Source organism: Olea europaea, unplaced genomic scaffold (assembly GCF_002742605.1).
Source record: "Olea europaea var. sylvestris unplaced genomic scaffold, O_europaea_v1 scaffold2613, whole genome shotgun sequence".
Taxonomy (NCBI): domain Eukaryota; kingdom Viridiplantae; phylum Streptophyta; class Magnoliopsida; order Lamiales; family Oleaceae; genus Olea; species Olea europaea.
In genome coordinates, this window is record NW_019244456.1 from 1 (window position 1) to 51,826 (window position 51,826).

Sequence of the window (51,826 nt, forward strand, 5' to 3'; positions counted from 1 at the left end):
TACATAATGGTAGGTTGCACGGGTATATGCATTGAATTCACATAATCTTCAACTAATATAGGGCTTCGTTGATGATAACTCTCGACCGAACTGGCTGTGGCAATTGAAGTGGATCCTAGACTTGATTTTGGTTTTGGTTTTGATTCTCAGCCATATCTTTTCTAAATTGTTTAAAGGTTCTTTCGACTCGGGATCTAATGGAACGAGCACGACCTCATCAAAAACAAAAAAAAAACACGAGAGATTTTAGGAAGATTGATGAATAGTCTAAAGCAAAAGAAAATTGGATCTAAAAATTATAATTAAACAAAATTATTCTCTGCGCCTCAAATAAAACCTGTAAACATACGAGATAGTTGACAAGTAATAATCTAATAAATTGAGTTATTATCTCAAGAGGAATACCTGTTAATTATAAAGTACCAATTTTTACCAAATTCGATCTATGTCACACAAAAGAGTTGCTTGTTTTGTAATTATTTTAAAATAAATTGAGAACACTGTAAAATATTGATTTATCAAATAATGAGATGAATTATTGAATTTTAGAATCTACCTATTGGTTTCTATTTCCAATTCTTGACATGTGTAAGTTATTGTTATTCAAGCATTCGAGATAATTGATAATCCATCAATATCAATATTCTTTTTAAAGATATATTAAACGTATCCTTAGCACGACCCAATCTATTCCTAATCTGAATTCATATGCGAAGCAAGCATTTAATCAAATGATTATCATACATGATTGCACATGCCCTAAAATTATTCCTAATACCTAGTGCCCCATGTGTCAAATATACAATGTTCTATTTATTACGAGTCTCTCAACACTATGAATAAGCAACAAGTTATCTAACTGGTAGATAGGCAATCAAATAATGCAATATTCGTGCTTACTTAATCACAAATACGAGAAATAATTAAAACACAATAAGTCTTGAATTAAAAATATAACTTAAGAGGTTCCATCATCCATCCAATACATGAGAAGTTTAGCCTAACATAATTGTATCTAAATTACACAAGTTAAGAAAAACACCAACCAATTCAAAGAATCGATGTAGATGCTTGAGAAATCAATTTCTTGCACTTTTTCATTCGATTTGCGCCTTGAATCTTCAATTCTTTGTGTTATTTCTCTCTAAAGCTCTTGTTTGACATCATTTGAGTGATAGAATATGTGATAATAGCTTCAAAGTACATTTCAGACGGCTCTTTGTAGGTCAAAAATGTGTAAAGTATCATACCATAAATAATCGAAGCAAGAAAAAGGAAAGAAAATAATTCACAGCCTGAAAGCCATGCATATGCATGGTATATTTTATGCGTACGCATGTTAAAATTATTTTTTTAGCCTTAGTCTGATGCATTGATGGCCATGCACAGGCTTGTGTGGGCATAGCTTTAGATTTTGGAATTTTTCATGTATACTTTTTAGGGTTTTTTGTTTCCGTTCATTTTTATTTTGTTGCCTTCTATTCTCATCCAATTGTCTCTTAGAACTCTTGAATCTTCGTTATTATGTCCAATACATCTATTGATAAATTTCACTTTAGTCCGTAAAACTTTGAATGTCTTGTAATTAAGTTCCCTTTCTGTCTTTTTCTCCAATCTGTTATTTGTATCAATTTGTACCTAACAAACGCAATATAAATATAACTAAGCCTTAATTAAATAAAATAACCAATAAATACTCTAATTTAAAAGCTTAAGTAAGTGTACAAAATATCCTTATCGGTGATTTCTAATGGTGATTCCAAACTTTGTGTGGATTTTATTCTTGATACAATTTGTACATTCCATATGTGACTTAATAAGGATCGTTTTACAAAATATAAGGTGGTTTTGAGAAGGGCTGTGATTATGGAAAACAACGTGTCATGTAAAATAGTTGGAATTGAATAAATTAGGATTGAAATGTTTGACGAGGTTATCAGGATACTTACAAATGTAAGACATGTTCTAGACCTGAAGATGAATCTTCTACCCCTGAGTATCCTTGATGCTAAGAGGCGTATTTGCACTGGTGAAGGAGTTCTGAAATTCAGCAGAGGTACTCTTGTAATGAAAGGACAAAGAAGCTCAAATTGATTAAATGAAAAGGTAAAGAAGTTACTAAATTGTGGTATATGAATGAGAATTGATGGCTAAATTGAGCAAAAGAGGACTTCTTGATAGGCAGATCACTAGCAAGATGAGTTCTGTACGTATTGTGTTTTGGAATATAGAAGATGGTTAAATTTTTGAAAGAAAGTCACTATACAAATGGAACACTTGATTATATCCATTCGAAGCTCTGGGGACTGGTGATGGTGCCTTTTAGAAGATGTGCATATTATTTGTTAACAATAATTGATTATTTCTCCAGAAATTTTTGAATTTTCTTCTTTAAGTAGAAGAGTGATATGTTTGGTACCTTCAAGGATTGGAAGACAATGATTGAGAAACAGACTGGAAAGTTGGTGAAACATCTCTATATAGATAGTGGCTTGAAGTTTTGTTTGAATGAATTCTATGGAAGACAGAAGGGATTCTGTGNATTTCAAGTGGGGGAATTTGTCTACCTAAAATTAAGACCATATCGGCAATTGTCCTTAGCTCAACGGAAAAACCTGAAGCTTATCCCCAAGTTCTTTGGTCCATACAAAATTCGGGCCAGAGTTGGGAACGTGGCTTATAAATTGGAATTACCTCCAGGATCTAAGATACATCCGGTCTTCCACGTTTCACTTCGAAAAAAAAGCATTGGGGATCATGACATTGTTGCAACTTCCTTGCCACCTATCCCACAAGAATCTGCCCCACACCCACTTCCTCAGGCGGTTTTGGAAACTTGGCACGTTAAAGGGAAATATGAATTGTTGATCCATTGGCAGAATCTTTCTCCAGCTGATCCACTTGGGAGGACTTTGATGATTTCAATAACCGATTTCCTTATTTCCTTGAGGACAAGGAAATTTCCAAGGGAGAGGAGTTGTACCGCGTAATTAGACAATTATCTTGGCCAAGATAATTGTCTAATTTCCTGATTTCTCTTTTAGTTCCAATTAAGATTAGCCTTATAATTTGTTTTTCCATATTGCTTTTTTATTACAATAATGTTTGCTCTTGTAATTTGCTTTTCTCATAAAGAAGTATCTTGTAATGACTATTTATTAGCAAGAGAAAAGTGAATAAAACCATAAAATGAATTTGTCTTCAACCATGTGTTGATTTAGGAGTTTTATTGGTTTACTCGAACTAACCAATACAAGGAGGCCTCGGACCCCTCAAAGTATCCAACCATATCACCATTATAGGTCGTCAACGCAAGAACGATCCTTAGTCCTTATCCGTCAATCGACGTATTACTCGATCCATATCCGAAGCATGTAACAGTATGCTATGGTTTGTATACGTCCAATTTTGACACATGTAGTTAGCAGGTACATTGCAAATTCTGGCAAGGAACATATGAAAGTAGTGCAGTGAATTTTTAGATACTTGTGTGGCTCTTCTAATGCTTGTTTGCACTTTGGAAGAAATTCAAATGGAGTTATTAGTTATGTCGATTCAAATTTTGCAGGAGATCTTTTACAAGGTATACGTTTACCATTATTGGTTGTGCTATCAGTTGGAAGGCTACATAGGTAAAGTATATGGCTATTACAAAAGGCCTGTAAGGAGGCTAGGTGATTAAGGGGATTGTTTAGTGAAATCAGTGAAGACCTGCAGATATCTATGATTGAGGGGATTGTTTGGTGAAATCAGTGAAAACCTGAATATATTTATAACTTTTTTGTAATAGTTGAAGTGTTATTTTTCTAACAAAGGATCGAATATTTTACAAGAGGACATAACACATTGATGTGAGGTGTAATTTTGTGCTTGACATAATTAATCGTAGTGATATTGTAGTGAGCAATATTGATACCAAGGAAAATTACGTTGATATGTTGATAAAGGCATTCTTTATGGCCAAGATTGAGTATTATTTGGACTTGGTTGGTAATTGTTGCTGGATTAGCCCTTAGGGGCTTGTATGGAAGAGGTGGGAAATTGTTAGTTAAAGAGTGAAGAGTAATTCCTTGTATTGAAATTTGTGTCAAGATGAAGATTTGTTGAAGTGTGATCCAAATTCCATTGGAATTGAAAGTTTGGTTGGAAAAGTGCTTTGAATAAGTCAATATATGGATTTAGAATATTTTGGGTAGAGATCGAACGTCCAAGCATGGGGATTCAAGAACCTAGGCGCCAATCGAAGAAAGAAACAAGTTTTGGAACAAAGATCTAGTGCTCCATTGCTTCACAAGTGGTGCTCCAGCACTGCCTTGGTCGTTTACTATCTGCGAGCTACTTCGCTTGAGTGGTGTATTTATCCGGTCCAGATTTTGTTGTGATTCTGCTGAGTTTCTAATATTTTTTTTCGTTTAAAACACTACAATTAGGGTTCTATATATACTCCACGCCTCGTAGTCTTCATACAATTAGAAAACATTATATTTGGTCAAATACATCGAATCTTGTAACAACAATCCATTGATCTTGATTTTGGTCTAGTGAAATTCTCCTCCTCCACTTGTGACTTTTTCCATCTTGATTTTTCACGTAAAATCTTGGTGTTTTTTTGTTAATATTAGTTTATTCTTCTCCATTTTTTTCCTTTAATCAGCTGATTCTTTTTTAGACATCTTAGTGTAACTATAAAATAGGAGTCTCTTTTACATTATGAATATAGAAAAAATTATTATTTTATATTTTCTACAACATGTTGGAGAAAAAAAGATGAAGGACATGTTAAAAAGTTTGACACAAGCTTGACTTGATTCAACATGGCTATCCAACTGTAAAAATATGCCATTGAAAGGTTGGAAACATGTTCTACTATGAAGGCTAAGTACATTTGTGTGTTAATGGATAAATTTTACATCGGTTAAATGCTCATATATACACCAATGTATAAGTGATTGAGCTGCTTTTCTGAACTTTTAGGATGAAATTTCAAGCAGTATCAAAGTCCATCAAACTCAAACGAGCTATTCAATCCAAAAAAGACTAAAAAACAAATTCACAAATTTCAAGATTTATCGCTTAAACGAGCCACCATTTTGTGAAAGCATGATAAGGGATAAATTTCATATTGGTTAAATATCGAAACATGGCCAATATATAAGAGATTGTGCCACCCTTCTTAAAAAGATTGATATTTTAAGATGAAATCTCAAATTTTAATCACGTGATCCATGAATGCATCTTCATTGTGTTTGGTGAATTTTAAAAAAACCATAATTTATATTTTCTTGAGCATAAGTTTCATATTCTGGATATAGTGCACTATTTAATATTTTATCTTTTTTCGACACATTTGTACAGCTACTTTTGGATTGACGATTTATTTATGTCTATTTTCCGTCAGCTAATTATGCACATGTTTTGTACATCTTTTATTACTTGTTACTGATGATATTATCAAAGCACTGATTAAGATTTCTTTTTCTTTTCATTCTATCTATTTGTACATTCTCTTTTTGACTATCAACATTTGATTTGAGTGATAACCTTCTAGTTTATATTTTTGTAAGGATGAATTCAAGTTCACGCACCTTCGTTTTGCTACCAAATGTAGCTAATTGCAATTTGCATTTCTCATTAGTAAAATAGACATATTCTTGATATAAATTGTATTGAGATGCGTTTTTCAATGTTCCATCCATTTGATACGGCATATTATGTTGTATATCGGTATAATATTATTACATTCTTGAACCATTATATAATCTGAATTCTAAAAATAAGTAACTGTGACTTACTCATTTGACCACAAATTGTGGCTCAAAAATTAATAAGTCAAATTTTTTTTGGTAAATGTAAAGACTCCTATTTGTGATTGGACAATGCTACATGTAAAAACATTTTTTTATACAATTCTTTACTTACTATTCACGTTAGGAGTGGGGACCACAAGCCGTCATTTTTTAAATACATGTGAGGTCCACACATTATGTGAGAGGGAGTGAAAAATTTTGTGAACCATAGTTTGCGCATATATATTTATCCTTTGTGATGTTATACCACTTTTGAAAAGGCTGGCAGTGAAATTTGGGCTACGAGAGCCCATATCTTGCAAGTCCAAAAGCCCAAATTATTCTGTTTTCGCGCAAAAGCCCAATAGTTTCCAAATTTCTACTTCTAATCCTCTTATACACGTAAGTATACCTCTTCTCATATTGAGAGATTTCGGTTTTTTCACCTCCGTTTTTTCGTATAGTTGATTGTTATTGTTAGAGTTCTCTCAAGGTTAGAGAGAGAAAGTTAGAAAGAAGGGGAAAGTAAAAGAAGGAAAAATTCAGAAAACAATTCGATCCAAAGAATTGAACTGATCTTTCAATATTTGGTTGGTTAAGATTAGATCTGTTCGCTGTTTTTCCCTTTCTGAAGGTAAAGAACTTTACTGGTCAGTTTCTGTGAGAAGTGTTTATTTTTTTTCTAAACTTTCTTTTTGTTCATCTCGCGTTTGAATTTTACGGTTTGTTTTATTTTGATGATTTTTGTTTGTTATTGCAGGAATGAAGCGATCACGAGAGGAGGTTTATGTGAACCCTCAATTTAAGCGGCCATTGGGTTCTTCGTCTTCTCGTGGAGAATCGTAAGCTCTTTAATATTTGTATATATGGAATTGGTTCGTTTCTTGTGATTTATTATATTCATCTGTGGTATCGTGATTTTTTTCTCGGTAGTAGCGGTCTTTTGTTCGAAGATAAACTATGTGGTGTTGAATTTAAAAGTTACTTGTTTTCGATTCAAGTAAAATTTTGACGATCAGAGCTAGTGGATAACATTTTTGCTCTTCTATAGAAACTCCGTCAGTTCTCCTTAACAGCAGTAAGAGAGATGGCACCGGAAATAGGAAGAATTAGGTTATACTATCATCTAGGGTAGCTGAGAGTTCTTGTTTTATTTTTAATTTTTTGGGGGGTGGTGGTAGGTGTGATGGGCCGATAGGGAAATAAAGTTTGGGTCTTTAGACGTGGTGCTGCTTTGCTTTGGGGTTTATTATCAATTTATTTTATAGTTATTACACCCTCAGTCCCACAAAGATAGGCTTGCTTTTCTTTTTTCGTCAGTCCCAAATTATAGGCCACTTTCCTCATTGAAAATATAATTAATTTCTTAGTTTACTAATATATCCCTATTTAATGTACTTTATTATTAACAAATTTGAACTACTATTTATATCATTATTTTATGTAAAGGTATATTAGGAGATTGTTTTCCAATAAATTACTTTTCTTAATCTTTGTGAAAATGGAAACAAGCATATCTTTGTGGTACGGAGTAAGTATTATTTCCTTTTTTCTATGGGCGATGGGATTCATGGGAACGGTTCAAAGTTATAAACGTCTCAATTATTTTTTTGGCTGTATTGAACGGAGGTTTTTACATTGAACCTGACTGGTAGTCGTAGTAGTGGAAATTAACGACCTTTAGGAACAAACATAGCAGCCAATGATATGATAGTGATATTTTCGGTGGAGGAGAGTACTCATACGGTCTTGTGTCTCTTGACTCTCTTCCGAAGGTATTCTCTGTTAGCATTCTTGCCTGTGCTCTTCTAAGTGTAACATAATGGATAAGTGAAAGCATTGACTATCTAGACGCATACTTCATTCAAGGGTCCTTGACCATCCTTTATAAATGGGAATTATGGTTTCTGGAAAAGTAAATTTAAGTGCACAAGGGAGAGAACTAATAATTAATTAGAGCTCATGTGTGCAGTGCACGTGTTGTCTAATTAAGTTTCAGTTGTATCTATTTTTGAATTATCATTGTGACGTGTGTATTTTAAATTTCCTTGTAATAAAGCTATGGGCTGTCACATGCCCCTGGCGGCGGCGGCGGCAGCGGTAGCGGTGTTGGAGGAGGTGGTGCTGTTGCTGGAGGTAGTGGCAATGTCGGTGGTGGTGCTGGTGGTAGTACACAAAAGCTTACAACCAATGATGCCCTAAGTTATTTGAAGGAAGTCAAGGACATGTTCCAAGATGAAAGAGAAAAATATGACCGGTTCCTTGATGTCATGAAAGATTTCAAGGGACAAAAGTAAATCATCTTCCTTGTTAAGATTAGCTTGTGCATATTACTATTGAATGGATCACTTTTTAGCAACTTCATTTTAATATGTTACTTGCAGAATTGATACAGCTGGTGTTATAGGACGGGTGAAAGAGTTATTTAAGGGGCATCCTAATCTTATCCTTGGGTTCAATACATTCTTGCCCAAGGGTTATGAAATCACCCTTACTGATGAGGAAGAGGCTCCAAAAAGGACGGTCGAGTTTGAAGAGGCTATAAGTTTTGTAAACAAGATTAAGGTGAAAATTTCTTATCACTTACACAGTAAGGGGTTTGAAATAAAGTTTCTAAATAGAATATAAATACCAATATCCTACTGGACTTTGTGCACCTGCAGAAACGATTCCAAAATGATGATCATGTTTATAAATCATTCCTTGACATCTTGAATATGTATCGGAAGGAACACAAGGGTATCACTGAGGTTTACCAAGAGGTATATGCATCTTGTTGAAATGTTTTGTGTTGAATAGAATAAGCAGACTCCTTGGAATTTGTCAATTTCTAGATTTTTGTGGTGCTTCTAATTATTTTAGTTTGTAAAATCCATTTGCAGGTTGAGGCCCTTTTTAATGACCAACCAGATCTCCTTGAGGAGTTCACTAGATTTTTGCCAGATACTTCAGCTACAGCATCAGTGGCACATGCTTCTTTTGGACGGCGTCCGTTCAATCATTATGATGAGAGGAGCTCTGCAATGCCCACAATGCGGCAATCCCATGTAGATAAGGTTATAATTTTGTACACTTGTTTTTCTTTATGTGTCTGTTTTATCATTTCTTGTTTCTAAATGAGATGTCCTACAACATTTAGCAACGTTTGCGGAGGGATAGGATTATTAGTCCCCATGGAGAACGTGATCTTAGTGTTGAGCGCCTAGATCTGGATGATGATAAAACAGTGATGAAGAAGAAGCGTGCTGACAAGGAGAACAAGGATAAGAGATATCGTGATCACGATGACAGGGAACCTGACAATGAAAACAATGGGGACACTAGCATGCATCGGCTTTCGGAGAAAAAGAAATCTTCCCGAAAGGTTGATGACTTTGGAGGGAATTCTAATTTGGCTTCCTGTGATGATAAAGATACATTGAAAAGTGAGTGAACGAGGCCCCTATATTTTATTAGAATATAGAGTAATTGTCCAATTCTGGTATCAACTTGCATGCCCATATTTCTGCAACAGTGGAATCCTGGGATTTTTTGTGTTTTTTGTTTTCTTTGTAGGAAATTAGTATAATTGAAAAATCCTTAAGTGCACTATAATTTTTTTAATGATTTATCTTAACACCCCTCTAAAATAAAGAGAGAGTAAAATTTAGAAATTATTTATGAGTACAATTTTTTAAGTTTATGTTTCAAGAAAAAGACGTTACAATATGTGTTTATGTAGATTGCAATAGCTCATATGGTTATGGTTGACTTGTTAACGAGCCTTTTAAAATTTGGTTGGATTTATCATTTCAGGCATGTACAGCCAAGAGTTCACCTTCTGTGAAAAAGTTAAGGAGAGGTTACGCAGTTCGGATGATTACCAGGCATTTCTGAAATGTCTTCATATTTATAGCACCGAAATAATCACAAGAAAAGAATTACAGAGTTTGGTATGAATATCATTCCATCTTTTGTTGTGTTTCAACACTTCACTAGCCACTTTTTGGATATCAATAGCTCTTAATTTATATTTTTATTCAGTTCATTTTGTTCAAAAACCATCTTAATTATGCCCCTATTCCAACAATTGATTTACATAATAGTAGTATATGCTCCAACTTGCATTTTAATTTTCTATCATCTCTCTATTTAATGGCAACATTTATCTTGCTTTAAATTGAACCTCTGAATATTGAATCGCTGCTCTTCCTTTGCCTATCTATCATGTTTACTCAGGCTCTGTCCTATTTTTTATTTGGTGGCAACATGTAAATGCACTTCTTTATCTGTTACTAACATGAGTTATTTTCAGGTTGCTGATTTACTGGGTAAATATCCTGATCTCATGGAGGGATTCAATGAATTTTTGGAACGCTGTGAACGAATTGGTATTGCTAATGTTTTGTCGTGTGTAACATTTTACGTTTTGATTTTTTTTGTTTCTAGTTCTGACTTGGTGTTTGTTTTGCAGATGGATTTCTTGCTGGTGTTATGGGCAAAAGTATGTAATTTTCCTGCTATTTGTTTCCATGTTACTTTATGTATAGCATGTATCGTACTTATTTTATTACATTCTTGAACCATTATATAATCTGAATTCTAAAAATAAGTAACTGTGACTTACTCATTTGACCACAAATTGTGGCTCAAAAATTAATAAGTCAAATTTTTTTTGGTAAATGTAAAGACTCCTATTTGTGATTGGACAATGCTACATGTAAAAACATTTTTTTATACAATTCTTTACTTACTATTCACGTTAGGAGTGGGGACCACAAGTCGTCATTTTTTAAATACATGTGAGGTTCACACATTATGTGAGAGGGAGTGAAAGATTTTGTGAACCATAGTTTGCACATATATATTTATCCTTTGTGATGTTATACCACTTTTGAAAAGGCTGGCAGTGAAATTTGGGCTACGAGAGCCCATATCTTGCAAGTCCAAAAGCCCAAATTATTCTGTTTTCGCGCAAAAGCCCAATAGTTTCCAAATTTCTACTTCTAATCCTCTTATACACGTAAGTATACCTCTTCTCATATTGAGAGATTTCGGTTTTTTCACCTCCGTTTTTTCGTATAGTTGATTGTTATTGTTAGAGTTCTCTCAAGGTTAGAGAGAGAAAGTTAGAAAGAAGGGGAAAGTAAAAGAAGGAAAAATTCAGAAAACAATTCGATCCAAAGAATTGAACTGATCTTTCAATATTTGGTTGGTTAAGATTAGATCTGTTCGCTGTTTTTCCCTTTCTGAAGGTAAAGAACTTTACTGGTCAGTTTCTGTGAGAAGTGTTTTTTTTTCTTCTAAACTTTCTTTTTGTTCATCTCGCGTTTGAATTTTACGGTTTGTTTTATTTTGATGATTTTTGTTTGTTATTGCAGGAATGAAGCGATCACGAGAGGAGGTTTATGTGAACCCTCAATTTAAGCGGCCATTGGGTTCTTCGTCTTCTCGTGGAGAATCGTAAGCTCTTTAATATTTGTATATATGGAATTGGTTCGTTTCTTGTGATTTATTATATTCATCTGTGGTATCGTGATTTTTTTCTCGGTAGTAGCGGTCTTTTGTTCGAAGATAAACTATGTGGTGTTGAATTTAAAAGTTACTTGTTTTCGATTCAAGTAAAATTTTGACGATCAGAGCTAGTGGATAACATTTTTGCTCTTCTATAGAAACTCCGTCAGTTCTCCTTAACAGCAGTAAGAGAGATGGCACCGGAAATAGGAAGAATTAGGTTATACTATCATCTAGGGTAGCTGAGAGTTCTTGTTTTATTTTTAATTTTTTGGGGGGTGGTGGTAGGTGTGATGGGCCGATAGGGAAATAAAGTTTGGGTCTTTAGACGTGGCGCTGCTTTGCTTTGGGGTTTATTATCAAGCACCGGAAATAGGAAGAATTAGGTTATACTATCATCTAGGGTAGCTGAGAGTTCTTGTTTTATTTTTAATTTTTTGGGGGGTGGTGGTAGGTGTGATGGGCCGATAGGGAAATAAAGTTTGGGTCTTTAGACGTGGCGCTGCTTTGCTTTGGGGTTTATTATCAATTTATTTTATAGTTATTACACCCTCAGTCCCACAAAGATAGGCTTGCTTTTCTTTTTTCGTCAGTCCCAAATTATAGGCCACTTTCCTCATTGAAAATATAATTAATTTCTTAGTTTACTAATATATCCCTATTTAATGTACTTTATTATTAACAAATTTGAACTACTATTTATATCATTATTTTATGTAAAGGTATATTAGGAGATTGTTTTCCAATAAATTACTTTTCTTAATCTTTGTGAAAATGGAAACAAGCATATCTTTGTGGTACGGAGTAAGTATTATTTCCTTTTTTCTATGGGCGATGGGATTCATGGGAACGGTTCAAAGTTATAAACGTCTCAATTATTTTTTTGGCTGTATTGAACGGAGGTTTTTACATTGAACCTGACTGGTAGTCGTAGTAGTGGAAATTAACGACCTTTAGGAACAAACATAGCAGCCAATGATATGATAGTGATATTTTCGGTGGAGGAGAGTACTCATACGGTCTTGTGTCTCTTGACTCTCTTCCGAAGGTATTCTCTGTTAGCATTCTTGCCTGTGCTCTTCTAAGTGTAACATAATGGATAAGTGAAAGCATTGACTATCTAGACGCATACTTCATTCAAGGGTCCTTGACCATCCTTTATAAATGGGAATTATGGTTTCTGGAAAAGTAAATTTAAGTGCACAAGGGAGAGAACTAATAATTAATTAGAGCTCATGTGTGCAGTGCACGTGTTGTCTAATTAAGTTTCAGTTGTATCTATTTTTGAATTATCATTGTGACGTGTGTATTTTAAATTTCCTTGTAATAAAGCTATGGGCTGTCACATGCCCCTGGCGGCGGCGGCGGCAGCGGTAGCGGTGTTGGAGGAGGTGGTGCTGTTGCTGGAGGTAGTGGCAATGTCGGTGGTGGTGCTGGTGGTAGTACACAAAAGCTTACAACCAATGATGCCCTAAGTTATTTGAAGGAAGTCAAGGACATGTTCCAAGATGAAAGAGAAAAATATGACCGGTTCCTTGATGTCATGAAAGATTTCAAGGGACAAAAGTAAATCATCTTCCTTGTTAAGATTAGCTTGTGCATATTACTATTGAATGGATCACTTTTTAGCAACTTCATTTTAATATGTTACTTGCAGAATTGATACAGCTGGTGTTATAGGACGGGTGAAAGAGTTATTTAAGGGGCATCCTAATCTTATCCTTGGGTTCAATACATTCTTGCCCAAGGGTTATGAAATCACCCTTACTGATGAGGAAGAGGCTCCAAAAAGGACGGTCGAGTTTGAAGAGGCTATAAGTTTTGTAAACAAGATTAAGGTGAAAATTTCTTATCACTTACACAGTAAGGGGTTTGAAATAAAGTTTCTAAATAGAATATAAATACCAATATCCTACTGGACTTTGTGCACCTGCAGAAACGATTCCAAAATGATGATCATGTTTATAAATCATTCCTTGACATCTTGAATATGTATCGGAAGGAACACAAGGGTATCACTGAGGTTTACCAAGAGGTATATGCATCTTGTTGAAATGTTTTGTGTTGAATAGAATAAGCAGACTCCTTGGAATTTGTCAATTTCTAGATTTTTGTGGTGCTTCTAATTATTTTAGTTTGTAAAATCCATTTGCAGGTTGAGGCCCTTTTTAATGACCAACCAGATCTCCTTGAGGAGTTCACTAGATTTTTGCCAGATACTTCAGCTACAGCATCAGTGGCACATGCTTCTTTTGGACGGCGTCCATTCAATCATTATGATGAGAGGAGCTCTGCAATGCCCACAATGCGGCAATCCCATGTAGATAAGGTTATAATTTTGTACACTTGTTTTTCTTTATGTATCTGTTTTATCATTTCTTGTTTCTAAATGAGATGGCCTACAACATTTAGCAACGTTTGCGGAGGGATAGGATTATTAGTCCCCATGGAGAACGTGATCTTAGTGTTGAGCGCCTAGATCTGGATGATGATAAAACAGTGATGAAGAAGAAGCGTGCTGACAAGGAGAACAAGGATAAGAGATATCGTGATCACGATGACAGGGAACCTGACAATGAAAACAATGGGGACACTAGCATGCATCGGCTTTCGGAGAAAAAGAAATCTTCCCGAAAGGTTGATGACTTTGGAGGGAATTCTAATTTGGCTTCCTGTGATGATAAAGATACATTGAAAAGTGAGTGAACGAGGCCCCTATATTTTATTAGAATATAGAGTAATTGTCCAATTCTGGTATCAACTTGCATGCCCATATTTCTGCAACAGTGGAATCCTGGGATTTTTTGTGTTTTTTGTTTTCTTTGTAGGAAATTAGTATAATTGAAAAATCCTTAAGTGCACTATAATTTTTTTAATGATTTATCTTAACACCCCTCTAAAATAAAGAGAGAGTAAAATTTAGAAATTATTTATGAGTACAACTATATTTTTTAAGTTTATGTTTCAAGAAAAAGACGTTACAATATGTGTTTATGTAGATTGCAATAGCTCATATGGTTATGGTTGACTTGTTAACGAGCCTTTTAAAATTTGGTTGGATTTATCATTTCAGGCATGTACAGCCAAGAGTTCACCTTCTGTGAAAAAGTTAAGGAGAGGTTACGCAGTTCGGATGATTACCAGGCATTTCTGAAATGTCTTCATATTTATAGCACCGAAATAATCACAAGAAAAGAATTACAGAGTTTGGTATGAATATCATTCCATCTTTTGTTGTGTTTCAACACTTCACTAGCCACTTTTTGGATATCAATAGCTCTTAATTTATATTTTTATTCAGTTCATTTTGTTCAAAAACCATCTTAATTATGCCCCTATTCCAACAATTGATTTACATAATAGTAGTATATGCTCCAACTTGCATTTTAATTTTCTATCATCTCTCTATTTAATGGCAACATTTATCTTGCTTTAAATTGAACCTCTGAATATTGAATCGCTGCTCTTCCTTTGCCTATCTATCATGTTTACTCAGGCTCTGTCCTATTTTTTATTTGGTGGCAACATGTAAATGCACTTCTTTATCTGTTACTAACATGAGTTATTTTCAGGTTGCTGATTTACTGGGTAAATATCCTGATCTCATGGAGGGATTCAATGAATTTTTGGAACGCTGTGAACGAATTGGTATTGCTAATGTTTTGTCGTGTGTAACATTTTACGTTTTGATTTTTTTTGTTTCTAGTTCTGACTTGGTGTTTGTTTTGCAGATGGATTTCTTGCTGGTGTTATGGGCAAAAGTATGTAATTTTCCTGCTATTTGTTTCCATGTTACTTTTATGTATCGCATGTATCGTACTTATTTCTTGAATTTCAGAGGAGAGAAGTAACCTCAGCCCACCCAAATAAAATAGAAAAAGGAAAATGCAAATGCAAATACATAAGAAAAATGTAAAAAAGACACTCCTTTTTTTGAGTAGAAAAAAGTACAACTTCATGATAAGCGGTAAGTTGCGGTTCACTTTTCTTGATGTGTATTCTAAGGAATTTGTTCTATTAGCAGAATCATTATGGAATGAAGGACATTCTTCAAAGGACTTGAGAATAGAGGACAAAGATAAAGAACAGAAGCGTGAATTAGATGCAGGTAAAGAAAAGGATAGGTACAATTTGAAGTACTGGGGAAAATCCATTCAGGAGCTTGACCTTTCTAACTGTCAAAGTTGCACTCCCAGTTATCGGCTTCTTCCTGAGGATGTATGAATATTTGCTTTTCTCTTCTCTTTCTTCAGCTTATGTACTATTTTTCTAGCCTAATAGTTTTGTTACTTTATGAAGTGAAAAGTATATATCAGTTTAATTTAAGAAATCATGTTTTATTATTATTATTATTATTTTTTTTTTTTTTGACATTCCTTTTATATATTTATCTATGCAGTATCCAATAACTTCAGCAAGCCAGAGGTCGGAGCTTGGTGGTCTGGTTCTAAATGATCATTGGGTATCTGTCACATCTGGTAGTGAGGATTACTCTTTTAAACACATGCGTAGAAACCAGTATGAAGAAAGCCTGTTTAGATGCGAAGATGATAGGTATGCCACCTTCCCAATTTTTAACTCATCCTGTTGTCCTCCCCTATATGGTCTAGAGCTGGTCTTTGATCCCATGACCTTGGTAACATAAAAAGAGGAAGTTGAGCTCATCTTGCCTCTCCCCCCTATGCTGGTGACTTCTAGTCATTATCTTCTGGCATACATTGAGTAAACACTTTTTTGCTCTGCTACATATTTAAGTTTCAGGAGTGAAATATCATAAGAAGCATGGATAATTGTAAATTCATTATGTACCCCGTATTCGATATGTATCCAAGTTTGGACAGTCTCCTATACGCTTCGATACATATCGGATATGTGTTTTTTAATTATTCTATGTTTGTTATATTTTTTAAATTTTCTATACGTATTTTTAATTATTTTTTTATACCAATCGGCACCTTACTATCCTCTCTGGTGGCAATGCAACAAAAAAAGTTTCAAGCCTTATTCAATTGTTGAAATCTTTTGGCATCAAATCAAAAAGGACGCTTTGTCGACCAATAATAGTTGGTGCGTTAGCACTTTAGTTTTATTGCAGGATTAGAACTCATGAAGGAGAGTTTTACTGGTTTTAAACTCTTTTAAAACTCATTATTATTGGCTTTAGATTAACAAAAAAATTTACTTAATAGATAACAATTGTTATTATCAATAATTTATTGAAAATAGTTAATATTTATTGGAAATACACAACTGAAGTTTTAATTTAACTGAAAGCTGGAATTTTTCCTTTTTTTTTTTTTTTTGGAAATACGCAATGGTATTAACTCTCTTAATACATGTAAAATCGTGTTAATAGTTGACAAATATATTTTTATTTTTGTAAAATTTAAATAGATAATAATATTAAATCAAAGGAGAATTCAAAATGTGGGACGCCGAAGACTCATTTGATATTCTTGAAAGTGTTAGATTACTTGATATTGCTAATCTGTTATTAGATGAGCTAGAGCTGGAAGGTATTATTTTTAATGATAATGACGAGGCTGATATGGGTAATGTTGAAGAAAATGAAGTTGGGACGATTAAGGATTAGAATAAAATGCTTTAGTATTATTTTTAGAGCTGGAAGGTATTATTTTTATTATCATGCTTCTGTTATATATTTATATATCCGCGTATTCTAATTTTTAAAAAAAGTTATATCAATGTATTTGTATCATATCATATTCGAATTACGCATCCGAATCCCTGCTTGTTAGGGAATATCTACTCTTGGTATTACCACCTCAACCTGTGCTTCCATATTTTCTAGTGTTTTTCCAACATGATGAGCCTGAGCTTTTCCTAATTGGAGGTTTTCCTTTGTTCATCGGATTTCTGTTGGATGTTTCAGATTCGAACTAGACATGTTGTTGGAGTCTGTGAGTTCGACTGCAAAGCGTGCAGAGGAACTCTTGAACAGTATCAATAATCTTTCAATTGGTTCAGATGGTCCCATACGTATTGAGGAGCATTTTACAGGTGTGCAATTGTGGTATTGAGGATATATATTTGCGCTCGAAAGCTATTTTGTCCAATCCAGTCCTCTCATTCAATTAAACACACACGGGGACACGCGTACATATGTATATGTGTATGTATTTATGTATATATATTCATGTATTTTTACTGATATATGGGTTCTTCCTCTTGGTTTTTAGCTCTAAACTTGAGATGCATTGAACGTCTATATGGTGATCATGGTCTTGATGTGATGGACATATTGCGTAAAAATCCACCCCTTGCGTTACCTGTTATTCTAACCCGCCTTAAGCAGAAGCAAGAGGAATGGACTAAGTGTCGTTCAGATTTTAACAAAGTTTGGGCTGAGATTTATTCTAAGAACCATTACAAGTCTCTTGATCACCGTAGCTTCTATTTCAGGCAACAAGATTCAAAGAACTTGAGCACAAAATGTAAGTTGAGCATTGATGTTATATATGATCTATTGTTTCATCTGGTGATATGAATTTGTTATATTACTTTTCATTTTCTTGTCCAATCATTATAAAAATGCAATATGATAATGTTAACATTTGGGTGGAATATCTATTATTTCATTAAATGGTTGCATGTTCATGATGAAATGATTTCAAATTTAGCCTTTTGCATTCAGTGGAAATTTTGCTGCAGTGTTGTTGTGCATCAAGAAGTTAGTGAGAAACTATATTCAATTATTTTAGAATGATATTTCTTGATTTGTGTGTTTTTATCATCAGCATTTTAACTAGTCATGGCTATTGTCTTTGTTATTGCTGCTCCATTGTCTTTGATGCCATTTACTGTGCTTGGTGACTCCAGTGTCACTGTCACTACAACAATCTTTTGGCTCATCTCCAGTTGTATGCTTTAGTACAACCATTAATGCCACAACCTCATGGATCAGATCACCAGTTGCATGCTTTCATACAACCGTTAATGCCACAACCTCATGGCTTAGATCTGCAGGATCATTGTATTTTCTTCCTTGGGAAATTTGCCAGGAAACATTTCCATCTCCTTTTGCCTCTTCACATTTGCAAAAAAATTGTTTGTTATCATTGGGAATATAATTTCTCTGAAATATACTGCCACCTTTTACTAATTGATACCAATGCCTCACACTTATTGTTGTTTAATGTCCCTTTTAGTTATCTCTTGCCTGTGTAACATTTTAAGCATATACAAATTGTGATTCTATCTCCCCTCATTGAAAACGTTATAATTTTCTTCTGGATCATGGATGGATCGATTATTTATATGAGTCACTATTTGGATTATTTGGAGACTGCGAATGGTGCTCTCAATTGATTTTCTGGTTCTCATAGCTATTTTTTCATTCTTTTGATGGACAGCCTTAGTTGCAGAGATCAAAGATGTCAAGGAGAAAAATCAGAAAGAGGATGATGTACTTATCAGTATTGCTGCTGGAAGCAGACATTTCATCAGTCCAAATCTTGATTTCCAATATGCTGATGTTGATGTTCATGAAGACGTGTATAAAATTGTTAAGTATTCGTGTGAAGAGGTCTGCTCGACGAAGGAACAATTAAATAAGGTACTAAGGTTCTGGACCTCTTTTCTTGAGCCGATGTTGGGGGTTCGTACTCGGCCTCATGGTACAGAGGCTACTGAAGATGATGGTGCCTCTAAGTGCCGAACTGCGAAAAATGCCGCAACAAGAATAGTTGAAATTGATGAAAGACCCAGTGTTGATGCTAATACCATAGACTTAAAGCAGCCAAAGCCTATCTGCAATGGAGATCCAAATGCTTCACCTCACCAAGTAAATTCCTGCAAGACTGACTTTACAAATGGGGGTGGTGTGCTGGCTAAAGCCGGTGGATCAACTGTGGCTTCTGGCGAAAGATTAACCAACTCTGACACAGCTGTTACTAGAGGACCAGATACTAATCATGGTATGCATGTGGGGGCAACGGTTATGGCTTGTATGTTATTGGTGATTTGTGAAGATAGATTGGCATTTTGATATTCTTGTACAGCTGATTCATGATAGTATTGCGTAGATTATCTTCCATCTATTTATCGATTGGTTATGATCTTACTTATTTTTTTCTTTTTTCTTTCTTTCTTTCTTTCTTTTTTTTTGGGTCAAAATCATGGATATATATTTTGAACTTCAAGGATGTGCTGCAAATCATTCGCGAGCTAGTAACAGTCCTACTGAGGAAGGTCATGGAGCCAAGCCTAATATGGAAGATTTAATGTCCTTGGAGGTATGAGCATATGGTTGTAGCCTGTCATTTGGATCCCAAATATGTTCTGAAATAGGCATCTCTTTTTATCATAATTAGTCACTGCCAATCATTTGTTCCGAACCGTGGGTTAATGGAATCCTTTAATGAATCCATCAATACAAGCATCGAAAATGCTTTTATTGCATCCCATTTGTTTGTTTGTGGGGGTGGGGGTGGTTAAAGCATGTTGGTTTTTCTTTTTATCTTGACATATTTATTTTTCTTTTTCTGAAATAGGATGGTGAAACGTCAAAGTTGAATCAATCTGCAAATGGAGGGTTTGAAGAAGGATCCAGACATAATGGATATAATAAAGGTTCTATTGATCCCTGCAAAAATGAGAAAGAAGAAGGCGAGCTATCACCAACTGGTGATTTTGAAGACAATTTTGCCACCTATGCGGATGGCAGTTTACAAACCGCTCGTAAAAAAAATCACTGCAATGATAGCATGCAATATGAAACAGGTGGCCACGAAGAAATTTCTCCAGATGGAGATGCTGATGACGAGGACAGTGAAAATGTCTCTGAGGCTGGTGAAGATGTTTCAGGAAGTGAGTCTGCTGCTGATGAGTGCTCCAGGGAAGAGCACGAGGAAGATGGAGAACATGATGTTAAAGATGAGAGCGAAGGTGAGGCTGAAAATCTGGATGAAGATCACTGTGTTGGAGGAGATGGTGTATCAGTGCCACAGTCTGATCGTTTCCTACTGACTTGTCAGCCTTTGTCAAAGTATGTGGCTTCTCCGCTACTAAGTGATGGGAAAACAGATCGACATATTTTTTATGGGAACGACACCTTTTACGTGCTTTTCAGGCTGCACCAGGTAAGGTTACAATAAACTTATTTATTTATTTATTTTTCCTCTCTGTTTATTTGATCCAAGTGGAAATGCTTCCTTGCCCCAAAACCCGCTCCAAAAAATCTTAAAGAATAAAAGAACTAATCTCTAGAATTATAGCATGCGTGTTGGTTTTAGGTTTACGCTTTTCATTTCTTTATTTTATTTTACATGATTTGTTGTTAATTCTTCCAGACACTATATGAGAGGATATTATCAGCTAAGGTGAACTCAGCATCTGCTGAATCCAAATGGAGAAGCACAAAGGACACATGCTCTGATCCCTATGCAAGGTGATTAAAAAAATAGTATATAATGAGTTTGGGAGTTATATTGAATTCCATTAATTCTAGTGGAACATGATAAATGCAGATTCATGAGTGCACTGTTTAGTTTGCTTGATGGATCTTCTGATAATGCAAAATTTGAGGATGATTGTCGATCACTACTTGGAAATCAGTCTTATGTGCTATTTACATTGGATAAGCTGATATATAAGTTAGTCAAACAGGTAAGCTTCCTAAAAATTGTTTTACTGCCTTTCCATTTCTTCTCTGCTTAAAAGTGTATTGTTTGAATAATGTTTCTCTTTACAGCTCCAAACCGTTTCCAGTGAGGAGGTGGACTTCAAGCTGCTTCAATTGTATGAGTATGAAAAATCTAGAAAACCTGAGAGTTATGTTGATTTGGTTTATTACGAAAATGTTCATGTCCTTTTGAACGACGAGAATATATACCGGATAGAATGTGTAGGTTTCTTGATACTTTGATTGATTCCTTCTAGTTATATGTCACTATATATTTGTATCGTGTTTATTTGAAAAGGAGATAATTAGTTATTTTCATGCTTCTTGTAGACATCTTTCCCCACCTGTTTGTCTATCCAATTAATGGATGATGGAAATGAGAAGTCTGAAGTTGTTGCCGTTTCTATGGACCCTAACTTTGCAAACTATCTCCATAATGATTATCTTCCAGTTGTTCCTGGACGAAAGGAGTCGTCTCCGGTTATGCTGAAGAGGTATTGATGTTATTTGTCATCGTCACATAATTAAGAAATAAGCATCATCCTGCTTACCATAATGAACTTTAAAAAATTGTTGTTGTGCTTAACAAATTTCGTCTAAGAAGATGAGGAGTGGAGTGTTATTTGTATATTATACATGTTTCTTGTACATAATAGTTAATTTAATTTTATATCCATATGAGATACGAAATTAGATTTTTGGAATTAAATTTTTTTAATACTATGACCTTTAATAAACTGCTGGATTCTTTATTGTAACAAGGCTTGGGACTTTACCTCTTTGTTTCTATGACTGATATGATTAGACACAATTAGACTATGCTAGCAGCATGTTTTAGTATATACCCATGATTTAATTGATGCTAAGTATCAGCTTTTGAGTCTTAGTTTTCCCGTGCAAATTATACTTGAGTTATGGATTATAAAAAAAGTCTCGTGGTACTCATTATTCCTGCTAGTGCTAGAGTGAAATGAGTAGTACAGGTTATCCATCAATTCTGAAATACGTTTGCTTTGTATCTCATCTGCACATTCTATTTTTTTTGTTTGTCAACTCCATTAATACTTTTGACAATGGACGCGCATAAACAAACCCTATACTTGCAGTAGAGTTGTAGAAGAAGGGAAGGGGAAGAGGAGAATAAAGAGGGGAAGAAGAGAAACTAGACATAGGAGAATTTGGAGTGGAAATATTGTCTCTTCTATTCATCAGAAGTCGGTACAATATAATGCATAATACTGTACATAAACCCTGTCATGGGGTTTTGCCTAGTCTGGTTTAAGTAGGAAACCAACAAGGGTAATACCTAAATTTAGTCGAAGTAGGAAATTTTAATAATTCCAAATAGAACAACTCTAAACTTGGCAAGATAATATTATGAAATCTCTATGAATCTCATCTTTCTCATCTGTCTAGAGAAATCGGCCCCAGCAGGATAGACTAAGACAACATTGCCAAGGGGACGATCTTTCTTCCTAATCAATAATCAATATTGAGCTCATATCTTCTGAAGAATTAGCTAATTAAAAAAAGCAGCAAGAGTGAAGGATTAGCACATTGAATTGGAACAAATGATTGGAGATTCTCCCAGGTTGACTTTGGCAAGATAGAATGAGAACATTTTAGAGGGAATGATCTTTCTTCCTAACTAAAAATCGATATTGAGCTCCTAATGGAAACATAGTGTGTGTGTCATCTGAATCATTAGCTAACTACAAAAAGTGGGGGGGAAAAGTACGAAGGACAAGCACATTGGATTGGAACAAATGATTGCAATATTAATGGCTTGAATGTGCTTTGACAAGGAAACAATTCTATTCAAGTGCGATAGCTAGTAAAATAGAGGAGCATTTGATTTTATGCGATTGATCAAGAACGTTTTCCTTAGCATGTTTAGTATAGTGCACAAAGCATAACATAAAAATCCCATTGAAGTATTTGTGCCTACCGTGAACATTAAAAGAAATCTCATAATATCTAATGTAATTCTTCAGCATGAAAATGGTGAATATGGTCGACGGTCTAATGACAATTGGAAAGGTTTGCAAACATATTGAAGCGACATGGACCCATCAAACAACATAGTAAACTTTAGGACAAAGTCAATGTGAAAGTAACATCAAGGACTAAGAGAGTGATTTTGGCACTAAGTCAAGGGCTTGTGGAATGTTTACATGGGTGGAAAATCTTAATAATTCTTCAAGTGGGGCATTGTTATCCGTGTCCAGTAAAGGTGTGATCGCAATAGGCAAAGTGAGGGGCTGAGGGCTCATATGGAACTTAAAATTTTCGTCCTTACTATTGGAACATTCTATGGGATCAGTAGCAATAGTCTATCTTCTTCTTGGTTTGGAGAATGAAAATTGAGTTTCTTGACAGGAATCTGTTTTGGACATTCAGAATCTAAAAGTTCAACTAAGTGACAAAATTGAGAATTGGGACAGCAAATGAACATGGCCTGGACACTGGAAGAACAATACACTAAATGAAGTTCGGCTTTCTAGCAAGTAGATTTGTTTGTAGAGTTTATCTTGGAAGATTAACCCAACTACTCTCACTCCTAAGCGTAGGATTAGACCTTTGGGAATCAGGTGACAAATGTGGTGTATGCTTTGTGGGATTTACTTTCAGCTCTGAGAATTTACTTCTTCGGTTGTTTAGAGATGTGTTGACGTAGAAGTATCTTTCTAAGTGTAACGCTCAGGGGTAAGCTTCGTCTAAAGTCTCGGGGTGGGATATGAATTTATATGATGCTTAAGCTCAGGAAGTAAGCCATTTACTAATTTGGAAGTTGTGACGTGGGGAGTCGATAATAGTTGGATTAAATTGCCTTTATTGCAAAAAGAATTGGTCTTGATGAGCAGGGATGTATCCGTTGCTTAATATTCATTTCATCTCATTCTATCCTACAAAGTGATAGGACATTGATCGAGATGGTTAATGTTACGTAGTACAGACTACCAATAATCATTGGTGGATCCTACAATTGTGAAACCAGCAACATGAATAGAGCAAGAGTTACTCATGTTATGCAATTTAAAGAAGCTTTCAAGAGTATTGAGACAAATAAGAAAGCCTCACATTAGGTTCACTAAAGTATCACGATTGAATATGGTTTCCTAAGTAACATAATGGACTCTTTCAACATTGNTAAGAAAGCCTCACATTAGGTTCACTAAAGTATCACGATTGAATATGGTTTCCTAAGTAACATAATGGACTCTTTCAACATTGGCCCTCCTAGAATGAGAATAGTTGTATTGATAAGGCAAGGTTAAATGTTCCCAATGGTGGCATCTAGCTAAGGGCTCAGCATATTTACGAGCCATGGTTTTAAAAATTCCATTGGGGTGCCCGCATCAGAGTGAGGTGAGCAAAAGAGTCCTCAAAGAAAGCACTGATCGTGAGGCAATTTTTGGAGGTGTATAACTGAGGAGTTTGAGATTCGTGCCTTAAAGCACTCACCCAAAGTTTGCATGGTGCATGCTTTTTGATTCTTAAAACTTATTTACTTTGCTTTTGGGGACCTAAAAACACAAAAATACTGATTGACCCATTTTGGGAATAGCCCGTTGCCCTTATAAATGTTAAATAAAATGTTTTTTTCCTCATACGCCCACTTTGGAAATAATACATTGCCGCCATCAAACTGAAATAATAGCTCATTTTTCTTGTAACTTTATAGATTTTTCTTTTGTTTGTTTGTACACTTTAATTTGTTCTTTTATGAACTTGATTTTTTATGAGCTTATTTTGCATTTTAATAATAACTTGACTTTGTCTTGGTTTACTGTGGGGCTTAGTTCTTGTCTCATGAAGTTAAAATGCCTCGGTACTCTGTTACCTTTTTAAGCATTGCCTTGGAGGCTTCACATATGAGTTGTTCATGTATGTTGAAATTAAAGATGATATAACAAAAATTACAATGCATAAAACGTTTTTATATGAACAGTTAATGCACAAAATAGGAACACAAATTTAAAGATAAGGTCCAGTATTTTTTTACCGCTTTTTCTATCGGGGCTTGCCTGGTGTAATTTAAGGAAACCAACTAAGGAAATAAAACTTAACTTTAGTCAAAATAGAAAATTACAGTAATTGAAATAAAATAACTCCTAATTTGGAAAGACAAGTATGATATCTTTAAGAATCTTCATCAACTTTGGATGGACAGGACTGTTTTGCTGATGCTAATATTGTAAAAAGAATTGATAACCCGATAAAATGAATTAGAAAGGGAGGAACATATTAGCTAATTTTTTTTCTCATGTGTCTGGTGGTACTTGATTTTTTTTCCTTGTTTTCTGTTACTGATCTTGATTTACGCAGAAATTAATTAATTTTGTCAATTGGATGTTTAATCTGTTCATAACACGTGCAGGAATATGCATAAATATGCCAATCTCGATGAATCTTCTGCTTTGTGTATGGCTGCAAAAAATGTTCTATCGATTAATGGTTTGGAATGTAAGATGGCATCCAACTCATCCAAGGTATTCTTTATCCTATTATGGTATCTTGCACCTACACTAAGATCCTATGATCCGTTCATTTACAAATATGAATAATTTCTAGTTCAATGTAATCTTCATTGAATTAGGTGTTGATTGATGCCTGTTGATTTCAATAAGCTGACGCTTTTATTGCTTGTTACACAACCATGAGTACTTACGTCTTGAATTAATTTCATGATACTTACGTCTTGAATTAATTTTATTGCTTGTAGTATGCTAGTCCGGTTCTCTTTGCTTGTAGCCATGATATTATGTCTAAATTATTTGAATGCCCTCTGGTTGAAGTTTCCAATTACTTTGCTCAAGTGGAATCTCCCAGATTAAGTGATCTATTTATTTCATGAAAAATTATGCCTCTAATTACAAAATTTGCTTTCAGATATCTTATGTCCTGGACACAGAGGACTTTTTTATTCGTTTGGGGAGGAGAAGGAACCAATTGGGGGACAGATCGTCATGCAATAACCAAGCTAGGGTATTACGGTTTCACCAATTTTTGACAACCTCGACATGATATATTTGGCCTTACTATGATGCCGTGACTATTAAGGTATTTGTACTTTTTCTTTATTGAGTTTTTCAAAAATTAACACCTTGTTTAGTAGTTATGCTTAAAAAGTTAACTCTCAACGTCACAAGTTTCACAATAATCAGCTTTTTTATTGTGGTTAAAATGGAAATAATTTTGACAGCCAAGTAAGATCTACTTTCAGAATAGGTAACTTTTCTTAAAAAATTCGAGATAGTAATCTTTTCTCCCTTTATAAGATCTAATAGTCTATTTACTTGCTCATGTGTTTCTCTTTGTTAGAGTGTATTCTCACTAGGTCCGCTCGATACATGACTGAGCAGCAGATTATTTACTTCTCAACGAGCCCAGTAACCGTGAGGGAATGGAGTTTCTCTGGATTGTTACGTCTTGTGAACTTATGTTAATGGTATGTGCTCCATTCATCTGTATATAGGACTCGCCGTTAATCTCAATTGTAGAGTCGTGTTTATTAGTGATTTCATGAGCGAAAAATAGCCCCTTGCTTTCATTTTGTAATCTCATAGTCTTTATTTGATTCTGCTATAAGTAAGAGATAGTGATGGTGGGAGAGGGAAATAGTATGGTAGAATGTTCAGATTTCAAAAGTTCAAAATGTTCTTTTATCTTTTTTTGTACAGAGCTTAAACCCTGATTCCTGTTTAAAGACTCTTTGTAAATTAAGGTCTTCCCATTTTATCAATATCTTTTATATGTTGGTCTCATTTTCCTTCAATGTTGATTTGGTGATTGATGAATATGGAAGAGTTAGACCCAAATTACATTGCTGCTACAGTCCCCAATCTTTAGCACGGTATGTGTTTACGCTGTAAATTTATTCGAAAGAAGCATTATGGAAACAACAAACCAACCCAAGTCAATGGATTGGAAAAAGACCGTGGCTAATTAATTGAAAAACAATAGCATGTACCAGCAAAATATGAAGTTCAGTGACTCTGGAGGTGAAGTTAGTGGAGACCTAAAATCAATTTGATGGTGTAACGGGGGTTTCAATTAATAAAATAAAGCAGCCTTGATTTGGACAACTTACGAAAAATTTTGGCGGGATGGTCGCATTGTCTTACGTGGTGCGATCGTAGAATAAAGAGTTATCACCAGATGAGGTGGCCCACTAATACTTAATGAGGTGAGGTCATCTCGAGACTTGATTTTCTCTCTCTTTACACTTCAAGTTAAGAGGTGGCCTCACCTTATGGGTGAGGGTGGGCTACCTGAAGAAGTGGCTTCCCATTCAATTGTCATATCATGTAGGTTGGTGCAATTGTCACATCAAAGTTTTCCTCATTTAGAAGGCAAACAATTGTTAGTAGACAACCGTTAAATAATGCTATATAGTATTAGTGATGCTAAAGCATCGATGTATGTATTATTATGTGATAAATTCAATTAAATATGAAAGTATGTGATATATTTAATTATTACGTTTCATTTAGTGTCATTTAAACTGGTGTAACACCAATGTTGCAAAATAACATTATCGGACGATTTCTATACTTGACAGACATATACAAGATGGAGCCTAAATCCTTGGGATAGAGTAGGAGTAATATGTGTCTAAACAACGAATTCGCATTCCAATTCGGTCCCTGTTCTAACAAAGCAATAAAATTCAACGTTTTAATTTATACCTTGTCTGGATGTTGAACTTGATTATAACCCAATTTCCAATTTATTCGATTGAACTAACTAGTCTAATTTAATTATTATAACACAGCCATAACCAAGATCTTACATTCATAGTTCGAAATCAAAGAGAAGAATGTATGGTTCGCCATTTCTGACCAATGAAGTGCCGACCACTCAATAGTACATTTTTGAATAGTGTATTGATGGGAATGTATGGTTATGAAATAAGGAAAAAATTTGGATTTACGTGTAATATTATTTTATTGAAGAATGTGTGATTAAAATAATATCAAATTACTGTTTAAGCATATATTTTTTTTGAAAGAATGTGAGTCAAATAGGCCCTAAATACAGTCCCACGTCGAATCTGGACTGGGAATTTGCTAACATCTTAATTGCTCTGATTTAGTCCATTATCTTCAAAACTGAAGTTGGCAACTTATTTAATTTTGTGAATCTAAGTTCCTCATGCTGAATATTATATATGTGGACAAAATTGAAATAGACTTTCAGGAAACTCGTGGCTAGAAGGGGGAAAAAAAGAAGTCACCAAATCACTTATTATTTATCCTTAACCCAAGTAAAAATTATGTGTATTTTTAACGTCTACATTAACAATTTCAATCACATAGTTCCCAAATTCATATATTTAAATACATTGTTGTATAATAACACTCTTGAAAGTTAAGAGACCCAAAATCATGCTACCCATAAAATGGAGGTGCCTAGACCTAATTTTCTTAAAATTGAAGAGTTACATTATCACAAACGTGAGGACATCTTTTTATTAAGCCCTTGTTTGAGCCCCATTTTGAGGGAAAGAATGCATTTTTAAATAGCGATTGATAGAAAATGTGTTGTTAAAAATTAAGGAAATATTTTGAATTTTTGTGTAATATTATTTTATTGAAAAATGTGTAGTTGAAAATGAATTTTGATAAAAAAAAATGATTTTTCAGAAAAATGGAGCTCAAACAAGGGCTAAAATTTGACATTATCATACTTTTTGTATATACAATAGATATGTAAATATCTTCACATCACATTATGAATGCTACTGTCGTCACACTCACATTACATAAACTACATCTAAGATTTTAATTCTTTAAGATAGTGTAATTCTCAAATTAGATGAATATTTGAGAATAGAAGCATGTTTACCACACAGATTTTTTATGATTATTCAAGATAAAATATAAAATGGTGCTGCAATACCATGAACAAGGATATCAAGTGACCAACAATAGGCACCAAAAGGAAAAACTTAGGCTGTGTTTGATTGCATGAAAATTATTAATTAAAACCTTATTGATTTTCATTATTTTCAAAATACATTTTCTCTCTTCTTATCAATCACATATTTTTCAATATCATAATCACACGCAAATCCAAAATTTTTCCTTATTTTTTAATTACACATTCTTTATCAAGCTACTATTCCAAAAAAAACATTCTTAGGCCAAAAAATAGGGCTCAAACAAGCTTTGATTGATTTAATTTTCAACCTATAAGGGTAAATCAGATAGATGAAGTAGATGAGAGAGAAAGAGAGTTGTCTGGAAACTAAAAACCTAACCCTCCCTAAGAAAAAAATATTTTCCTTATTTTTCAGGAAAATGTATTCACGTGACCAATTTTTGAAAAATATTTTCATTAAAAAAAATGTCAATCAAATACCTAAAATTAGGAATTTGGAAACAGAACATTTTCCATATAAAATAAAGCGAATCAAACATACTCTTAAGGGGTGTTTGATAGACATTTTTTATGTAAAAATGTATTTTAGAATAGTAAATTGATGTGAAATCTGCGGTTGAGAAATAAAGAATTTTTTTTTATTTACGTGTAATATTATTTTAATAAAGAATGTGTGGTTGAAAAGAAGAGAGAGAAAAACGCATTTTGAAAAAAATGGCTATCAATCGGGGCCAAAGTCCCAAATCACAAAAGAAAACATGAGCCAATCAAAGAAGGTTTAAGCTTCTCATCCCGGGATTAGAAACAGGTGTTGCTATCCTTGTGTTTTTTCTGTTTTTTTTAACCGATCAATCACCTTCCGACCCGTGGCGTCTGGACCCGAAACCTGTTTTTAATCCCTGGATGTGTAGCTCGGTTCATCAAAGAAGAGGAAACTATTCATGGTACTGTATATTACTGCATAAAGTACATGGGAAGAACCATTCAAGGGACCTTTGGCCCAAGCCCAAAATCAATCTATTTTTTATTTTTTATTTTTAATTTAGGGTTTTCATTTATTTATAGTCCAGCCCATATACTAATTTGTCCAAACTCCAAGTGCACGGTGACATTTTCTAACTTTTTCCCGGGACAAGAAATTAAAAATTTTCTTTTAATCTGCCCTCATTTTGGAATCTTTTTTTCTTCTCTTTCCTAAAACCCACATTTTCTTGGCCTCAAATTTGCAACACAAACTTTCTTGATCATGTGAATTTTCTGTTTTATATTGGAGATTTTTTCTGTTTAATATTAAGTATTTTGATTATGTGAATGTTGAATATTGGTAATATTTGTAATGAATTCTTGAAATCTTGATTTCTGTCAATTAGCTAAACAATTAGTGATGATTTTCTGGTGTCTACCAATTTATAAAAATTAGTATTTATTTTCTTATCAATTAGTATCTAATTCTCATTTGTGATTTATTTTAGTGTTAAGAGCCAATGAAGAAATTCTTTAAAAGGAAATATTTCGTAGAAATATTGATGAGGATATATCGAATAAAATTGATTTTGATGTTGCACAACTCGCTACAAATCCTAAAATAAGGAAGAAAATGATTATTTTATTAGTGTTGTCGCTATGTCATTTTTAGCATTGTCATAATATCATTAATTCCATAACCGAAAAATTCAACCTTGATTAAATTTTGCCTGCATTGGACAAAATCCCTGGCTCCGGCCCTGACAAAGTATATACCCCGTAGATCAAATAAACCAATTTTACATTGACAAAAAAACCAAATTTCACCATATATATAGTTCCTCGAACATTTTGAGAGACATAAAACAGTTCGCAATTACGTAGAAACTGAGTCTAGAGTAATCTTTGTAATAAGAACTAAGAAGTCATAACCAACAAAAAAAAAACCTTAAATGCAGACCAATACAAACAAAAGATCAAGCTACAATGAATTTCAAGAGTACAGAGAAACTAAAAACATTTAACTCAACAACGTACCAAAATGTATTGAAAGACAAGCAAAATAGATGAACCTGGATAAGTTCATTTTTCTTTTTCTCTCTCTCTAGATAAATGAATGAACCTGAAATCTACTGGTCGACTGTGGTGACCTCTTGCCACTCCCCATCAACTGCCTCTTTCCATAACGTGACATTGTTGTCCCCAGAAGCCACGGCCAACAAGTTCCCAGTCAGAGACCATGAGACCCTCCAAACAGGAGTCTTAAAGTCCTTCAAAACTCTACCCTCCCATTGATCGCTTTCTTTTGCAGCAGTCCATATGACCACCGTACCATCCTGTGAAGCACTGGCAATTGTTGATTTTGGAAGCCCCAAATTTGGTGCCCATGCAACGTCTCTAACCCAATCGCAGTGCATTTGTAAAGCAGGAAAGCAGTCCATCTTCCAATTACCGTTATATAGTTTCCAAACCTTCACTGTGTTATCACAGCCACCAGATGCCAGCTTCTGAACAGGATCCAGAAGTCCAGATCCAACTAAAGCACCAGGGGCCATTGAAGGGGCCCATGAAACCGAAGTGACTCCAACAGGGTGTGCTTGGTCTATTTTCGTTGTGTCCCAACCACCATCTGATCGCGCTGTGTGGACGGAGATATTCCCATCAGACGATCCACAAGCCAAGCAGAGTCCCAGTTCATGCGGTGCCCAAGCAATAGAATTGACAGACGATTTGTGGTCGTTGAAAACATGAAACTGAGACCAGTCGCTCTGATTACCTTCCTTCCAGATGATGACCTTACCATCATAAGAACAAGAAGCAAGCATTGAGCCAAACTTGGGGTGTGCCCATGCTACCTGCCAAACTGGACCTTGATGACCAGTCAAAGTAGCGAGATGCTGAGAGGTAGAATTGTTGCTGACACCAATTATTTTTATAGTGGCATCAGATGACGCTGTCGCCACTCGTTTTCCATAATAATCCATGGATACATCATGAACCACATCGTTATGACCTGTTTCGATCTTTTGCCCAGGCATCTTTCTCTAGTTGCTTATATCTGACACTCAACGTTCTTGAAATGCTGGTCTTTTTGATCTTATATCCTAAATTTTTCAATCAAATTCAAATTATATCAACAAGAAACTTGTCATCAATTCCCGAAACCCATTTCCAAACAATTTCAGATTAATATTATAACTCCAATTGCAGGAATAATGTGAGTGCCTCTCAAACCATCAGGAACACTATAGTATTAAACTTTGAACTATTACGTCGTCCACAAATCTCAAGACATGATTAAGCTCTTAATTCTTTATGAAGTCTAATGAATTTTAATTTAAAACAGTGAATTGGATCCCACGGGGATTTATTTAATCACAATTGAGCCAAAGGGGATCTATTAGACAACACTAATGTCTCAATTCAGCGAAATCACATACATGTTTCTAATTCTGCACCACATTTACATACAGGCTTCTGCACAAATTCCTAACTAAAAAAATAGATCCTCAATCTTTGTCAAAAATAAAAACCTAAGAAAAAAACGTATCAAAACCTCTTAATCTGAATAAATTAGTCTAACTGAAAAATTGAGCCGGTGAATCCTTCTTTAATTAATTATTCAGTTCAATTTTAAAATTCAAATCTCACTTAAAAAGCACGCCTTCATATCAAAACAATTTCCATGGCGTGAAAAAATAAATCTTTAAATGCAAACGAGACAGATCTAAGAATTTTTCCCCAGATCTCAAAAAATTTCACGCAGAAAAAGAGAAATTAATCAACCTCAGGATAAATAAATCTAGAAAAAAATAAAAAGAATTGGATGAGACACTTACCAAAGAAGACCGGACTTGGATCCGATCGGGCGGGGACTTAAGACAGGAGCTTTAACAAGGAGGTGCAGAATGTGTGTATCTGCAAATAACGAAAACAGTAACGGTGTGTTTAATTTAATTAGGTTATGTTTGGACACGTCAATAGTCCTATCCCAATTAACCACGTGGTGTCCCAAAATATCATAATAATATAATAATCTAATAAAATATCACATTGTTGTGAAAAGGAAAGAAAAACGAAGAGAATAGACAGAAGTCAATAAAGGCTTGCTCGATAGTGATTTTGAGAATTGATTTTTTAATCGTTAGAGAGATAAATGGATCTTATTTGTGAAAGAAAAAGTCAAAGATTACGGTTGAAACAGTAAAATAACAGTTAAAAAATTGATAGAAAAAGTCAAAGATTACGGCTGGAACAGTAAAATAACGGTTAAAAAATTAATTTTTTGGAAAAAAAATTAATACCAAATATGCACTAAACTTGTTTATATTTTATTAAGGATCAAAATCCTATATTTATATGTAAAAATTATAGATACAATGGTAATAATTTTTAGAGTTGCAGGAGTAAAATTGTTATTCACTAACAAATCATAATAAACTTATTATTTACAACGCTCCCCTTTAAATGACACATTTCAAAATATCTACTTGTTAAAATTTTGTTTGATAAAAATTTAATGGAAAAAAAATCAAACAAAGTAAAAAGAAGACAGTTATTTTGTAGTAAAATAAATACTACTTCATTAAAACCTTACTAGAAAAATTCGGTAGGATAAAACCTACGCGAAAGAAGAAGAGTACAGCTACTTCGCCTAATTTTGATCGCTAAAAATCTTTGAATCAACGCATTCCAATTTCATGAACTAATTTCTTGAATGCAGATGTTAGTAGTGTTTTTGTAAATAAATCAGTCACATTGTCACTTGAGTAAATTTATTGGATATCGATGTTATCATTCTTTTGAAACTCATATGCATGAAATATTTTTGGAAAAATATGCTTCATCTTATCGCTTTTGGTATGGCCTCCTCTAAGTTGTGCATAAGTTGCATTGTCTTCATACAAAATTATTGGACTATCTTTTATTTTTTGTTAACTCGCATGATGCTTGGATATGATAGGTCATGTTTCTCAGCCATACACATTCTCGACTTGCTTTATGGATTGCAATAATTTCAGAATGATTTGAGGATGTTGCTGTCAATGATTGTTTCACAGATCTCCATGATAGCTGTTCATCCACATGTAAACATATATCATGTTTGTGATTTAGTTTTACGTAGGTTAGATAGATAAACTGCATCTGCATATCTTCACTGAAATAGATCCCGACTTTTGAGAATAAAATAATCACAAATCAATAGTACCTAAAAAATATGTGTAACATCATTCCAATATCTTTGAGTTGGTGTAAAGCTATATCTTGCAAAAAAAAAAAGTTATGCCGGGTTGAGTGTAGTTTGCAAGATAAGTTAGTACTCCAATTTTACTAAGATATGGTATTTTAGCACCATGAACATTTTCTCCATCTTCAAGTGGACAAAATAAATCAAGTGATCAAACAACTATAAGTTATGCCAATGGATGTGTATTATCCATATAAGAACGATTTAAAACTTTTTCTATATATATATATATATATTGATAAACAAATAATCCTTCTGAAAAATGTTCAATCTGTAACCTGAGAAAGAATTTGATTTTTCCCAAATCTTTCATCTCAAATTCATTTTTCAAATAATCAGCAGTTTTGTTGAGCTTTTCAGGAGTTTCAATTAAATTTAAATCATCAACCATAATTGCAAATCCAATATTTATTTCTTTTATGAAAATGTATGTGCGGACATCGTCATTTTATAGCCTTCCTTCAACAAATATTCAGTAAGGCAATTAATCACAATCGTTTGGATTATTTCAATTAATACAATGATCTAATAACGTAGTTCTCGGGCATGTATATTTGAGTTATGCTTCATGCATATCAAATCTTTCAAAAATAACATTAATAGTCATGTCAGATGAGTAGACCATTACGTATTTCAAATTTCATGTATTGTTAAGATAACATGATATAGACTCGTGATTTCATCCACAACGATCTTTGTAAAATTCACTATGTTGAGAGTTGTGCATTACATATTACAACTTCATTTTTCTTATTTCCTTTTCGCATAGTATATAACTTTGGATTTTCGGAGTATATGTCAATTTTTTTTATGTTTTTTTAGTAAGTTCAATTTAGAATTGCGTTCCTTTTATTTGACCAAACATTACTTCAATCGATATATTTCAACACATTTATTTCGATTCTTCGCTATTCATAATATGATGCAGTACATCATTTGTAAAAATGTTGTTGACACCTTTTTTTTTTATTTTTCGATTTTATTTCTTTTCCCATAGTGACATAATTTATTTAGATATCTCAATTTTCAACATATTAGATACCTGAACCTCTTCTGGGATTTATATAATTTGTTATGTCTAAATATTCATCAAGAGTATATGCCTCCTTAATGAGATCGTCTTTGCTAATTACTCCATTTTTCGTTTGAAGATTTTTGTATTAGAATCAAGCACGATCAGGCTTCAGGCATGTTGTAGATATATCAAATAAAATGCTAACAAATTGTTAGCAAATTGTCTCCTAGGACATCAATTCGTATTGGGCATTAAAAATTGGTATGTGGGATATTGTTGATCTCTTTGATCAGTAAATACATCTAAATAAATTATCTTTCAACTTCTGGTTCGAATGATATTTAATGATGATTTAGATGATGATGCATTTATACATTATTTTCAACTTCTTAATTTTTCCTCGAATATTGAGAGAATTGTCCAATCAAATTGACAATCATTTTTTCAGTGTTATAAGATATCACTCATTGGAGATAAAGTTCAAATCACGTACTAATACTCAGTATTCTTTATTTTTATCTCAGTGCACTGTGATATTCAATTTTTGCATATACTACACTATTAAAATAATTAGATGAAAAAATTAGAATATGACCATAAGCTGATTATAATCCGGAGAACTATGATTTTGGTATAATGAGTAATAAAATTCCCTAAATGAAAATGAGAAATATTTTGTTCTCAATTAAATTAATTGGATGAGTTTAACAAACAATAGTATTAAACTATTTATCATCCCAACTTACAGTTATTAAAATGTTGAGATTTATGTCCACTAGCATTAACAAGATACAGTCTTGATTATATAATCTGAAAATTATACTAATAATTTAAATTTTGAGGAGTAATTTCGCAAAGTTTCGATTGCGAACACCATGCAATCATCTAGTATATGTGTCAAATATATAAAATATAAATAATATTTAGATAATCAACTGGTGGATGACGAGGCCCAATCTATTGCCCTAATTAGTTTTCAAAAATATAAGGAATTCAATCTCTATTTTAGCTAGTGATGTTTAATAATAATTGTCGACAAAGATAACAAATGATACATAAGAATTCATTCCATTGAATAATCTTCTGGTTCTTTATTGAATATCCATTAAAAAAAATTTAATTTCACATCATTGTTGATCCAGTGATGGTCCAACTGGTCATGCCAAATAATAAAATCAAATCGAACTTCTAGTTCAAAATAAGATATAATTCAATTATTTAATTTTGAAGAATGTGATTCAAGTATTCAAACTAATCAATGTTCACATGACATTAGTTATATGTTTTCCTTCAAGAATAAATATGAATTCAAAATGATGCATTTTTCGAAACATGTGCTACTTCAAAAGCACGTTGTATTTTATTATTATTTATTCAAAAGTAATATGTCAATATTCTCCAGGAATATTGAAAATTATAATTCAAGCTCTTTAGGAGCAATCAAATATTATTATAATAAATTATACAAAAATTTTCTCCTTAATCGTAAAAATATAATTTATGTTAGATTGTATATAATTATATATTTTTAGAGTAAGTAAAATCTAACAATAATATTAATGAAAATTATAATGTGTTATTTCGATATCACATTATATTTTACTATTACTTTTTCAAGAACAATAAATCAATATTCTTCTGAAATATAGAGAAATTTAATGTCAAGCTCTTCAAGAGCAGTAACACATTATTGTTTACAATAATAAATTATATAAGGATTTATTCTCTAGGAGTAAAAACGTAATTTTATTTTAGATCTTATATTATTATGCTCTTCAAGAGTAATAAAATTTAACCAGAACATCAATATCTAAAAATGTATGCAGAAGAATAGACACATAAATAAATAGAGTAATTTAATTCATTATTTTACATAGAACCGATCAATGCTCTTCAAGAATATTGAAATTATAATACCATATTCTTTTAGAGCAATTAATATTCTTTTTCAAAATATTAATAATATTGTATTTTTTCAGGAACACCAAGACAATATTTTGTTTTAATACTAAGTTGTGTTTTCTTCATGAGCACAACGAGGCACAAAATCTTCAAGAATATAAATACAACATTCTTCTAGAATATTGACATTAACAAATCGTTCTACCTTTCGAGCTAAATAAAAAAATGTGCCCTACATGAGTAACAATGAAATATTATTCTGGAATGTATTTACATAACATATGTTGTTTTCTTCGAAAACATCAACATCATATTTGCTTAAAATAAATATAGTTTAAATTATGCATTTTCAGGAGCACTGAGTCAATATTTTTCTAGAATATTGAAATTCTAATATCATACTCTGTATAAGCAAGTAATATTCTTCTAGAATAATAATAATGTTGTGCTATTTCAGGAGTAACAACGAACTAATTATAATATTGTGCTATTTTTGGAACAACAACATGATAAATTATTAATTTGAAGTTTATAGAAGAATATCTAAAAATATTTAATTACCATATAGACATGTTATGAATTGATATAGAAAAATTAATTACCAAACATACATTAGGAAAATGAATCTACGTACATAGAACTTAACAAAATTAGTTAAATCTTTTATCAATATGCAAAGATACTAAACATGCACATGAATTCCATATATACAAAAATCAAAGGTAGAACTAATATATGACAAATTTAAAAGACAGAATTAATATGTGTACAAATTACACATACAAACGTGAATTAAAATTAATATGCATACCAATGAAAATCAGAGGAGAATAAACAACCTGATTATGATGTATATGTATATTTAAAGAATTCACCTGCCACCAAATTAATTTTGGTACACATGATAAATATTTGTAGTTATAAAAAAAATATTACTTTTACTAAATTTTGAAAAATTAAGCTTTCGTACTGATAACATGTTGTGAAAAGAGAAGAAAAGATTAGAGAATAGAGATAAATCAATAGACTTATGTGTATTTTATTAAGGATTAAAGCACCATATTTATAGATAAGAATTAGGGATACATTGATAATAATTTTTAGGGTTGCAAGAGTAAAACTATCATTCATTGACAAACCTTAATAAACTTACCATTTACAACACACATCAAGTAAGAATTATTTTTTAGACGGTTATAACCTTACTATAATTCAATTATTCAAATAATAATTTACTTTTTGTTTATTAATATGTATTTAATTTACAAACTGTAATAAATAATACAAAATCATTGTTCATACATATATTCCCTATTATATATTCTCAATTAATTAACATTTACATTTATTTAATAATATTAATTAGAATTTCACATTCAAAGTCACATCCAGATTCGTGTTACTAATTCTCAATTAATTATCATTCATATTCATTTAATTAATATTATCACATCAGCAAGAATCATTTTTCAAACAATTATAATCCTACTATAATTCAGTTATTTCAATAATACTTTACTTTTCGTTTTTCAATATGTATTTAATTTACAAACAATAATAAACACTGCAAAATCCTTATTTTTTTTATTAATTCTCAATTAATTACATTCATTTAATTAATATTAATTAGAATTTTACATTCGAATTTATGTACATATCCCTGTTATTAATTCTTAGTTAATTAACATTCACTTTGATTTAATTAATACTAATTGGAGTTTCATATTTAAGAGTTCAGTTCATTATTTACGTCCATATATGCTAATTAACATCCAATTTCACTTAATTGAGAATTAGACTATATTCATTTAGTGCAAATGATTTAACATTCATTGTCTCACACACACACACACATTTTTTTTGAAATTAATTCTAAATTAATTAACATTCATGTTATTCATGTATGTACTTGACATTCATCTTCATTTGTGCATTTGTTTATATTCTAATACTCACACTCAAGTATGCATTTCTCCATTTAAGTGCATGTGTAATAATTAGCGTTTATTTTCAGGGCTGTCATTGAAGCCATTTACAAAACAAAGCCTTGACATATCAAAAATCAACTTAGATTGAGCTTCATCCTCCTTTTTTCACTTTATTTTGTTAATATTTACAAAATTTGAAGCCATTTATTCATAGATGTTGACCTTAAAAATGACATGGTCAATTTTTATCAACTTAATTGATGATTTTAATAAGATAATCTACTGGAATAGTAAAAAGAAAGTTGTTTGCATTAAATGAAGTATTTGTAGAAGGCGTATTGAGAGTAAATTGAGTTCGGTCCTTAAGAGGACCATTGCGCCTCAATTTATAGCTCCAAACAAGCAACTTGGATGTCCAAAATAATGTAATCTACAGTATTTCTCCTTAATGTGTATGCCATTACATTTTGGTTGATGAATTTGTGGATAGGGAGGTCGATTCTCCCAATCATCATTGCATTTGGAGATAATTATAGTTAACTCATCATTACAGATTTTTGATTGGTTAGCCATGAAACGCTTTTGTTGGCCTTTACTACATGTCTTCTTGAGATAGGTCATGAGAGAAATAATGATGTTATCTAGTCAAATCAATAATGAAGATGTTTTCTTAGAAAGATGATCATAACCGAACTAAAGTTTCACCTCGGTTTGACCTATTTTAGGGTATAATGTTACTTTATTAACCTTTATTTATTGATTTTTTAATAAAACGTCAATTAGCTGAAGGCTAATTAACAATTGTTCCCCAATTGGTGATGTAATAACCATGGTGGGCGGTGAGGAAATATTGACCCGGCAGCCCTAAGCCTAGCCACCCCACCCTTCTCCGACGACTGCAGTGGTGGGTTCATGGAGCTCCTGCACACATCTTCCACCCACAATCTCTCGTGAGTAGATTTACCTTCTTTGTCCATCGGTACAAGTAACGTCCTTTAACTTCCCAGCATCGTCTACCCCCCAATCGCACTTTTGTAGTGACAGTCGTTGTCTTTGACGGGGGTACTTTTGCTCACAATTTCATCCAGTAGATCCCCACTCTTGTGCTATATCTCTGGTAAGCATCTATTTCTTCGATCTCTACTCATGTTCCTTACACGTTCCTAGTATACATTTGTTTGGAGTTTTTATTTCACTCAGGGCTAGCATGCTTGTATCACATATTCAATTGAATCTGAACCTGATGAGGCTACCATTTACTCCGGCAAACAATGGTATAACATTTTGGATAAAAATCTGGTCAACGAAATTGCACTGAGATGGATCCTTTCGTTTCTCCGGTACGATTTTTTGAGTAGAACATAAATTGCAAGAGCTTTGAGCTTTTGCTGAAATGAATAACACTTTTTGCACCCAATTTGCAGCAACCAAATTATCATCCTCACTCCTCCACATCAAACGCCCAACAGGTTGACAGTCAATCAGGGCCTCGTAAGCATGAACAATGGACTGACTATGAGACGAACATTTTCGTCGCTGCCTATGAGACTGTAATCGTCGATGGACACTGAAATGGGAAGTGCTTCACCAATTACGGATGACAGACATTGGTTCACTTCTTTAACACCAACTCCGGGTACAATTGGAGCAAGCAACAGCTAAAAAATCGGTGGGATACTCTCCGCCTGAAATATAAGAGATTTGAAGAATTGATAAACAGCAGTGGCATCGTGTATGACACGTCTACTGGCTTGATTTGCGCCTCGATGGAGTGGTGGGATCGAAAGATTAAGGTACCATTGTTTCATGAACGTGTTTTGTCAAAATTTGGTTGAATACGCACTAGCTATAAAGAAACCAATATGCTTGACAAACATGTCGGTGGTAAGTCAAGACAAATAGTTTCAGCTTATTCAAGTTAGCTTAGACATAATTTGAAGTTTTCCTTCACTCATCAGAAATGTTATTGTAATTATTATTTTCTCTTTTATTTTCATATTTTTGTGTATGGATAACAATGATTTTCATTTTTGTTATTTTCTGAGTTTTATGCAATTGAAACTTTATTTTTAGAGTAATTTTTTTATGATTCTTTCACAATTTGTATTTCTTGCATTCAGTAAGGTTTGTGAATTGCATCTTTTAGGGATTAGGTACCTTCAATTTAGTGTCACAAGTTTCATATCCAGCATCGTACGTCCAATATGTTTTGTGTGTTGAAGTTGGTTTGTTCCTTTATGAGAAAAAGGAATTGATGGTTCCAACTTGAAATTTTTTTGCAAGTGTTTTCCAATGTTTTAGCTTTCCCAACCTGGCTGCAACCAATTTGTTCATACCCACATTATTCATTCTATGCTCATGTCGTATGAACGTTCGAAACTGCACCAATTTTTGTACACCTATCTACTTTCCATGTCTGTGTAAAAGATGTGAACCCTTTTTGGTTTGTATTTTTGTAGGAGAGGAAGGAGTACAAAGAGTATAAGGATAAGGATTGTCGAGAGGTGTATTGATACAATGTTTTATTTGGGGATGTTTTCAACTGTGATAAGTACGCAATCACACCTAGCTAAGCATGTCGCACTTGCTTCGTGATGTTCAAAGATAGTGGATATGAAGACCACTGTGACAAGATCCCAGTGGATGTGGAAAGCAACAGCTCAAGCGACTAGGACGGTGTACCCGAACTGCCTTTTGCAATCATGGATAAATCTGGCCCGCATAGCAGGGACAAACAAAAGGCCATCGAGAAGCGAACGAAGGAGAAGAAGAAGAAGTTTTCATCAAGGGACGTGTTCTACTCTGTAGATCATGCTACCTCAGCCAGTGAGAAGATTGCTGCAAAAATTGACAACTTTATCACTTTATCATAGCTGTTGTGTCCGACCTGAAGACGCATGAGCGAGTTACTAGCAATGGGTCAACTCCAAGAAGCAAACAGATCTGTACTTTTACACGTGCAGATTCCTTTTACACGTGCAGATTCCTTTCGCAGAAGGCCAATAGAGAGATACTGGACATGCAAGGCGATGCTAACGCCAAGTTTGCTTGGGTGGAGTGAAGCTATCAAGAATATAGGAAAACACGACGACGGTCATAGCTATGTTTGTGTGGATTGCGTACAATTTTTCGTGCTATTGTTTATGTTTACATGTACTGTGTTTGACGTGAAGACATTATGTTTGTGTCCAGTATGTACGGGGGGCTATTGCCTAAATTTACCTTATGCATCCTGAAAAGTTTTACTTTCATATGCACATGTGTAGACAAGAATCACATTTGGATGTATGTTCACATTTCGGTCAAACAAGTGCTCAATTAGTTGGTGGACAGGTCACATCAGTCACATCTTTACATAAATTTTTGGTGGTCTTGAGCATAGCTTCAAAGACAAATCATTTCTCTTGCCTTCTTGTATCAGTGACATCGTTCTATAAAAGGCACGTCAATTGTATGGAAATTTACAACTTGCAAAAGGCATAGTTTTGGATATCCTATTGTGATTATGGTAGTATGGCGCATTCAGATTTCACCTATGAGTTGTAGCCAACCTCCGATGTCGAGGACGAATTGGGCAATGAAGCATTCATAGAAGAATTGCAAGTGGACATTATGGAGTGGTTTCGGTACTGTCAAATCAATGAGGTTACCCTCAGAAACTATTATCGTGAACAAAGCATTCGTGTTTTGCAATAGCCGTTCGCTCAAAATGGTCATACGTTCATGCTGGATGCAATGAATTGTAGTCCTCAACAATGTTACGTCGAGTTTCGCATGTATCCCGTGATGCTATGAACATTAGCACATATGCTTCGCGATGAGTACGGGCTTCGCAGTCATCAGCACATAGATATTTATGAACAAGTTGGTATGTTTCTTTGCATATTTGCGCATGGAAAGAGGTATAGACAGGTACAGAGGCTTTTCAACCATTCATTGGAAACCATCGGGCACTACTTCAAGCTTGTGCTTCGAGCGGTCCTCCAGTTCTCTCGAATAGTAATTCAACTTGATCCAAACTACAATAATTATCCTGAGCATCACGTTCCAAATTTGAACAAGCATCACATTTTTCGAAATATCATTGGTCGATTGACGGTACCTACGTTAGAGCCGTCCTTCCACGGGTCCAACACGTGAGTTTTATCAAACGCAAAGGAATTCCAACCCAGAATGTGCTAGCGGTATGTGATTTCAATTTGTAATTCACATTTGTGCTTGCCGGTACAACGGGAAACTCTCATGATGCTTGAATCTTGGCTCAGGCTATACATAATCCCGAGATTGACTTTTCGCAATCGACACCTGGAAAATATTATCTGGTTGACTGGAGCTTTGCTCATTGACCTGGGTATATGGCACCCTATAAGGGTTCAGATATATTATACCATTTTCAGTAGTTCTATAATGGAGACACCAGTCCCAGACGTAACTTTTGAAATGCTCGTGAAAAATTTAATTCCAGGTACTCGTCCTGCAGGAACGTCATCGAACGTGCATTTGGCGTTTGGAAAAGCCGTTGGAAAATACTTGATTGTATGCCAAGTTAGACTTTTGACGTGCAAACATCTGTTGTAATTGTAACTATGGGCATTCATAACTTTCTTCGATGGGTGGGCGTGGTGGACGAAGCATCTATGAGAGTGGAGACAGACCCAGACGCGATAGAGGTAGAGCTCCTGAGCGCACATGATGAAGCTTTTGCTGAATTGAATGTACCGAAAACCCGACGAGATGAGTGTGATATGTTCAGAGATTACCTGGACAACAACAATAACTTGTATTTTTTGGGTCGAAATTAGATGTAAAGATTAAGCACGATGTTTTCCGACAAGAGAAATGCATTGTACACAACACCGTAGTCGGACGTCGTTTCATGACAATTCCGAAAAAAAATGTTATCATAAATAATGTTGCACATCCCAAATTGGTGTTTCGCAATGAATTTCCATGTTAAAAAAATTGATGGACAAAATAAATTCACATTTCAGTAGGACCCACCTCATGTGTGCATTAAGTCCTCAAATTCCTTACCAGTCAAATGTGTGGAAAAGGTGTTAGGGCATATTTGGAGAAATAAGGACAAATTTGTCATTTAAGTATGTACCAATGCATTGAACAAGTAAATTGTCTTCATGTGGGACCAGCGGAATTGACAGGAGAATTGATTCTTTAATTTCTCAAATTGCGCCCAGACGGGGGCTAAGGCAATGAGTTTGAGAGATGATAGTGAGGGTGTAGACGAACCTGTTGAGAAAAAGAGTGGGAGTGTTCCAAGAAAAAATCCACAACCATCAAGGAAAAATCAGAGGGATGGTGGAAGGAATATAGTATCTCTTGTCCAGTTGAAGCATCCATTCCAAGGGACAATGATCGTGCTTATGATCCTCCAGAGGGTTGCCTCGCTTTGAATTCGACCATTCTTCATGTCGGGTTAAGGCTAACATTTCTTCACATTACCTGGAAGTTCCTATCCTCGTGAGGAATCATCCTTGTGCAACTTTGTCCAAACGGGTCGAGGTCCTTGTGTGCTTGCATGCTACTTTGGCACAAGTTTTCTGTGGACTAGTTTAGTTTCTTGTATATTTTTAAGGAGGAGAACGAGGATTCAAGGTGATATTATACCCATTGTTTAGGCTAGGACAGGATGGTCTAGTGTTGGGTGTTATTTCTTCTTTGAAGAGCTGGAAAGACAACTTCTTTTACATAAGGTGGGATTGGTAGTTTAATTCGACTGAGGTGAAGGGAATGACGTTTTTCCAATTTGGTATCGTAAAATTTGTAAGTGTAGTGTATTTAGCCCCCATATGGCTCCCATTCTTTCTAAATTTTAATGGTTGGAATAGTGTTTTTTTAAAAATGTGTGATTGAAAAAGAATGAAAAGTTTTTGATTTGCGTGTAATATTATTTTATGAAAAATTGTGTGGTTAACTGCTGGCATGACATTTCAGATTTTTTCCCTTTTTTCTTATGTTTGACAGTTTACCGTCCTTGCAATATTATTATGAGCACGAGGTAGGTAGCTAGGGCTGCTAAAGAGCCTGTCCATAGAATTTCTGTTTTAAATTTTTTCTTTTTTGCAAAGTGTTGCAACACTTGTAACATTAACTCAGATTACTGAGGACCAGGTCTTTGAAATTTCTATTTTAAAAAATTTTGCTAAGTGTTATAGTACTTGTAAATTAGCTAGGACTGTTGAAGAGTAGGTCCCTAGAAATTCTGTTTTAGAAAATTTTGCTATGTGTTGCAGTAATTGCAACATCAGCTCGAATTGCTGAAGTGGGTCCTTAGAAATTTTTGCTAAGTTACAGCACTTGCAACATCAACTAAGTCTACTAAAGAATATGTCCTTAGAATTTCTATTTTAAAAATTTTCGTTAAATGTTGCAGCACTTGCAAATTTGCTTGTGTCGGAGGAATTATAAATTTTAGAAATTTATTCAAATAGAGAAACATGATATTATATTTAACATTGTCTTTTAGACTATTGACAATACTTCTTAAGATGTTCTTCATTCCAGAGATGCAAAAGAGGGTGTCTTTGCATATCCTCTAGCTCGTATGAACTTTTTTGAGAGAATATTGACGACTTATAAGGTCCTTCCCAGTTAGGACCTAGTGATCCAGAGTTGAGTTCCTTAGTGGCTAGGAAAATCTTTCAGAATGCTAGGTTGTCGGCCTCAAATTCTCTCTTTTGCAATTTCTGGTTATAATATATTGTACTCCTTCGCTTATAAATTGTTGTTCTTAGCTCAGCTCCATTCCCCTTTTCTTCAAGTAAATCAAGTTCCAAGCGTGATGTTTCATTGTTGTTGATTTCACTGAAAAACGTAGTCCAAAATGAAGGGACTCCTACTTCGGAATTGCTCTTTCCACACCAAAAGCTAGAGAGAAATGTGTCTCTCCGATACTAGTTTGTGAGGTAATACGATAAGATCATAACACACTAGGGAGTTCTTCACCCAAGCTTTTTTAAGAGTTCAAGACGAGCTTTCAATGTATGTTTGATTATTTTGTTGATTGCCTCTACTTGTCCGTTGGTCTAAAGATGATTTGGGGTAGAAAAGTACTTCCTTATTTTGAGCTCTTCACGAAAGGTTTTTAGCTGTGTGTTATCGAACTGTTTTCCGTTGTTAGTAATGATCGAATATGGTATTCCAAACCTACAAATGATATATTTCCAAATAAAATCAATTGTCTTTTATTCAGTTATATTTGTAAGAGGTTCGGCTTCTTCTCACTTAGTTAACTAATCCACAGCAAGTATAGCGAACTTATTTCCATTCTTTCTGGTGGGAATTGGCCTAATTAGATCCATCACCGACTTGGAGAATAGCTATATACTAACAATAGAGGTAAACTTTTTGGGGGAGCCGGATTATAGGTGCGAGGTGCTGGTATTTGTCACATTTTTTTTTACGAACTCCAAGGTACTTCTCTTCATAGTAGGCTATAAGTATCCTCGTCTCAAAAATTTTGTGAGTTGATTATTTTCCTTTAGTATGATTGCTACAAACTCCTTTATGCACTTCTTGCAGAGTATGAAGAGCTTCCTTTTCATTCAGGAACCTCAATATTGGGTTGTATACTTTAATCTACCTTCATCACAGAATTTTTTGAAGGTTAATGGTCGAATAATATGATTACTCTTTCTCCTACGACTTTTCGATAGATGAATGATTGAAACTTTTTAAAATTTTAAAATTAAGTAATATCAATAACGAACTTTTTGTAGGTAATATATATTCCTCTTCTTTTAACAAATATCGGTTAGCGAAGAGATTGAGACTTTTAAAAAATAATAATAATAATAAATTACCCTTCAATTACAGATTGACAGTAGGTAAAAAATTTTCAATATGTAATATGAGTTATTCCCCACTTACAGAATAACCATTGGTGTAAACATTGAGACTTTAAAAAAAAAAAAAAATTAATTATCCTTCAACTAGGAATTCTTGGTAGTTGAATGGTTGATTTTTTATTTTTTTAATCATTAAAATTGATTAATATCAGCAACGGTTTTTTTCGAAGGTAATATGAGTTAGTTCCACTTACCGAATATCTGTAGGGGATGACATTAAAACGTTTTTGAAAAAAATTGATTACCCTCCAAATACAAATTTGTAGTAGCTGATTTTTTAAAATATTGATTTTTAAAATTAATTGATATCATAGACGGTATTTCGTAAGTAATATGAATTAATTTTCACCTACAAAATATTCATTGGTTAAGACATTGAATCTTCTTGAAATAATTGATTACCCTCCAATTTCAAATTTTCTGTTCTTGATTTTCTTAAAAAAAAAAAAATGAAATAGTTTTTAACAATTTGATTAATATCAACTTAGGTAATATGAATTAATCTTCATCTGCAAAATATTCATGGGTGAAGAGGTTGCGACTTTAAAAAAAAAAAAAAAATTGATTACCCTTCAATCAAGAATATTCAGTGGGTGAGTTATTTGAATTTTTTTTAATTATTAAAATTAGTTAATATCAGCAACCTATCTTCACCAATGAAAATTCCCTAGGTGAAAATCTGAAAGATTTTTTTTTTTTTAAATGATTTGCGTAAACTACGAATATTTCATAGGCAAAATATATTATTAATAAACGACTACACTAGATACGAAATATCCGTTGGTAATGAAATATTAGTTTTACCAACAAAAATTCCGTTGGTGATTACTGTAATTAAAACTCTGCCCCGGTTTGTGCCCCATTTTTACCTCATTAAAATAAAAAATATGAACGTTATCCATCACATCAAGCCACCATTTTTGAATTTCTATCTCTAGTGTGGGGCCCATAACGGCTCTATTTCTCATTCTCATTATAATGTGGCTCAAACGGGCTCTCTGTTACTTTTATCAACAGGCCAATGGATGCAAGCTGATATTTAGGCCCTGTTTGAGTCCTATTATTTTTTCATTAAAATGAAAAATATAACTGTTATCCATCACATCAAATCATCATATTTGATTTCTTATCTCCTGTGTGAGGCCCATAACGACTATATTTTTCATTCTCATTTTTACAATAATATGGCTCAATCGGGGTCTTAGTAGTGAAAGTGGGGGGAAGACCTTCTTTGACTTTGATCTCTTGCTTTGTTTTGCTTTTGCTTAGTAGACTACTACATGACTTGCTACATAGGTCAAGGCATAACATGAATTATAGAAAACTGTACACCAGACAAGTTCCGATAATATCTAATCCTCCTCACAAAAATGTGCTAGAGGAATACTCGATAAATTGAATTAACGACGTTCAAATTTTAAAAAACAAAGTACACAATAATAGACCGCCCAAGTAGCAAAGATTGAGATAACGTTGAAACCCATACTTGATAGGTTTGTATTATTGGCTCGCTCTTTTAGTCCATGTTTGGTGGCCATTATTAAAAAAAATTAAAAATAAAAAAATTTTTGAATAGTTTTTTAGAAGATGTGTCATTAAAAGGTAAGGAAAAAGTTTTGAGTTTACGTGTAAAATATTTTATTGTGTGAATGTGTGGTAAAAAATGATTACGTAGAAAAAAGAATTTGAAAAGAATAAAAATCAAATAGGAGCTTATTATCGTGTGCATCCCCGTGCATAGCACAACTTGTAGCCGTCTTCCACGTGTTTGGAACGAAATTACCCGTGATCTCGTGTGTTTGCCATATGGTATTTATTGGGTTAAAATATGGAATAATATGATTAGAAGGGAAGAAATTTCGACAGCTTCAATGTCAAATGTAGTACAAAGTTTTGGTGACTTTCGTTGTCACACACTTAGAAACGCTAAATTGAAAAGATGTTTGTTTATAGTATTTTATTGAATCAAATATTTAATTTTTGATTGGTGGGGATTAAAATAAGATTTTTAGAAAATTTCGATAGTGATAAGTGTTGGAATTAATTGAATTTGATTTGGGTTTAAAATATTAAATGTAATATTTAATGATATGGGTCATTGCAATTAATTTGAGTGAATTGGAAAAGTCTCCAATATAGGCCCATATGTTGATAAGCCCATTTTAAGTGGTTTTTATATGGAAAGGAGTCCCACATCGAAAGTGTACAAGAAAATAGTCTTGTTTATATAGTGGGTTGTGTAAATAATATATAATTTAATATGTTACCTACCACTTGGCTAACTTTAGCTAGCCAAAGGCTAGCAAACTAGCCAAAGGCTAGTCACCACCGGACCCGGACCCGGACCCGGTCCCGGTCCCGGCACGCGCATGTCGCAAAGTACTCATTCGGCGCGAGGAGCTGGGGAGCCTTATAGTTTTCGGAAATGGACTCGTGGTTCGATGACGTGGCAGCACAAGGCTCGATGAGTTGGCATTCTAGGTGGCGCACGAGTGGTAGGTCGCGTCCCTTCGTCCTGCATGGCGGTTAGGTGTACGCGTGGCATCCGTATGGCTGTGACTATTCAGAAATTGATGAATAGGCATGATGAATGGACACTTCACTTCATGGTTCAATCTGAGCCGTCAGATCATAAAAATAGTGCGATCCAATGGCTAAGACGAATCTAATTTTTTAATAAAACGTCAATTAGCTGAAGGCTAATTAACAATTGTTCCCCAAGGTCAAGATTTTTCACCCTACTCGATAAAATTATGGCTTTTATCACAAGTGGCGTTATTTTGAGATCTGAATATCAATTGGTAAGTTGTTCCTAGGATATAGCTCAAAAACGTTGATTTGACAGGTCATGATCAAAATCATGTGATGGATAGTTACAAAACAGGTGGTGGGTTTTTACGAGCAGTTACTAAAAATTTGAATAATGGCTTAATGAGGAAGTTGCTTTTTGAGTGGAGACTCTTGGCATTTCCCCTTTTTTGGGAATAAAACAGGTTGAAGTTTGTCTACTTTTTTCTTTATGAAAAGAACTGAAAATACCTTGGTTCATCACCAATTATTAATTAATATTAGGGCTTTTTCTTCATTCTAGCTAATTATTTGAAAATCAATGCGATCGACCTGTCCGAGGTACTTTTTTCTTCCCATATTTTACCTTTTCAATTTTTCCTTTTCCTGATTTATATGAGTTTAGATGATTCTAGGGGTCGACTCTTAGGAAAATAACTAGGAAGAGGCTATAAATTTTTTTTTAGTCCCTTCTTCTAACTTTTCTCCTACTACCTTTTCTAGCTCTGAAGTTTGTAAAATAGCTATAGCCCATCTTGATAGTACTTATTCTCCTCCAATAGTGCCAACCCTATTAAGGACATGTTTGGGCGCACTTAAATTTTGAAATTAAGGAATTTTCTGACCGTTGATGAGTCCAACGACCACATTTCCACCAAATGGACTGACACACATGTCATGTACTTTTTTCCCTTTCTACCACCAGCATAAACACGCCAAACTAACCCACCTACCACAGTGTTATTATCTAAGCCATGTGAGAAATCAAAAAGCAAGACAAACTTTTTTGACACTCATTCACTGGACGAAGCTTCAGACACTGGTTGCTCTGAGACGGCACTGATATCTGCGACAATAGTTGGTGGACGGTGAGGAAATATTGACCCGGCAGCCCTAAGCCTAGCCACCCCACCCTTCTCCGACGACTGCAGTGGTGGGTTCATGGAGCTCCTGCACACATCTTCCACCCACAATCTCTCGTGAGTGGATTTACCTTCTTTGTCCATCGGTACAAGTAACGTCCTTTAACTTCCCAGCATCGTCTACCCCCCAATCACACTTTTGTAGTGACAGTCGTTGTCTTTGACGGGGGTACTTTTGCTCACAATTTCATCCAATAGATCCCCACTCTTGTGCTATATCTCTGGTAAGCATCTATTTCTTCGATCTCTACTCATGTTCCTTACACGTTCCTAGTATACATTTGTTTGGAGTTTTTATTTCACTCAGGGCTAGCATGCTTGTATCACATATTCAATTGAATCTGAACCTGATGAGGCTACCATTTACTCCGGCAAACAATGGTATAACATTTTAGATAAAAATCTGGTCAACGAAATTGCACTGAGATGGATCCTTTCGTTTCTCCGGTACGATTTTTTGAGTAGAACATAAATTGCAAGAGCTTTGAGCTTTTGCTGAAATGAATAACACTTTTTGCACCCAATTTGCAGCAACCAAATTATCATCCTCACTCCTCCACATCAAACGCCCAACAGGTTGACAGTCAATCAGGGCCTCGTAAGCATGAACAATGGACTGACTATGAGACGAACATTTTCGTCGCTGCCTATGAGACTGTAATCGTCGATGGACACTGAAATGGGAAGTGCTTCACCAATTACGGATGACAGACATTGGTTCACTTCTTTAACACCAACTCCGGGTACAATTGGAGCAAGCAACAGCTAAAAAATCGGTGGGATACTCTCCGCCTGAAATATAAGAGATTTGAAGAATTGATAAACAGCAGTGGCATCGTGTATGACACGTCTACTGGCTTGATTTGCGCCTCGATGGAGTGGTGGGATCGAAAGATTAAGGTACCATTGTTTCATGAACGTGTTTTGTCAAAATTTGGTTGAATACGCACTAGCTATAAAGAAACCAATATGCTTGACAAACATGTCGGTGGTAAGTCAAGACAAATAGTTTCAGCTTATTCAAGTTAGCTTAGACATAATTTGAAGTTTTCCTTCACTCATCAGAAATGTTATTGTAATTATTATTTTCTCTTTTATTTTCATATTTTTGTGTATGGATAACAATGATTTTCATTTTTGTTATTTTCTGAGTTTTATGCAATTGAAACTTTATTTTTAGAGTAATTTTTTTATGATTCTTTCACAATTTGTATTTCTTGCATTCAGTAAGGTTTGTGAATTGCATCTTTTAGGGATTAGGTACCTTCAATTTAGTGTCACAAGTTTCATATCCAGCATCGTACGTCCAATATGTTTTGTGTGTTGAAGTTGGTTTGTTCCTTTATGAGAAAAAGGAATTGATGGTTCCAACTTGAAATTTTTTT

The 51,826-nt window shown here is 34.0% G+C and overlaps 3 protein-coding genes and 1 long non-coding RNA gene across 6 annotated transcripts in view; 3 read left to right on the plus strand and 1 right to left on the minus strand.

Annotated features, from left to right (window-relative positions):
- The first annotated feature begins 6,216 nt into the window (after positions 1-6,216).
- On the plus strand, positions 6,217-10,316 carry LOC111383107 (paired amphipathic helix protein Sin3-like 2). 2 transcript variants are annotated; one of them, XM_023007182.1, is made up of 10 exons: positions 6,217-6,436; positions 6,547-6,628; positions 7,846-8,079; positions 8,171-8,351; positions 8,450-8,548; positions 8,669-8,842; positions 8,926-9,211; positions 9,582-9,718; positions 10,081-10,156; positions 10,240-10,316. In XM_023007182.1, exons 2-10 carry the CDS (start codon positions 6,549-6,551, stop codon positions 10,275-10,277), a joined length of 1,305 nt encoding a protein of 434 aa, XP_022862950.1. In that variant the 5' UTR covers positions 6,217-6,436; positions 6,547-6,548; the 3' UTR covers positions 10,278-10,316. The 2 variants fall into 2 exon arrangements, with proteins under 2 accessions (XP_022862950.1, XP_022862949.1); XM_023007181.1 differs by having other exon boundaries at positions 6,217-6,420.
- A 510-nt stretch (positions 10,317-10,826) lies between these two features.
- On the plus strand, positions 10,827-26,679 carry LOC111383106 (paired amphipathic helix protein Sin3-like 2). Of its 2 annotated transcripts, none has more exons than XM_023007180.1 (24): positions 10,827-11,036; positions 11,147-11,228; positions 12,612-12,845; positions 12,937-13,117; positions 13,216-13,314; positions 13,435-13,608; positions 13,692-13,977; positions 14,353-14,489; positions 14,852-14,927; positions 15,011-15,040; positions 15,304-15,497; positions 15,679-15,833; positions 17,173-17,300; positions 17,480-17,734; positions 18,653-19,216; positions 19,443-19,534; positions 19,793-20,380; positions 20,591-20,688; positions 20,768-20,906; positions 20,992-21,144; positions 21,253-21,416; positions 25,304-25,415; positions 25,816-25,986; positions 26,248-26,679. In XM_023007180.1, the coding sequence occupies exons 2-23, from the start codon at positions 11,149-11,151 to the stop codon at positions 25,948-25,950; spliced, it is 4,074 nt and encodes a 1,357-aa protein (XP_022862948.1). In that variant the 5' UTR covers positions 10,827-11,036; positions 11,147-11,148; the 3' UTR covers positions 25,951-25,986; positions 26,248-26,679. The 2 variants fall into 2 exon arrangements, with proteins under 2 accessions (XP_022862948.1, XP_022862947.1); XM_023007179.1 differs by having other exon boundaries at positions 10,827-11,020.
- Positions 26,680-30,667: 3,988 nt separating this feature from the next.
- Positions 30,668-32,722, minus strand: LOC111383099 (protein transport protein SEC13 homolog B-like). Its single transcript, XM_023007168.1, has 2 exons — positions 32,613-32,722; positions 30,668-31,877 (listed from the first exon to the last, which is right to left on the minus strand). Exon 2 carries the CDS (start codon positions 31,809-31,811, stop codon positions 30,903-30,905), a length of 909 nt encoding a protein of 302 aa, XP_022862936.1. The 5' UTR covers positions 31,812-31,877; positions 32,613-32,722; the 3' UTR covers positions 30,668-30,902.
- Positions 32,723-49,128: 16,406 nt separating this feature from the next.
- Positions 49,129-51,826, plus strand: part of LOC111383104 — a 10,168-nt gene continuing 7,470 nt past the window's right edge. Inside the window, exon 1 of the long non-coding RNA XR_002700689.1 lies at positions 49,129-49,212. This is a non-coding gene — a long non-coding RNA (uncharacterized LOC111383104). The remainder of the gene's footprint in view (positions 49,213-51,826) is intronic.

What these genes read in the sequence shown, in the direction of transcription:
- LOC111383107 (XM_023007182.1), top strand. Translation starts at nt 6,549, where the DNA reads ATGAAGCGATCACGAGAGGAGGTTTATGTGAACCCTCAATTTAAGCGG. An exon ending in GTTTTGTAAACAAGATTAAG is followed by an intron (nt 8,352 to 8,449) that starts GTGAAAATTTCT and finishes GTGCACCTGCAG; the next exon opens with AAACGATTCCAAAATGATGA. An exon ending in TCACTGAGGTTTACCAAGAG is followed by an intron (nt 8,549 to 8,668) that starts GTATATGCATCT and finishes ATCCATTTGCAG; the next exon opens with GTTGAGGCCCTTTTTAATGA.
- LOC111383106 (XM_023007180.1), top strand. Translation starts at nt 11,149, where the DNA reads ATGAAGCGATCACGAGAGGAGGTTTATGTGAACCCTCAATTTAAGCGG. An exon ending in AAAGATTTCAAGGGACAAAA is followed by an intron (nt 12,846 to 12,936) that starts GTAAATCATCTT and finishes TGTTACTTGCAG; the next exon opens with AATTGATACAGCTGGTGTTA. An exon ending in TGCTCTGATCCCTATGCAAG is followed by an intron (nt 20,689 to 20,767) that starts GTGATTAAAAAA and finishes TGATAAATGCAG; the next exon opens with ATTCATGAGTGCACTGTTTA.
- LOC111383099 (XM_023007168.1), bottom strand. Translation starts at nt 31,811, where the DNA reads ATGCCTGGGCAAAAGATCGAAACAGGTCATAACGATGTGGTTCATGAT.